The 59085-nt window shown below is 42.5% G+C and overlaps 1 protein-coding gene and 1 long non-coding RNA gene across 3 annotated transcripts; one reads left to right on the top strand and one right to left on the bottom strand.

Moving 5' to 3' along the window:
- Positions 1-19652: 19652 nt before the first annotated feature.
- On the top strand, positions 19653-28854 carry LOC111838038 (uncharacterized). The gene is made up of 4 exons (XR_002836793.2): positions 19653-20057; positions 20450-20551; positions 20747-20846; positions 28471-28854. It is a non-coding gene; the product is annotated as an uncharacterized lncRNA (long non-coding RNA).
- Positions 28855-51305: 22451 nt separating this feature from the next.
- Positions 51306-57986, bottom strand: chek1 (checkpoint kinase 1). 2 transcript variants are annotated; one of them, XM_023800444.2, is made up of 14 exons: positions 57764-57986; positions 57432-57457; positions 57149-57273; positions 56562-56785; positions 56368-56432; positions 55603-55672; positions 55318-55506; positions 55131-55235; positions 54922-55017; positions 54276-54363; positions 54005-54182; positions 53099-53230; positions 52530-52631; positions 51306-52392 (listed from the first exon to the last, which is right to left on the bottom strand). In XM_023800444.2, exons 3-14 carry the CDS (start codon positions 57211-57213, stop codon positions 52297-52299), a joined length of 1410 nt encoding a protein of 469 aa, XP_023656212.1. In that variant the 5' UTR covers positions 57214-57273; positions 57432-57457; positions 57764-57986; the 3' UTR covers positions 51306-52296. The 2 variants fall into 2 exon arrangements, with proteins under 2 accessions (XP_023656212.1, XP_023656211.1); XM_023800443.2 differs by lacking the exon at positions 57432-57457.
- Between the last annotated feature and the right edge of the window lie 1099 nt (positions 57987-59085).

Here is a 59085-nt window from a genome sequence, read left to right as displayed (position 1 = left end):
GGTGCAGATACCATGGCCTTGCTGGTGTTTTGTTCCTTACTGGTGTACACTGTACTTGTGAAGTACTGTGCATTAGTCTTGGGCCATCAAAGTTTTATATTTTAAAAGATCTTCATGTTGGTGTTAAACTATAATATTGTCTGTCAAAGTGTGTACCCCACCTTATCTGGCTAATCAAAATCTCATTGAGTTATTAATCGAATAAAGTAGGTTGATTAATTGACCATGTGGAAAAATTTAACAAATATATGGAATGGCAGAGGTGCCCCTAAGGAGAAGTTTGGGAACCAAGAGGTGTTCATGTAGCCGTCCAAACAAGATATCAGTAACTTTTTGAAGAACAGAAGTTCTTGTTTATTTTTTATTGTGTCACAGTTAATTGTAAAATACAATTAACTGTGACAATGATAAATTGGTTTTTACTGAGCAAAAATAGTTACTCTCCAGATAATTAGGTGTAAACATTTTCTTTAACTGTCTCAGACTTTTGCTCAGTACTGTTCTTCTTAGCAAATTGCATGTTTGAGCAACAAATACAAATAAATTCATTTAACAATGTTCTTTTTTTCAGAAAGTTTTTTTTAAGCTGAATGATTTTAGCTAAGTTTCAATGAATTAAAGAATAGTGATTTGCAATCAGTTCACTTGCCTATTCATTTGACTTGATCCTAGTCCAAAGCTAATACTAATTATTATTATTTTTGTCCAAATTTCACTGGAATTATGAGAATGACATATTTGCTGAATTTGTTGTTTTTTGCCAAATTTTGGCATTTGCAGCATTAGTTTGGTTGATAGTGATGTTAACATTTTTAATAAAAATTGAAGTCTGTGCAAACTAGCCAAGGACAGGATATGAGAGTCTCATTCAATTACTATAAACCTAAGTCTCTCATTAAATGACCACCCCCCCCACACACACACATGCTTTCCAATCCGAATGTATTTCCCTATTCTCTTCTGAAGCCAGTGCCAACTTAGGCAGACTGCTGTCACACATCATAAGGTGGAATGAAACCCAGCATAAATATATGGCATTGAAGAGTTGCACATATAATTTTTTTTGCTTTAATTATATGATGGCTCCAATCAGAAGAGGTCAGACAGCTGAAGTCCTCTTTCCTGGAAGAGGAAGACGTTGAGAAATCCTGGGCAGGTGTGGGGGTCAGACAGAAACAGAGACAGGCCATAAGGCGCTGATGTCTTCATAACAACCAGTCCAGCCCTTTGCTCCGCCTCCTCCCCACCCTGACCAATCAACTCCTCTGAACTGTGCCTCACACTCACTCTGTCCTCCACGGCTGTTTCTGCAGATATGACTTGTTGCTCTCTGGGGGGACAGATGGAAGGATAGACCTACAGTTGGAGGAGGTCCGCATGAGCTCCTGTGTTAAGTTTCCATGGAAAAAAAAAAAACCCTGATAATCTCATTTCCTTCTCTACCCATTTTTAACCATTTACTGTATGTTTTGGTGTTCAATACTGGATTTTACTAAGAATCACATATTACCGCTTGAACAAACCAAGTGCGCACTGGTGGATGTTTAGCCAAACTTTCATGAAACAGGTCTTTACTTTCTATGCATATAACGTAGTAGCCTCAATGCTTTTTTGGTCCTCAGCTTTCTCATTGTAATGTGGTCATTGGCTTCTGATTAAGGCATTCAAATAGTGTTTACAGTCTAGTTAAAAAGCTATAAAACTAGCCTCCAGAGACAGTTTCACGGTATTTAACTCAGTTGTAAAGGCCACCCAACATCCCTGTTTCTCACCCTCCACTGTTCAGAGGTTTGGCGTGCTGATACGCCCCTAAAGATAAGATTCTGCTAGCCTGTAGTAATGGCTAAAGAACTGGACAGAGAACCAGAAATACACTTAGTATTGTTTTTCACTGATCATGTAGTTTTGTATATTTGTATATTTGTACATCAATGGCTTTAAAAAGTATTAGATACAATTTGAAATACACAAAAAATCAATGAAAAGTGTGATTAAATCTAAAGTGAAGAAAAACCTGGTGAAGAGATAGTTTGCTACAATTTAATATAAGCATGGGAACGAGGGGTTTTTGAAAACATGCCTAGGACTGTGGGAAGGCAGTGTTGACCTATGTGTTGGATACTTTGACAGCACTGCATGAAACCTTAGGACGACTCATATTCCAGCTAAACAATAAAGGACTCTTAACGACACAGTAACTGTCAAGGCCCCGATTTGTTCAGGATCCAGAGAGATGAAGTCTTCTTCTTGGCCTACACTGACCTCAATTTCTCTGGCTCCTAGTTCTTCACAAAGAGCGTGACTGTCAAAACACACGGGCCGCTCTGCACCAGCCAAGGTCACAACCCCAAGCAAGCAACATCCATGAGCTCACAGCACTTAACACCATATCGCAAGACGTTCTCGTCTGAAACCATGGGAGCTGTTTGGGGGTGGGGGGAGGAGGGAAGGGCAGATATCCAATCCAGTTGATGTCAGAGTCTGGGAAAATTTTAAGTCAAGACATTATGACATTTTGTCATAGCACTGATGCAAAACGTGAAATCGAAATCAGCCAGAGAAAATCAGTTTACTGCTGCATAAATTCTTTAGTTGAACTTAAATGGAGTCTGTATGTTGTTGATTAAGAGCAAGGACATGCCACATGTGATGCTGACACTATCTCTGGTATGTGAAACCATGTGACTTATACTACCTGAAAATTGCCTAGATTGCCTAGTATCCAAAGGAAAACGGCCTTCGGTAACACCAAGGGGGCACAAATAATATAGTAGTACACTCTTACTTCATATGTTAATTAACCAGTAACTAAGCATTAGTCATCATTGTTTATCATTAATAAATCATGAAAATTCATGTATTTCATGAAGTTACTGTATTTATTCATGCTTTGTCCTTGAGTAGTAACTGAGTTACTAAAAGTTGATATATACTTGGGTCGAATCAACGCTGTAAATACGGTGTAGCCATCGACCCTACACCATAGTATGACGTGCACCTCCCCAGAAATGTCACAGCGATGTAGACCGCAAGAACTGTGATTAGTCTGCATGGTAGCATTTTTTTTTTTATGGGAGCGAAGGAAGCGTGTACTAAAGAAAGCCAAACTTTCCCAAAAAAGTCAGACTCAAACCAGCGCCATCTCTAAACTTAGCCTCATGTCGTTCCACTAATGCAGTTCAGCTTTAACTAATCAAGGCTCATACAAGACAGACTTTATAGTTTCACTTAGTGTGCACATATTTAAGAAGCCCAAAATAATGGATGGTCATATGAGTCGGAAAGCATGTAAAACGAGAGCAGTGTTTTTTATTTCACCGCAGAACAAACGCTGCTAAAAAAGGCAATACTGTGGCCATAAATAAAGCCAGGGAGTTGGCATGGCAAAGAATTGCAAACAGAATAAATGCGTAAGTTACCTAAATGTTACAAGTGCTTAGTACAGTGGCATGGTGGTACAGTGGTTTACAAGAGGGTCCAGCTGCAGATGCCTGTAGAGTGGAGCTCCACCGGAAATACGTCACCTCCACAGGAAACATGTGACCTCAGCTCTGTGTTACAGTGAATAAACCCTAACCTTAACCTTAACCTTAACCTTAACCCTAACCCTAACCGGAGCTCCACTTTACGCCCTTAAAGATCACGTGTTTCCTGTGGAGGTGACGTATTTCGGGTGAAGCTCCATTCTACAGGCATCTGCATCTAGACCCTTCTCGCGGTTTATGCTGTCGCCTTACACCACGAAAGTTCCTTGTTCGATCCCCATAACCAGTGGGGAACTTTCTGGGTTGAGTTCATGTGTCATTCTTCCTGTATAATGTTATTCTGTATTATTTGATCTCCGTAAAATACTTTTAATCACATCCGTGTGAAATATTCTGCACAAATAACCGTATCTTGTATTTGCTTTTTACTAATAACTAAGTAGACTGTGACTAAACAAAATATAAAAATATCTTCCTGTTCATATTATTTGAACAGATTTTTTTTTTCAATTTCAGTCATTGCATTTCATGTTTGGCCTTTGTAATATGGATACGCTTTTATTTTAGTTATTTTGGAATTAATTGGAATGCTGAGACGTGATTTTTATAAGCTTTATTATATTTATCACATGACATGAGTAGTGAGAGCTTGGAATTATCTTTTGGGAATCTGTTCCCACACGTCAGATGTTCTTTGAGACAATGCTTAACTAAGAGAGACAGTTAACCTGGTCCGGAGCAGACTTCACTCGCCTGAGTTACCATGGTAGCTCAGTGGTGATTCATTTAAGACACTTTGATGGAACGGACTTCCCACTTAAATGAGCCTGACTTGTCGAAATAAGTCAGACTTTCCCTTACATAGCTGATTGAAACAGATGTGCTATTTATATCTACCATTAAATAAGTCACCCTGGACATCGTGGTAACAGGTACTTTACAAGATTTTTATTTTTTTAAAAGTAGCATAAACACTAACTTTACAAGATGTATAAAAAGTGACTTTGTAGCATCTCAGCTTTTTTCCAAATTTGTCTACGGGAAGTTTTGGAGCAGCACAAATATACCCACGACTCGTTAAATTTGTACTTATTTAAATATTTGTTTTTTTCTGTTTTAATTATGTGATTCAACGATCAAATATATCGCAGGGTGGGAAGACAATACATGCAACATTTGCTAAACATTCAATAAAATGTTTTAGCAAAACTTAAACCCCCTGTGCTATAATGTCAGGAGAGAATGAATTATGAAAAAGCCCGATTTCAACCAAGCTCATGTGAGAGAACTGCATGTCTGTAGTATCACACATCGCCCAGCCCTATAATGTACTACAGCCATTTTTCGAATTCAGTACAAAATACCCGACCTCGCATTGTGATGCCATTCAACAGCAGTACCAGTTTTTACGTCAGTGAAAAACCAACACCTTGAAGTACATTCTTTTGGAAGTTTTTTTTAAGTACCAAAAATATGGGAGAGAGCAAAATGTGGATCATCTGGGAGGGAGCAAAAATGTGGATCATCTGGGAGGGAGCAAAAATGTGGATCATCTGGGAGGGAGCAAAAACTTGGACCATCTCGGAGGGAGTAAAAACGTGGATCATCTGGGAGGGAGCAAAAACGTGGATCATCTGGGAGGGAGCAAAAACGTGGACCATCTGGAGGTCCCCAAAGACTGGGTTGGGAAACACTGCTGTAATCTGCCTGTCGAACTGACTCATTAGGCCCCGGCATATCACACTTCTCTCCATGTTGGGTCCAGGTGTGCTCCCCACCCCCTAAATCCAGTGCCCAGTCCAGCCAAAGTGTCAGAAATGTCTCCTGGCTCCATCGGCGCCCAACAGGCCCAGCCTCTGATCTTGAGCGGATGACTGTAAATCACACGGCCGGGCTTGTTAAAAATCACAATAAAGGGAGGTGGGATAACAATCAGTCCTAACCTGTCTGGACTGATCCTCCTAATGGGAGCCAGCCTCTGACCTTCTACTGCAGCTCACTGACACCAGCCTGGCGTATGAAGTACAAGCCGGACGGAAGCGCTTAGCGTGCGGCAAGAAAAACAAGAGGGTGAACTGGGAAGGGGGTGTGAATTTATTCAGGGACAAGCAAGCGTAATACTCGCGTATCCACTCTGCGTACAGTATGTGTTCACGGAAACGTTCATACTTATTCATGTGCATGACATTCATTATTACTTCTAATAATGTCGATTATTATTATGATATTCCCTGCACACACACCACAGCAGTGAGGTTTGTGTCCATTTGTCTGTGTTTTGTAAATTCAGAGACCAGCTCACATGGTCGGCAACTTTGGCATGAGATTTTCAATTCGAGACAAGTCTGACAACACATACTCATGCATCTACATGTATGTAACAGGTTTAGTACCTTGTAAATAATCTATGGGGTTTGCAAACTACCCCAATGCTCGTAAAAAAAAAAACATCCATGCTGGTATTTAAAGTGAATGCTTGAAAATCGATCATGTGCGGCCTAGAGCTACATGTACAATGACGTCAAATGCATCATAAATGTTTGAGCAGAGACGTCCACTAGTACGTGTACGGAAAGGTATGACCGAGCTTTAAGACACCCCTGACACACACACACACTCGCACATCCGACACACACACACACACTTGCACATCCCGACACACACACTCGCACACCCGGCACACACACACACACTCGCACATCCCGACACACACACTCGCACACCCGGCACACACACTCGCACACCCAACACACACACACACTCTCACACCCGACACACACACACTCGCACATCCCGGCACACACACTCGCACACCCGACACACTCGCACACCCGACACACACACACACTCACTCACCCGACACACACACACACACACTCGCACACCTGACACACACACACACACTCGCACACCCGACACACACACACACACACTGGCACACCCGGCACACACTCGCACACCCGACACACACACTCGCACACCCGACACACACACACTCGCACACCCGACACACACACACACACTCGCACATCCCGACACACACACTCGCACACCCGACACACTCGCACACCCGACACACACACACACACTCGCACACCTGACACACACACACACACTCGCACACCCGACACACACTCGCACACCCGACACACACACACACTCTCACACCCGACACACACACACTCGCACACCCGACACACACACACACTCGCACACCTGACATACACACGAAGCTATGATGTCTGTTATACAGCCACGTCATACTGTAACTACACAGTACCGATGGCATAGAGTATTATATTTAACTGCAGGTATAAGATGGGATAGAAGCAGCCATATCCCACAGAGGATTAACATGCACAGGACCCTGGTGCATAATATGGATGTGGAAGACCATAAATAGCTGAAAAGGAAAAGGATGCATTTGGGGGAAAGGTTAACATGGGCTGTAAGGTTTTTGTTCGTTTCACACTTTCGAGTGCACACTCACCCACACCCTCGCTATCGGCGTGAGTCTGAATTCTGTGCACATCTGGATTTCATACGACGGCCAGATATACGCACGCACCGCCACATATACAGAGCGGCGTGTCCCATGGCAGACACGCCACCACTTTCCCTAAACACAGTCATATTTGTTAGCACTCCAGCCAGCCGCAGAAATGCTAATATTGGCGTTGGCACTATGGCCGGCAGAGTGGGGATTACTGACAAGACAGAGGTGTGAAAAAGCACACACTCCAGGCCTTATCACACCTTAGCACTGGCAGCAGACGATGCGGCAGCCGATCACTCCTCACTTTCATTGAAGCTGAGCTTTTTTCACTTACTCTACATTTTCGCTGTAACTAAACCTGTTTGAAGGAATGGCATCAGTTGTCAGGCTCTATGTTAGCTATGTTTGCTTTTAAAGATAAATGTAAAAGAGCCTCATACTAACTTTATCTATCTATCTATCTATCTCTATCAGTCTATCTATATCTATCTATCATTTACTTTTCATTTGTTTGATTCAGTTGATGCAGCCTTTACCCTATATTAGTTTTTTTTTTCTATTTTTAGAAAGCGAAAGTTAAGTATAGTGTTTATATTCTTTCGCGGTATATTTTAGGTTTGTGGGAAGTTATAGTAAAAGGCATGTAAATTGAAAGTGACACTTGTAATAAAATTGTGGTAAACTGGTACTACTGAGGTAAGATTTTTCTCACTACTGTATTTTTTGCCTATTGGTGTAAAAACAAGGAAATTCCTCATTATTATTATTTAAATTGTGTTTCTGTCAGAATAGTTCTGCAGTTCTTCATTTACACGAAAGAGCCGGCAGGTAATAAGGAATGTAGCTTTTTTCCCTTCGGACCGGGAATGACGCAGGAAGACAGAAGGCTTCATTCCCCTGGATTTGGAGGGATCCTGTTTTGTGTCTGAGTGCTTGAGCAGGAGGTACAAAGACAGCAGCGGCCTGGCACTTGCTTTCCATTGGCTGCTTGGTATTTCTGACCCTTCACCTTCACCTTTCTTCGCCCCCCAAATGTCTTACTATCAGTAGAGTTCCAAGCAAAGGAAGGAAAATCTTCTTTTAAATAAGAAACAAATGGTAAATTGCCAAGGGTAAAACATACACATATATTATACACACATACTGCATATATACACACATATAAACTTTAATACCTTAATATCCTCCTCAGACATTCAGCCTCCCCAGGTTCCTTCAATAAACCTGTTGCCTTCCTCGTAGGCCCAGTGGAATTCCACTTATTATGAATTCCTTATATTTTCTGCAGTACAAAGTGCACTTAGATACATTCCAAAACTAAGGCCAAAACATATGTAGTAAGAGGAACTATGCTGTGTTTGTTGCCCTCTATTCATATCAGTCAAAAAAAAAACGCTTGCAAATTTATCCCAGATGTTGTTACAAGGCGAGTCTTTAGTGCAAACTACGGTCATATGCAATGAAAAGGTGGATGGGCTCCTTTCCTTAAAGGGGGGTTATCTTTCAAATTAGACAGCCTGAACACTGCAGCATATATTAAATACCCAGAACCCCAAAAGCTTCTTTTACCCTTTGAAGAGATCCTAGTGCCCATACTTAAGGACTGACCCTAATTCAGAGAAGTTCACTGGATTTTCCACTTCAGACCTTTCTCAGAAGCTGACGTCTCTCGTTAGCTCCTCGATCGGCAACCCGCCACCTGCTGTCTGTGACCCCGTCTCTTCTGCAACACTTCAGACAATGGCTGCAGAGCTGCTCCCATTCATCACCTCCCTGATCACCACCAATCCGTGGCCTGGTTCCTCTCCTGCCTTCAAAAGGCCTCCTATAAAATCAGTAGCAGCTGTTAGTCCCACATGCTGAGGACAGAGGATGCCTCACTTTTAAAAGCATGTACTGTAGATTATGGCTTCCCTGGACTGCACACAGGACTCTCCAATCCAGCACACCTGGCATTCTGAGGTCGCACAATACACTAAAAAGTTATTACCATCAGCAATGCGTTTAGCAGTTCTGTCTGGATGATAAAAACAGTCTGTTACTCTATGGTTTATTTACTTCCTGGCCCTTTTACGACCATTTAGTGACCTGCCATGCTAAATGTATTGCTCCTCTCTCTCTACAGTATTTATTTCCCGAAATACTATGCATTCTACATTCAATAAGTGGAGAATGCTTATTCACTGGGAAACCCAACACAGGGCCTGGCAGTGTTGTATGTGGTGGTTAATGTTTAGGGAAGCATGCTTGTGATTGAAAGGTTGCTGGTTCAAATCCCTGACCTGCAAGGTAGTGCCCGCTTAGGTGCTAAATGAAAGCTGCCCACTCCAATGTCACTTATGGGTTAAATGCAGAGGACACACAATGACACCTAATCACTTTCACTTACTTAGGTCTTAGAGCCTGTATTAGTGTCTTAGATGGTTGTGGGTTCAGATCCAGTGGCTGGCAGGGAAAACATATCATTGTTATACCCTTGAGAAAAAGCTTCAGCAAAGGCACCAAGGACAGGAGCAGCATTTGTTGATGTTAATTCTAACTACAAGGACCACAAGAAAAGTGCAATACAGATGAAAAGTTTGATGTAAGTAACAGGTGTTGATAGAAAATATTGTATTGTTACCTGAACCTTTTAACCAGTGTCCCTCTCCAGAAATAGCATTAGCGATTTGACCATCCCATAATAAACCACACAGAACACCTGCACACACATGCCCAGGCACATGGTCTAGCCTTTATCCTGAAAGTCAGGAGATGCCAAACAAATACAAACAAGTGTCTGAAAGTCTAGCAGCCACGGACAGACAAACTGGATTTACAGACAAGCAAACACATTATCGTTGTTAAAGACCAATTTGTGGTTATGATGTTGTTGTGGTCTTTATGAGCTCTGGCACCATGGAATTAAACACTGGTAAGGTCCAGATCAGCCCAGAACCTCCACCCTCCTAAACACACGGAACTCATGCACAGCTATACAGGAACATTTCATCTATGCCCTTGACCCAAAAGCCTATTTTAATACTGTGTGAAAGAACTCAAAACAGAAAAATATTACAATATTCCAGTATTCATTTATAATGTATTTCATTTATAATGTATTTCAGTTAATGGATTAAATTTAGCTAACTAAATCTTGCTCTTGGCTATTTAGTTATATATTTAAGAAATAAAACGGACATTCCATAAACTATGTCTTAATATACTGGTAAAATGTTACATTTAGATGGAGTATTACTTCATTTTCTTCTATTATGAGATCACAAATAACCGAACCTTTGGGTCTGCTTACAGAGCCAGGCACAGCCCAGAGTGGTGATGTTCTACACAGCCGTCTCACCAAATATTAAATGCCAATAGTTTTGAAACCTATATTTCACTAAAAACAATTCTACTCACTAAAATGATTTGTGTTAAAACATAAAAGTGCATGGCTTCCCCAAATGCCTTAGAAGAATTTGATATATTACGCATATTGTTTATGTTACCCAATGATTTTTGCTCATTTTCATGAAGGGTGCAATAATTCTTGAGCTCACTCTAGTAGGAATGTCCCACAATTTAAGATAAATATATTTGTAGATGTACTTCTTCATAAAACAAGCATTAAGTGCTTGGCACCCTGGTCCAGCTTCTACTCTATAAAATTCTTGTTGTATAAGTTTCTGCTCCTTTCTCTTAAAAATCATTGTCCTTTTTCACTGCTCCCGTTTCTGTCGGAAACGCCGGAACGTGAGGAGCACAGCTAACTCTCTGTTTTCCTTTCACATAATTTCCTTTACCACAATCGATATCACTTGAAGGCTCAGCTCCGGGTCCCGGGCACTGCGCGACAGTTGCTGACAGCTGCGGATATCAGATCCTGCTGCCCGCAATAACTGCGTCGGAAGCACCAGCCTGTTAGAATTTACAGTCAGTCTCTCTAACGGGCTGGCATGGACGTGTTGTGTCTCAGCTGCTAGCGATAGCTTAGCGGAAGGGTCTCCGTTCATTGGGACGCCTCCACGTTCACTGGAATCCAACATACGTATACGTGGTGTTTTGTTTCCGTCAAGTGCGTATGTGATAGGTACCGTCAGAGGCCGTGGATATTTCAAACGTGGGTACAGAGGTGGAGAGTTCATGTCCAGAGAGTACAAATCCAGACCAAGACTTTGTTCCAACCACCCAGTTAAATACTCTGTGACTGTGACTCTTTATGCTCAACTGGTTGTTTGAAACAAAATCTTGGTCTGGATTTGTACTCTCTGGACATGAAATCTCCACCACTGCGTGGGTGAAATCAGCCCCTCTATTGAGAAATTGTCACCTGATAATAGGTATCTGGGTGCTCATGTGTGTATTTGTTTTTAGAGAATATTATAGTATTATTATAGTACTATTATTAGTAATAATATTATTATTTTTCCATTTCTTGTTAGTCAACAGACACTACATGGCTTCCACCCTTACATTGCACTATGTATATAAATCCCAATGTCCAGGCCTCCTGTGTTGCACTGTCCTGTGTATTTGCATGCTAAGGATTGTGAAAACCCCACACTTGCCATTTATGTGGTGGGCCGTGATCCAGGGGTAATATTATTTTTTGCCACTGAATACTTATTAATGGATGGTATGACAATAAAGTCCACTAGACTTGGCCTGATTTGTATTTGTATTGTTCCATGGTCCAAAATCCCTGAGTCTCGTGGATCTGTTCGTTCCCCCATGAGTTTTTGACAACATATTATAAAGGATTTTTCCAGAGCTTTATCAGCCCGATACTTTCCAAAGCTGGTCCCCATCACGGTATCGATGGCTGAGAGACTGAAAGCTGACCTTGGTCATTCTGCAAGTTTTTGCAGTTGCCTAAGTTTGTACGACCAGGAATAAAATCTTTGTATTCATTATTATATTTGTCTCTAGTCACTTTAGAGGAGAGAAATAGCCATGAAAAGCAACACGGACGCGGACATTGGGACTCAATGAACGCTAAATGAATTCCAGCATGTAAGAGTTTACTGCCCCCTTAAGAGGAACAGAAAACATAAAATCGTTCTTGGAAAAAAACAAGAAACAAATAAATAACCGCTGCCTATTATTGTCAGCTTACATTCTACACAAGTGAAAATTCTCTATCGTCCTTCAGCCCAGCTGCTTCCATAGTGTTAATCAGTCTCATTAACATTACCAGCCAGGCATCATTAGTCATCTGGCACTTACCCTCTGCACTGCAGCAAGGCCGTCGTCTGTGTGCCAGTGTAAAGCTCAACTAAGGGGTTTTGGGCTGATAAACAGGTAGAACTCCCATATATAGCAGCTTATTAACAGGTTGGAAATAATCATAACAAAAAAAAACTACTTAAAAGGGTTTTAAATGAAGTCACTAAATGCTTGTTCCTCTTTAGTTGTTATAAGCAGCCTGTGAAACTCTAGGAAAACTTTCCAGAGTTTCTCAAAACATTGCCATTGTAATCCTCTTTTGGCAGAAGCATGAAAAGGACACAGGAAAAACCATTTTATACTTTTCATAAGCCAACAATATTATATGGCTCTGTTGTGAAACTGTAGCAGTCTGGTTGGGAACAAGTTTATCGCTTCAGGTTTAATAGAACCAGGTTCAGATTCCCTAAATTCTAATAATAGACGGACCCAATTACTCACACACACAAAAACCTATTTAATAATTTCGAGAACCACATCCGCACCTTATATCGCTGCAACCGGCTCTTTGCAAAAAACGGCAAAAATACAAAGAGAGCCTTAGGGGATGTATCAATAAAAGCATTTGCCATCCAACTAACCATACATCTGTTTTGTTTCTAAACAAGAAAACAACACAATGAACCTATAAAAGGCCCCATAAATCTTGCAGGGTGCTCATTTAAGAGTCCCCGTTGGCTGTCCAAATGTTCCCTTCAACTTTTTTTCTCGAGATATAACATTTATTGGCCACTTTACAATACATGTGGTAAGCACAGCCGGGCAGAGGGTGTGCATTTTGTATCTCAACCTCCAAGTAGGTAACAACATGGCACGAGAAATAACACCAGATGTCAATATGCTTAGCTTTGTGAGGACTGTTGTTTGTCTTTATGCTATTGGATATGTCTGTTGTAACCCATCAAAACTGCTCTATGTATGTGACCAGATTCCTTGAGTTATCGGCTCATGGAATCTTGAGCATATTTATTTTATTATGTAGCAAGCTTTGAAGTTCAATGCAAAAAATAATGGCATGGAAATAAAGTATATATCTGGAGATAGAGAGAGTGGGGAAAAAAAGGCTGGCAAAGATCATGTGAGCGTGCATGTGTGACTGTCTCGTGGTGTGAGATTAGGAGCCGGGATCACCTCCACCCCCTGCTGCAGCTCAAACATCTGCCTGCTCAGTGGAACCAATCAGAAATGAGAGTCTGGAGGCATGACGAATCAGCTTGCTTGGTGATCTTTTCATGGAATCTAGGGGTGCAGGGGGAACAAAAGCGGCTCGACTCACTTTTCCCTATCGCTCCTCCCCACACCATTCGGCTTTGATATCTTAGCCGCCCACTTGGGATAGTAATCAACCTCTTTTCCCTTAACTCACTGAATATATAAATAATATCCACGGACAGCGACAGAGAACATACTGTCTCCAATTGTCAACCATCTTGTTTTAATGTGAATTTTACATTAAAATATACTTATAGTTTGCTTTTGTGATTCCTTTTGAACAATTTGATTTTAATTACCTGAAATGTAACCCTGGATCATAAGTGACCTAATAACATACAGAAATATGTGTCAAGAGGGCTTAGAGAACAACCTGACTGAACGCGACCATCCACTACCCATCTCATTACTTCGGCTCTTGGTGTTGGTCTCTCATCGCACTGGAATATCAAGAAGTGAGAAGACAAAAGTTACAAGATACTGCCATTTTTTCAGCACCAGCCAGCCCAGCAAACTAATGATATGTCTCTGATAGAATATTCCAGACACTGGCAGGCAGGCCAGGAGATTTGATTCACAGAGAAAACAGGCAAGGTAATTATTGGATAAAGAAATGTAGAGACAGATGGAGAGATATTATACTAACAGGGGCATCTGAAAATGTGGCTTTCAGCCCAGTAACACAATAAGCAGCCACAAAAGGATGACATACAGCCTGCTCAGGCTCTGTCCGGATAAGATTACTCGTTGCTGAAAACATGCTAGTGCAGCGTCCTAGCTAACATGGAGATATTGAAATTGAGGTTGAATTGATTCGATCATTTAGAAAAGAAAAATAGACAAGTGAGTGAAAAGTAAGTGATAGTAATATTCTGGCCCTGTTTTGTAAGCTTGGAGTCATCCTGATTAATAACTGCACTCATTGATTTATAATATGTTGTGACTTAATCGACATTGTAGTATATAATTAAAAAGCAAGGCAACGTGAGTTTGCATCAGAATCAATGTAGTGTTCATTAATAAATTGTCAGCAATTGATGCATAATTCTCACGGTGTTTTGTGCGACGTGTCCGTCGTTCAGGACTAGTGCTGATCCCCAGGTATGAACCAAATTGCTTTGGTAGAACATAACGTTCTTTGTAGATAGGTGGATAATTAGTGTAAAATCAGCCTCACACCGGTCATTATTACCACTTCATTATTGTCATTAGGCAGTCTCTTTTCTTTCACCTGCCTACCCTAGTCAGCTCTAATTTATCTAATTGTCGTAAAGAGGTAATGACCCCCCCCCCCCCCGCCCATACCCCCAGTGAGGGACCCTGCAAATGGGCTGTGGCCCACCTGCCCCATATCTGCTCTCTTCCTGCAATGAGGCTGACCTTTGAACCCTCCGCAGTCATCAATCAGAAATCTGCCCGTGCCCGGTCCATAATGTGACAGGGGTTCAGGTTCAATCAGCGTTAAATGGTGCTGGAGCCGTCTCTGTACGGGGAATCCATGAAAGAAAGCAAAGAGACGAGTGGGGGGTGGAAAGAGGATAGAGACGAGTGAGAGAGAGTAGGTGAGAGGAAGGGATGGGAAGACAGGAGGAGACATACCTGAGAGAAACTGAAACTATGGCACCAAAAGACCCCCAGGATGGGGGGGGGGGGTAGGGGGGCGTCTGGGAGGTCATTTATAACACAGAAAGGCTTCTGGAGTGAAAAACATTATTTTAGTGGCCCCCAAGATTTAATGGAAGGCAGATGTATCAAGATTAACAAAGACTTTTCTCCTATTCGATTTTCTCTCATTTTCTATTTATTCATCATGCCAACTTTCTTTTTGTCTATTTTCTTGAAATAAATGTCTATGCCTGCATATTAGTCCTCTAATAAGTCTTTTATGTAAAAATGTCTATCTTCAGTCTAAAACATTTTTATGTTATTTTTGGTGACTAACAAACTGGCCTATTGTGCTACATTATGGTTCATTACTTTGAGTTCATTTATACAGCAAAAGAAGCTCACTTTCTTAGGAGATCATAAAATGATGACATCATCCACCGGCTATAAAATCGCGTATTTCAACCTATAAACATATCGCAGTCACTAAAGTCCATGCTGAACAACAAACCGGCTTCACTGTTCATTCACCTGGCAACTGCAGCAAAAAATGTATATAGTTATATCCCTGTAATAACAACGTTCTGCTGATGGATTGGGTGGACATTTTATTTAGAATTGAAAGCAGATAGCAGATGGTTGTCAAGTGAACAGTAGTCTTTGGTCAACCAAAGACGATGAACTCTTTCAGGTAAGCATTGTTAATAGGATGTGTTTTCATGGATGGATTTTTCTTATAGATTATATGTATTGGTTCCCTTCCCAGTTATGAGAGGCCATTTAATGCAGAACCTGGTTTTAAACCAGCTCAGCATAAGCAGAAGGTCTGTCCCTCTAAAGGAAAGCCAGACTTCCAAAGTCAACACATGTAAATGGGATCCCGTTATTTTTCTTCCCTTCTTACCTCATCAGCACCTGGGAATAAAGCTGATTTTTAGGGCCCCAAGCACACAGCGCTGGATCTCCACTGAATTTTCTAGGTTACGTTGTCGTCTGCCAGCTGAACAGTGTTCTCAGTACATACAGCTCAGTTACATTGTGCTTGCGAGCGTCTGAATGTCTTGTGCTGTGTTTTGGCTCCTCGCCTATAGACACAGACGTACATGAATAACAGCCTCACTGTGTTTCTTGCAGCACATTTTTCTCTGCGCACCAGTAAATCTTCTAAATTGCTACGCAGCAAAATTCTGCCTGCACCTGTAGCCTGCGCATTGCGGACACAGGTGCGCGGAACATTGCGTGATCGTAATTCAGATTTATAAATTATTCATATTTTTATTCTAGGTTTATTAATGGATATATCTGTATTATTGTAAATATGATTACGGCACATGTGTGTTGTATGTAAGACAAGTATATAAGTAATAGGCCGCAAAGAGGAATTGCTGCACTCACTTGTGCCTACTGTATGTCCACAGGAGAGCGACTGGGTGCAGTGGGAGAGTTTTACATTTTCTCGCATGGCTCTCACTGAAAATATGGCAGGGGGACGTTCTAACCCCCCGATCTGCTCACGGCGTGTCTGGCCTGTGAGACCGTAACTGAGTGTCTGCGGCCTGCAGCTGTCACTGTGTCGCCGGTATCCTCTGCCTCCCTAATCTCTCTCCCTTTGAAGAATGCTGTGCAGGAAATTGAAAGCTGTCTTCATGGTGGGAGAGAGAGTGAGAAAATGAAAGAAAGCATTGGAGAAACAGACAGCAATGGAAAGGACTGAGAGAGAGAACAAAAATTGCAAAATGTCCTATGTGAAATTCAGAATATTTTTCAAGTTTACGTAATTTATTAATTAAAATTTCAATTAAGCAAATTTGTCCTTTTCCCTTTCTGTATGCCTCGTGTTTCTGGCACGAAAACAAAGGAAAGTGGCGGAAAGACTCTCGATAATGACACACTTGGCTTCTCCTTTCTGTCGAGGTGCCAGTGGACTTTGATCTCCGTCTCACTGGTTTTTGAGAACGTGCCAAGAGAAAGCTGCACTGATTAGAGGCAGATTATCAGAAACAAACTCTCCAGCTTTAGCACAGAATGCCAGTGGTTGCATATTAATGAACATATTTTTTGTTTTTTATAAGCAATATTTGCTAAGCATTAACGATATACGTCGCAAAGTATAATGCAAATTGAAATAGTGGTTAAGTTATTCCAATACAGGTGAAAGACAACGAGAGACTGAACAACTAGAGCCATCAAAACAATATACTCTACACAACCAGTCATTTGGTGTGCAAACATATTTGGTCTTAATATATTTTGAGGAAAGTGATACTTGAATTATTATGTGAATGGTCTTAAGCAGGAAAGGCATTGTTGGGTGTTTGTAGTATATGTTTTAAACTTTACAAAAATGCAAAGCAATCGCAGCAAAAACTGTGAAGTTTTTTGGCATTTTAACTTTTTTGATGTTATTGACAGATTTTTATAAAATGTAGGTTATGCAAATGGGGACCTGAAAAATGTAAGGAAGTTTCAGGTTTTATCACACTTTGGGGACATTTCGGTCCCCAAATGTAATCTAGGCAAACCCCCCCCCCCCCCCCACACACACACACACACACACACACACACACAAATACATGACAATACACCTCAATTCCCTGGTTTATGTAAATGTTGATTATATTTGTTGTGAACATGCTTAATCGCTCTAGATACGAGAACATTTGCTAAGTTCTAATGCCATTTAGTATCAGTTTATTGGAAGGAGATATACTGTATCTAAGATGCTGAAGTAAGTGAAGAGACAGACAGCAGCCGGCTGTAACGGACATCTTGGTGTCAAAAGATGATGATTTTCCAGGAGTCTAAGAGTGCAGACTGGCTAATGAAACAATGACAAGATGATCGACCTCTCACTGCCATTTCTGCATCTGATACCAAGTCCGTCTGTTTCCAAAGAAACACTGATCTGAATTCAGCGCCTGGCTCCTGAAACACCAGCCCCACCTCCACATCTGTCATTGTCCCCCTGTCCTCTTCTCTCCTCCCTTCCTGCTTTTACTCATCCCCCTCTCATCTCTCTTTACCCTTTGTAGCCTCTCCCCTAGCCCATCTCCATCCCGCGCTTTATCTTCTGTCCTCTTTCTCTCTGCCCCTTCTTCTCTCTCTCCTTTTCCCCCACTCAGGCTTTCCACACGTATGTCTCTCTCACCCCGTGCCGCCAAACCCCGGCCACTCCGGCTGCTGTCACAGTGCGGTGACACCAAGGCTATCAGGTGCCAGGAAGAGTGGACTGCCAAAAAAGAGGGGAGGGCCGTCCCCCTGGGGGAAAACGATGGCATTCCAAAGTCGGCAGAGGGGGGGGATGAAATATGAAGTGAGAGGTCTGGCAGAGGCCCTGCTTCATGTTTGCCGAGGGACGACTTTTGGGTCAGTCGCACAGACACAGGAAAAACACTTAACATCAAAAAATACGCTGTCCCTATAGCAACCTTTCCCACAGGAGGAAACTTCATTAAGCATTTGCTTAGCAGATTATTTTTTTCATTACTATTACCACTATTACAATACTTTACAAACAATACTTTACAAACAATACTTTAATCCACATAACAAGCAGCAATTTCAAATATTCTACCGGCATTATTAAGTTGTGCTTAACTAACTGTTAAAGCTTGAATAAGAATATAGTAAACATTACAAACAAAAGGAGGCTGTTAACCCTCATCGTTTTTGGCAAAAATGCTAATATATTGCTGATTTGAACGCATGTAATAATATGTGCCTGCTGCTCTAGGCTATTAGTTCCCAGGTTTAACCGTATCTGTGCTCACCCAAATTATATACATATGGATTATGCTACCTGACACACTTGGGTTTCCTTTCAGTGCTTCAGGGAACTACAATGTCTAACTCATTCCTGTATGGCAGCCTTTCAAGGTTTGGAGCCATTACTGTCATTTCTCATTAAAGGTGAACCAGGTTGAAACTGAAGTTGAAAAATGAACTGTGGCAATGCAGATATATTCTTTTTGAAGGATCTGTGAATAATATTCTAGGTCTTGCGAGTCCAGCAAGACATTGGCCCCACAATCTCATTTGTCTTTTCAGCAAGCTCATTACAGATGTGCATAAAATGCAACAATCATGGATTCTTGTATTTGTTCTAAACATTTGTTTTGGACTTGTGGATTGTGGATTGTGCATGCAGGAGTCATACATATCGCCGATGAAATGTCTTCTTCTGAGACTCGGCTGAAGGCTTGTTTAAAGGAATAAAATGTGAGAAAGCTAATAAAATGTTGCATCTGAAATGGACACAATACATAGTACAGAATTTCTGGAACATTACATTGTACTAAGAGGTTTCTTTGTCATAAGTTTTCTATTTAAATTCGTTCCACCTTTTTTCCTTTTCACAAATGAATATATGTGCCTATTACAATGTTGTTCCCAAAACAATGTCTCCATGGCAACTGTTGGATAATATGACAATGCACGCTAAACTAAAACAATAAGTCTTAAACACACAAATACTCACACACACACAGATCCACTGACGTAAGTTGGCCGATATTTTCCCTATCATTAAGCCTTTTGTTTCTGAAATTTCTGCTGTCGCTAATATATCTCTATCCAGATGACAATGAGGAAAGCAACTTACCCAGCATGCATCACAAGGTGCTACGGGTTCAAAGGTGAAATAGGTTTGGAGTAAAGCTGACAGGACGCGGGGAATGGCACGATAATGACAACAGAGCTTTGGGGCATTTTTTCCAGATTGCGAGGTCAGAAAAGGGGGCAATAGCGGGGAAAAGGAAAGAAATGCGAAGAACCGAGGCCAGGAGAAAAAGATACGAGTGGGGGATGGTCAGATTAACATGTATTTTGTATCTGGAGATTGCTTAAGAAGGAATCCTTGTTCGTATTCTTTACTGACATTCTTTGGAACCCAACCGGGAATTCCAGGAGGACAGCGGGCACTAAACCTCACGCCCCTCCTGCAAAGGCAGAGAAATTTTAACTGTCATCAGGAGATAGAATTGTGGGGGAGAGGAAGTGGTGGAAGAGGCAGCATGAGCCGGGGATCACATTCCACAGGGAACGGAGACGGGGCAGTGAGGACAAATATCTGACGCCATGCCAGCGCTGTGCCCTGCACTTTGTTCGCCCGTTTGCATGTTATAGATGCAAAGTAGAAAGACTAATGATGCAATAAGCTGAAAGGCACTTTTACGGAGAACCAGTAAAAGGTCATAAACCTCACTGCTGTTGTGCAAAGGCAGGATTAATACACTGTTCTGCGATGTTCTATCAGCTGCTACACCCAAAATCCACCATCTTGCTAAACACTGAACGTATATTAAGACACGGATAATTCTGCATACGTCCAGTTCAGTATATGACAATGATATCTTCACCTGACATAATTTAATTCAGTACCTCATGTTTAATACTGAAGCCAGTCTTAAAAGAGCCTTCATGTCTGCTGTCCGACCCACCTCACCAGATGATGCAGCTACATGTTAGGAGGCTGGGGTTACTGACTGAAATAAATGCCGTAACAGGATACAAGTTAATTACAACCCAGCTACCACACAGAGGCTGTCAGGTACAAAAATGTGTGTTAAAATCCCTTCTCTAAATTAGAAAAAGCATTTTGATTACATTGAGTAAGGGTTTATTTATATTGTTTATTTGTTTGTTAAACTATAAAATACAGCTTTGATTTCATTCACAAACTTCTTGGAAAGAGTTCAGTTTTTGCCAGATGAGTTTATCATGTTTCTCTGTTGTCCTTGTGAAGGAATGAGAAAATCATACCTTCGACTCAAACCTCCAAGAGAAGGAAGCCGGAGAGTGAAGCACCATCTAAGCCTCCTCACTGAGATGTGCAGCTTTCTCAGGTCTGTAGGACATGAGTGGATCATGGGCATCACATGTGAACACACCCATCCACACTGATCTCTACTTGGGCAGCGGGGGGGTTGCGCCATCAGTCCTCAGTGTGCGTTACACTTCGTGACCTCTGACCTTTGACCACCAGCTCTGAAAGAAGGGAATGTGGGCGGGGGATTAAGAGAGCACAGCATGTCTGAGCAGGTTAAGTCCTGAATATGGAAGACGCATCCTGGCAGCCTTTGATGCCACAATAAAAGCACTACATTGTATCCCTTCTGATTTAAGGCAGGCTTACATATTCATTTCACATAATACCACTACCACCAACAATATTATTATTATTAATATTAATAATAATAATCATTATTATATTATTGTTGTTATTATTATTATTCTTGTTATGCTTCTCATTATTATTATATTAATATTACAATTTTCAAGAACCGAAAGATACAAGAGACAAAACCACAGAGCACAGCTAGGCAGTAATAAACACAAGCAAATATGAAGGCTTGTATGCAAGTATGTAAGTTGTAGTTCACTACATGTGTATAAAATGTGATTATCAATGTCAGAATCAGTCCCTGCTATGTCTGTCATTTCCTTGTTTGGCCAGCAGGTGTTGCTCCCCATCCCGTTCTTTTCTGTGTTTAGTATCTTTCATAGTCCCCAGTGTGTTCCCTTGCTCCCCAGTCGGCCATGTGGTTGAATGGGCTGTGAATGGAGCTCCCTAACCATCATGGGATTGAGGCTAGTCGAAGGCTGTTAAAAATGAGTCATTTTTTTCAGTAGTTTGTACAAACAATTGGGTTATGCAAGTAGGTGAAGATGAGTTTTGGGGATATTAGGGGTGACTGGGAATTATGAATTTCCAGGGGGTAAGGGAATTACAATGACGGGAAAGGGTGAAGACTCAGTCCCCAGAGCTGTGGGGTTTAGCCAAAGGAAAAGTGAGAAGTGCAAAAGAGGAAGATCATAGAGCACAAGAGGGCTGATAGGACAAAAGAAGATCAGACACACTGGAGGCAGCACGACTGGGGAGAGCCTTGAATATGAAGACATGAATCTTGAAGTGAATCCAAAGTTTTATAGGGCACAAGGGAGGTCGTGGAAAACAGGAAACATGTGATGATGCACCAGGGATGCGTGGGGAGACGGGCTGAAAGTTTCAGGACCAGGTGTAGCTTGTGGGGAACCTTGAGCTGATGCATAAGAGGACAGAATTGCAGTAGCCAAGGCGGCTGGAGATGAAGGCATGGATGAGAGACTTAGCAGAGGGCAGTGAGGTCTGGGTCAGTCTTTGCTGTGTAGATGGACAAATGAGATTTTCACAATAAGAGAAGACATGGACATTCAGTGAAAGAGACTGACTCCAGGGTTACGTACCATAGGTGAGTAAGAGATTGCTGTGCTGTTGGTGTGGAGAGAAATGGAACCAGCATACTGTTGGTGTTGGGCTTATGAAAGCTGTGGGTTATCCAGGTCTTGATTTAAGAAAGACAGGCTTTGATGTGGGACAGAGGTAGAGAATGAGCAGATCTAGTGCTGCCATAGATCTGGGTATCATCAGCATAACAGAGAACATTGAACCTGTCTAACAATGTTGCCGAGGAGGGAGGATGTATAAAATGAAGAGCAGAGGACCGAGAACTGAATCTTGAGGGATCTCGTGGGTGACGCCAGAGCTGACAGAAGTGTAACCCGAAACAGAGATGAACTGTTTCTTGTCTGTCAGGTAGGAGATTAGCAAGTCCATGTCTGTGTCTTCAATGCTCATGTGAGGAGGGACACTGTCAAAGGCTGTGCTCAGGTCAAGGAGAATGAGGATGTTGAGGGCTCAGGAGATATTAGAAGATCATTGAGGACTTTAGTTAAGGCAATTTCAGTGCTGTGGAGAAGTTGATAGCTTGACTGAAGTTGGTAGAGCAGGATACTGTGCTAGAAATTGACTAGCCAAAGGACAACTGAGTGTTTTAGAGGAAAAAGGAGTGCTGTAGAATGGACGGAAGCTATTAAGCTTAATGTGGTCAAGAGCAGGTTCTGATTACATGGACATAATAGCAGCATGTTGTAGACAGATGGAACCATTGCAAGAGTGATTGATTGATGATGGCAGTCAGGTAAGAGCAGGGGAGGGGGATGGAGGGAGTAAGTGGTGCTTTGAGAAGTGCGGATTATATTGGAGAGCTGAGAGGACTTCAGGAGTGTGAAGAGAGGGCAGCAATCTGGGGGATGGGGCTGGGCTTTGAGACAGGTGTTAGCAGGAACGTCGCTAGAGATTTATGAAAAGGGGAACTAAAAATGAGTGAGAACACACCATTTCAAGTAATTACATCTATTGTCCCCCCCCCCCAATACAGCCATAGAGACGCCAGGGGGAGTGGCATTGCAGTTGGAGGGATAATTGGAGAGGATAACAGCCAGAGACCTGTTTTACTTCAAAGAAATCAAAGAAAGGTACTGCAGAGATCAACAGAGGCAGGGGAGTTGATGCAGGAGTTCATTAGCAGCAGAGGACTGCAAGCATTTATGCTCATGCTGTTATAGACGCTGGTGAAATAGGTGATTTTAGTAGCTAGCACAGATGTGTGAGGAGGATAATAGGAGTGTATGACTCTTTAGAAAGACGAGAGTATCAAGAGTGTTGCACAGTATAGAGACCAACATCGCAGCAGAAGATGGAAGAGGATGAGAAGACTGAGCTGCAAAAATAGGCTGAAAAAAGTATGTGGATCAAACTGCTTTCTTTTGTGTGAGCCCTGATTGGTTCCCCAATTCCAGTCCAGTGTCACAGTTTGCAGATTTCCCTGCTCAAACACACCTACTAAACTTGGTAATGAGCCAATGAGCTGAATAAGGTATGTTTGAGCTGAGAAATCTGCAAACTGTGACACAGATTGGCCCTTCAGGACCGGAATTAGGGAACCCTGGTGTAGACTGAGAAGAAATTGTCAGCTTTGGTTAGGCTGGATAGATTAACTTTGAAACATGTGTATCCAAACTGTAAAACAAATAAGCCAAGTGATGTGAATTCATTTTAAACCATTCAAGCCTTGTCCCTTACACATCACAAAAAACATCCATAAAGGAGACATATGGACTGTATAATTATTTTGAGTGTCATATAGAGAACTCATATGATTTGGATAAAATACGTAAGAGTCATATGTCATTGTTAAAAAACTTTTCCATATGGGTGCCTAAAGAAGCATGAGGAATCTTGCAAAGTTTTCCCAGCACTTATCCTACAAGACATGACTGTCTACCAAATATGAGAGCAAGACAAATGTTACGAATTTATGCAATCAGTTATTTTTTTTAAAAGATTCACTATTGTTGTTATAATCAAATCTGAAAATGAATGTGATTCCACACAATGTTGCAACACAATAAAATGTAAAACAAATAAGCCATGTGAATACATTTTAAAGCGTTTTTATATTGATTGGTATATATAAAAAAACACAACTTTTTGCTTCATGTATTAAGGATTTCACTATATTATCTGCGGGATACAGACTCTTACATACAACAAGCCATGTAATCTCTCTGTTCTGTGTGTGGGGGAAGAAAAAAAACTTTACAACTCAAACATTTTCTCACCCACTCAAGAAAATATTACATCATGTTGGCTCTTTTATGACGTGTTAAATCAGCCTCTCATACATAGGAAATGCAGACCCGCTCTTAATGACCCTATTTTCCCGCTGGCTGTAAATATGGAAAGAAACGCTGATGTCGCTCGTCCGTCTTGTGGCCGCCACCCTACCCTGTCTATTCATGACGGGTGTAAAAGCCGGCCAATCATTCATCGTTCTGCCCTTTCGGAACCGTTCCTTCACATTCTGCCCTACGTACACAAAGAGCCTGGCCTACTTTTTCAAAGTCTCCTGCCCTTACCCAAGGCCTGCATTTTCCTTAGCACTTAAACTTTAACTTTCAGGTCACACTCTATTCCTGTCCAATTAAGCACACTAACAAGCTTAGTTGCACTGTGAAAGCCTGATTTACGGCTAGCGTGCCCTACTTGTAATTGCGGGCAAAATGTGCCAATGTAATTCCGTCCATAATACCACAAACAATTCCGTCATGGTTCAGTTCCTCTGTCCCCAATCCCTTCTTCCTCGCTGTCACTCTATCTCCGTCTCTCACACACACACGGACTCAATCTTTCTCTCATTCTCCCTCCATATTTCTCCTTCTGGCTTATTCAGGAGCGAGCGAGAGCTGAGAGAATTCCCTTTATGAAGCGGGAAATGCTGAGAACAAGTTACTGTGAGAAAGACAGCCTTTGTGGGAGGGGGGCCACAGACAAGCGGCCCATTCAGATGCCGCCAGCCATGTACAATGGCTAAACTAACATCATTGACATTTCGAGTTGCCTGGGCTTTAGACTGTGACGGGAGTGGAGGAAGCAAATAAGGGGTGGGGACATTTGTCAGGGGGTCTGTGTTGGAAAAGGACCCGTCAATGGCTTTGCTGTTGATCAAAAATTCATGACATGAGCTGAGATCAGCACTTGTCGTTCACTAGTTGCTCCTATGTGCAAAATGTGACAGTGAAAAGCATAGAGATAGGCAGCCACTGTGGAAGGAGGGGGCACGATGCTATGTGACACCCCAACAGTTCCGGAGTCTCCGCACAGATGCGAGGTCCCCAAGGTCAGCGACTGCTCAGATACCCCTGCAGAGGGCCACGCGGGTCACACTGTCTCTCTGACAACTTTTCCGCAAATCCGGCTCAGTCCTTTCCAGTTACTGAAGGAACTTACAGGAGGAAACTGGCAGCCTGATTGGCTGATGGGGGGGAAGGGGATCTGTATGACGGTGACCGCTAAAACAATGCTAAGATAATCATATAGCTGCATGCTGAAATAAAGGAAACTCATACATTATTGAAACATTACACATTCTTATATGAACTATAAAAATCATGTTTCATTGTATTGTATTACAGTCAAATCCTATGGTTTTTATACATCAAATTTTACCTTTGTGTTTTTCTTTAAATGTTAAATTCAAAATAAAATACTGCTTTACAATAAACCAACAATAAAAACACTTAACAACAAATAGAATAATATAGAATAATTTCATTCTGGAATTTCTAAGTTTGAGGTAAAACCAACTACAAGAAAGGCGTTACTATTAAAGCTGATGTTGGTGGTATTGGGCATTATTAAGAGGTTCAGACAGAGGTGCAGCAATCCTCAGAAGGTACAACAGCACATAAACAGACAGCAGTGCTCCGGGAAAAGGGGAATGTTACCGCCAGACAGTCGAGTGACGCGCTCAGACTGAAAGAAGCTTATAAAGGCACCGGCTTGTTTAAATAAGGCTGGCGGCCTGGAGGTAAACAAGGCACGACCACCTACCCTGTGTGCCTGGCTGTGCGGATCGCAGGCATGGCAGCCTGTGTCCAGTGATGTGCAGGCATCCTGACACCTTTCCTAAGCCCACTGGCCGATAAACAACCTGCGTCACTGTCAGAAGCCGCCCCCAGCACGCCAGACCATAGCCCTGCTAGCACCACAGGCAGGTTTTCTTTAATGATACGACTGATGTCTGGAATAAAAATACAGTATATCATAACCCCCCATTTAATATCTTCTTTAATAATGTACTCAGTCAACACTTCATAGTATGCAATTTATTTTTCTAACTGATATTCTTTAAGCATTAAAAATTGAAATGTTTTTTTTTTTTAAAAGTTGGGTTTACATTAATCGCAACTTCATAATGCCTTTATAATGCATTCATAGTGCATTCATTATGCATTCATAGAACATTCAGTGCACCGTCATAATGCATTCATAGATCATTCATAAGCAGCATGGAAGTATGCCTTAACATCCTAATATATCTTAACAGCTTTAATAAATATTAATAACAATCATTATACATGATACATTATAAATGTTTGTTATTATGATATAATGTTTTTTATTAACATATATTAAAGCTCTTAAGGTATGTTAGGATGTTAAGGTATACTTACTGCTTATGAATGTTCTATGAATACATAAAAGTGCACTGAATGTTCTATGAATGCGTTATAAAGGTATTATGAAGGTACAGTTAATGTGAAGCATTACTAGGTGTTTTTTATGTGGCTCAGAGGGCAGCACTATTGCCTCACACCTCCAGGTTTGAGGTCAAGCCACCACTGTGCACTGCATGTGGAGCTTGCATGTTTTCCACATGTCATGCCGGTTTCCTACATGTAATCTGGTTTACTCCTGCATTCCAAAGACATAGTCATGAAATTGTTCACAGTGAGTGTGTGTGTGTCTCAGTTATACATTACATTGTGGGGACCTCTCTTTTCACTGGATAACCTCAATTTTATAAAAAATATGTAAATGCAATCAAAAATCTAAAAAGCCAAAAGTCTCTTTTTTTTTGGTTACTCATGCTTAAGGTTAGGGCTGGGTAGGGATTAAGGTCGTCATTGGTGTATTAGGGTTTTTCCCATAGAAATAAATGGAGAGTCCCCACAAACATAGGAATACATGGACTCTGTGTGTGTGTGTGTGTGTGTGTGTGTGTGTGTGTGTGTGTGTGTGTGTGTACCCTGCAATGCACTGGCATGCTGTCCAGGGTGGACCCCTTCGTTTTTTGCTGTGCTGCTTTGCGAAAACTCCAGGGTCCCCTACTTTCCTGTCCAGGATATTGTGTTTAATCAAAACAATACATGAAAATTCCAGAAACATAAGATGCTGATGGACTCTTTAAGCCAAAGAAAGAAATGCTGCTTTTCTGTACCATTACACAATACCGGCAGAATATTCTGCTCTAGACACCCAGACCATAGAAATGAGACATAATCCCGTGTATGTATAAAAGTTACAGTTGGGGGCTGTTTGTTTTGTCACCTTTAAGTAAAGTTATTATGTGAGATTACCAGAAAGGGAAGTTAAATCCTTTCACATAAGCATGCATCACAGAAAACTTAGTTGATTAGTTGAATTTATTCAGAAAATCACTGGTGTCCCAGAGAACCTCCTTGATTCCACTTAATCCATATTTATGCGAAAGCACATCAGTCTGCTTTCGTGTTTAGTGCTGCAGCTGATCTAGGGATATTTGACAATAGTGGTGTTTGACAGTTTGATTTAGCAGTATTTGACAATTTAACAAAGCTAGCTAACACGTTTCCTTAGCTTACTCCACAGAAGAAAACAGTAGCTTTTAAATCCACAAAGCTAGCTATGGAATGGTAAAATAAAACTGAACATCTGAAACACTTTGCATTTTGGACTGACAGCTCACACCAAAGATAAACTGTGGGATTTATATGCTTATTACTCAATACAAGCAATATTTACAAAATACCTCTTTCTTCAAAACAAAGAAATTGAATCCTACCTAACTCTGAAGGTTACTGGCATGAGCTCTGAAACCTTCATACTTTGCCAGTAAACTGGTAACAGAGTGAAACATTTGCAGTATAGCTTATTGTTCGGTATAATAAGAAAAATACATAAAGGGCATGCTTGGGACACTGCTGGTTTGATTTGGTCAAAAACAATAATAAACAACAGGTTTTACATTCATATTAATTTCATATTGTTCTTATTTTGATAGGGTCTTGTATTGGATTGATGATTTTTTTTCACCCATTTTTCAGGACCAGCTGATCTCTTTCATGGAGTGGACCAGCCTATACACCTTCCTAACAGCCTTCACCAGTTCTAGATTCCAGAATTCCGAAGCCTACATTCTCACTTTGGAGTCATGTCGTTTTTGGCTGAAGAAGACCTGAAAGAGGTCCCAGAAACCTTCCTGATGCCCAGGCTACTTTAGAAGTAGCAAAAATTATTTCTTCAAGATGGTGTCTTGGAGGAAAGTGGTGGGCACACCTCTCAGCTTCCATACGCCCTGGGAGCTTTTTCCAGAGGGAGATCTTAGCACAGCAGGAAGACAAAAGCCATTGTCAAGGCTCTACCTTGATGTACGTGGGAAAAATCAGACTATGGTGAAGAACTGGACACAGGCAGACCATTGTGAAAAGGGGGGGGACGGTTTCTTTTTAGCAATATGAGAAAAATTTTCAACCTCATATTAACAGATATATTAATAGTGAGCCTGGATTTTCCTTCTTTTGCTGCTTCTCAAATTTAATCCATGTTAAATTTTCATGGTCTGCTCCAGTGTCAGAGCATAAATCCTCAAATATTGTTATTTTCATAGGGGGAGTTGCCTCTGAAAAATATTACTTAAGCAGGTCAGAACTGTATCCTCTTTGGGGGATTGAGTCCAGGGCTCTGTCAGTGGTGAAGGAAGGGCACAGAGGTCGGGGGCATGTGGACCTGTGATGGGAATGGTTAGTTTTGTATTAGGAGATGAGGGGGGGGGAATATGTAACCTGGTCAAAAAGCACTTAACAATATATTTTGTAATAGCTTCCCATCCGGGGTGTACGCCTGTACCCCATGCTGGCTGGGATAGGCTCCAGGCCTCCCCAGAAACTATGACCACATGTAGCAGCAGGAACATGGATGGATGGACGGATGGATGGTTGGGTGGATGGATATTTTACAACAAAAGGAGGGGTTTCTCGTTGAAGCTTCAGTAACCAAACACTGAGATGATGTAACTCAAGCAGGACATCATTAGCAAAGACCAAAATGAAAGCTTTCCGGAACAAAGTCAGAGAAATGCTTTCCACCCTAATCAACCATTCATCAGCTGATTTTAAAAAGGGTTCCGCAGCTCCCCAGGAGAACCCCAAGTTGTAGTGTGCTCTTGCAACAGAGATGACCTGAAGCCACTGCAGCCTAGCTGGACCAAGCAGACCATAAAGAATGCATCAAAATCAATAAGGAAAACCCAGTCTGTGCAAATGTAACGGTTATGCTTTTATTGAACACAGAAACCTTCAATCCACATTGCGGCTGTCATGGTGTATCTGAACCAACTAATGCAAAAGTCACACTAATCAAGGGTGTTTGCTCTCTCTACATACCACAGGCAGGTGTGTTACTGTAATGCTGGGCACATGAGGGTATGTTTCCTACTGAGACCTGGCAGCTCAAGCCCTGTCGTTTTGGAGCAAACCCTAAGTTGGTCACTTTTTATCTATGATCCTACACAATACTGGGGACTCTTGTCAAAGGACCTTTATGGTCAGCTTAGGCTTGTCCGTGGCCCAGGCTCTGTCTTCGCAGTGGGCTGCAGCTAATGATCTAATTTGATTTGATTCAAATACAAATGTTTCATTCATTTTAAGTCATTGATCACTGTGGACTTGTTTACCTAGTATTTAAAAGAATAAAGTCCATTAATCCATTAAGTGTGCTCCTTTTGCTAGATCAAAAATGAAGTAAATCATTTCAGTCGTTGACTATAGCAGTTTAAACACAAAGGTGTATTTATTGGGGAAGGGGTGAATGAATCCAAACTAAATATTGGTTCCTACTCACCTGTATAGATGGGTCGAGTCCTGACTTTTTAATTAAAAACATAACAAGCAATTTAAACCTTTATAAATGCCTATATAGAGGCCTTGTTAGCTAAATGTATAGTGAAATATACAAATTAACGGTAAATGGAAAGCTTACTCCAAATTGTCTTCAACCCTTCGAGACTTCATGGCTATAACATGTAGTTTTTACTGTAATGGTAAACATAGGTCTTGGGTCATGGAACATTCTGGATGGACTGTTGCTCCATCGCAGGACACAAATGTTCAAATGTACACACAGTCACATGTGTCTAGGCTATGGGACGGAACAAGCTTTCAAGCTCTTTGGCAGTTGAGTAGCATTGCTATTATGGTAGCAATTTACTTAAAGCTGTCATGTATAATACCTTCATAATGTTTTATAATGGTTAGTATAAGAATTAATAAAGCATTACAGCATCTTCCATTGACAGTCATAAGGCATTATAGTGTTGATTATAATACTTCGTAAGCTCCAATAAAGCTTTCATCTGTAATGCACTATACATTCCTTCATAATGCATTATAATGGTCAGATTAAGAATTAAGGATGCTTATAGATGAGAACTTCATAATGCATTCTTATTGCATAATAAACATGACTATAGTGTGTTATGCCTTTTATAAATATATATATAATCATGTTTATAATACTTTATGAATGCATTATAATGCATTATGGATGTGTTCATGGACATTATAGACATGGCATTCATAAAACGTGTTACCGCTATTGCTTTAGTTTCACTTTTTAACTTCATTCATTCCCATCATTTTCTTTAACTGGCAATTATGCCACAAAAAAATTCTAAATAAACAAATTAAAATAACATCAGATGAACACAAACAAGTGAAAATTTTCAAACTCTTTAAGTATGTCAAGCTATTTGCTCTGTAACAATTCAAAAGTAACCAACAACTTCAAAGCCAATAATAAAGAGTTTTTCTACAAGTCTCCTAGAGATTGTTTTAAAAGCAGTAGCACTTTACTGCAGTGTTACGATACAGTTTGCAGGCTCCCGTGTGTCATGCGGCTTCCCACTGGATTCTCCAGTTTCCCCCACAGGCCAAAGACATGCAGTTACACTAATTGGCATCTCTTCCCTCCCTGTAGCGTATGACTGCATGCGTGGGTGCATGCACCCCTGCCATGGATTGGCAGCCCATCCGGGGTGTGTTCCTTACCAATCCCGGAAGCTACGGGCACGAGGCAGGGAACAACCCAGGATGGGACAAAAGCCTGTCGCAGGTCTGTATATTAATGGTAAAAATAGCAAGAAAACTGTGAGGAGAAGCTGGTTAAAATTAGGCATTTTTAACGAATCTATAACAATTGTTATTGTAAACAAGGTTGTTTTCCTTCTATTTTATTACAGCAACTTAAGTGTTCAAAGAAGCAAAGCGTAAATCAAAGTCACACACTTAAAAGAGTCCACCTCTTTAGACCGGGGTGGGGGGGGGGGTCCTTTTAATCATCGTTCCAAGCTGCTATTTCCAGTCTGCACTGCATTTCATGGAGGAGAGCTCAGAAAGGACCACATTTTGCAAGGCTTAGAAAAAAAAATGGACATAGCTCTTCGTAAGAATAGCCATGTGGTGCTTAAAAAGATGCGAGGAGGTGAAGCCTTGACAATTATTCAGATAGGTTGCATTTCCCGCACAGACATCTTGACACCTTTCCCTCATCTCCGAGTTCTCAGCACAAGAATAAAGGGCTAATTAGCAGAAGACAAACTGCAGTGCTCATGACTTCTGAAAGCAGAGCCCAAGGACTTAGGGCAGACGTTCTCTAGCAGATGTTGCCGTTTAGACATAATCATTTGATGGGAATTTTCACAAGCGACAGCAGGCTGCAGCTGGGGTACAGGTGGAGACGGGGCGGAGGGGCAGGGGGGGCAGCATTGTGGAGACCCAGCTGGTGGAAAAAGTGACAAAGCCTAGAATCTGGGCACAGCAAAAGAAGAGTGAACTATGCATGGACAGAGCATTCTGATGCAATCTCAGAATACAGCGAAAGAACACCATGGTACATGAGCAATACGTGGTGAAGCTTTTGACAGACCTGAGGCCCGAGTGCTGGGCTTAAGGGAGTCTAATCTGATTAAACACACAGTTGTTATGCAACCTTATATACGGGCAAAATTCTGCCAAATTGAATGAAGAGAAGCAACGTCCCACTTTGTCAAACCCCAAGCACTTATGACCAAATAATACATTATTTTATTAGATTACTGATTGCACAAAAGTTTGTGTGTATAGCTAACGACCACTTTTTTCAAAACATACATTAACAACTTCATAACGCTGAGTGTGTGTCTGGAGGGGATGGACGTAAGTTAATATACATTCCTTCCCCATTATGATTAAGCCCTCAAGTAAGAAGGGAAAAAAAGAGAAAAGAATAAAGCAGGAAAGAAAGAAAGGAAAACGGAGCTGCAATTACCTCAGTTCTTGGCAGGGGCTCTAATTAAAACCAAACTTGTTTCCTTCAGTGAACAAACATGACAGGCACTGAACAGCCGATGGTTTTTTCTGCTTTTGCCAAAATATTAAGTGAGTACAGGTGCCTGAAGAATGTCAGTGGGTGGGGTGGTGAGGAGGTGGCCGCCCCCACGATTGGGACGAGGGGGTGCGCAGGAGCGAGACAACAGCCAGGCAGAGATGTAAGCAGTGCTGTGATTTTATATTATTTTTTCGTGCCTTGTCTGATGTTTTATCTTGCTGCCCCTAACTGGACAGCTCCGTGGCCAGCGCACGTCTGCGTGTACGTCTGGCTGCTTTTAGATGTGTCGGCTTGGCAGCTACCACTGTGGCCTAACATTCCCAGATGGTCACGGGTTCGATGCTCACTCACGGCCGAGCGTGTGAAGCCTGGCAGTGCTGGGCATCAGAGGGGGTGACTGTTCGAGCGGCACAGCTGCCCCATTCAAACCTTTGCCACGAGGTGAGGAAGAGGAGGAAGAGGACGTGACGGCTTTGCAAGGGAGCCCCTGGGCTCATTCTCAGCAAGAACGCCTCCTACTGTTTCCTCACACCTGAGAGTAGCCCCAACCCCACCCACCCCCACCCACACCTGTCCCTCATCATGAATACAGTACTTACATTTTAAGTAAAAAAAAATATATACTAAAACCAGAATGCTACAGACATCTGAAAATACTCTCTGTACACATGTAAACATTTTCTGTGCGCTTAAGTAAAGTAAATGGTGGTAAAATTGGTCAGGAAAGAGGGAAGATTCAGATATAAACTAGTCCAGATGCAAGGGTCCTCACAATATGCTGCCCCCCCCCCCCAAGCCCCATTAAAATCAGGTAAACACAGCTCCCTTACTGCTCTGCTGACATCGCCCCGCGCACCATTCAGTGTCGTGGCTGGATTCTCCAGTAAAGCGGTTCAGGCCAGTCTGTGCCCCCCTACTCAGCTTGTGGTGCGGACTGCAGACATTCCAGTAGTGAATTGGGGAATTACAGTAGTAAGTAAATGACTCCATGCCTATTGCCAGCAGCTGTCCAAGTATAATTCATTCTGCAGGAGTCTGCAATACATTGATTGCTGTATTTCAGAAGTCATGTGACATGCGGGAGCATTCAGCAGCTACACGAGGGCCCACGGAGATATGACATTTTGTGAAGCGATTCTTTTACATTCCTCCTTTCTACAGTCAGGTGCCGAGCAGCTTGCAGGACATAGATGTAACTAACCAGCTGCTCTCAAATATTCCATTCATAGTGGGATTATTCATGCATACTAGGAAATCTTAGCCATCCAACTGCAAATTGGTGGGTGTTACAAGCAGGTGTACTCATCCAACACGTCCGCTTTCTTCTATTCATTGTCTAGACTTGTGTGAGGATCATATTTTCCTTGTCGTCTGCAAGTTTGTGGGCTTTTTTTTTAATATACTTTGCAACACTATGTGCCTCTCTGTCTTGTACCATAAATTAATTGAGAACTCGTGTCGGGTGAATGTGTGGTTTGAGTTTGACATGTACTTTGGAAGGATGACACCGTGATAGTGATAGATCGTAAAGCCCGCAGGGACACTGAAATTCCTACTTTTTTTTCTGACATTATTATTAGGTGTGAAACTGCAATGTACTGACACTGGATCAGAGGCGATACAGGCATACTTGCAGAAACAGTCTTTATAGGGTTCTGTGGACGTTTGCATGGTTTGTAGCAATGAAAAGTTTAGGGAAAATTCATGAATGTCATGGTTTGAGTTAATAGAGTAAGGATCAGGTAGTTTGAGCGGGAGATGCTATAGGAATGAACGACTATCTGGGCATTCCAGTAAGACATTAAAGAGCGAGGTGAGGTGGCAAGGGATTCTGCTAGAGATCCAAGAAGAGAGTGCCTGAATTCAGGTACAAAAACACATCTGGAACGAAAGTCTAGGATTGCAACTGAAAGCAAGAAAGAAAGTTAGGCATTGTGTTTTAAAAGCAGGCATATGTGTGGCCCTGATGATGTACTGATTGCAAACAGAAGTTTGTGTGAGTCCACAGGACGTTACCAGCCACTAAAGCATGACATACCTGGGGCGAAACAATTTTCCAAGCAGTGGGAGAAAATCGAATTTCCCAGTCCTGGAGAACACGCTGCAGGCTAGCCACTACATAATCTTCAGCTGGGGGTTGCCAGATATTTAATAACTGCACTCCGGTGGTGGGGGATAGGCCATGATAAGGCAGTAGGAGCAAGAGAGAAGCCTGCCAGAGCAAGCAATGCGAAGTCTAAACAAAAGCCAAAATGGGGCTAGACCTTTGTGCCAGGAGTGCAGGCCAGTAGCGGCCCAGGTGGTACCTGGCAAGTAGGGCTGCCATTGGGAGCTGAAGCAGGAGCGGCTGAACAGGAAACATCTCAAGATCCATCACTGCAGCGACGTAACACCAAGCCCCACCAACACCAGCCATGCGACTTGAGCTGTGAAGGCTGCAGGTGTCAAAAGCCTTCAGTTTCCTGCTTCCAAATGACCATCGCTAACTTCAAACACTGTAGCTATAAGTTTAACAGAAAATTTGCTTACCGCACTGCAGAAAGATAATCTGCTCCACCTGGTCTGTAATAGCCAGGTCTCTGGTCGCCTTTCATTGTCAAAAATCCGAAGCACTCCTGCAAGTGGCATGGTGTATCCTTGGGGGGGCGCTGCTGCTATCTGCTGATGGGGGTTCCAATTCTTCCTCTGCTGTTGGCATGGAGTTTGCATGCCCCCCCCCCCCCCCCCCATGTCATGCAGGTTACCTGTGGTTCCCTGCTTCAATCCGGTTAGGCACACTGCTGTCTTTAGATCGCCCGTTCTGTGGGGGTGTGTGTGGGGGGTGCGGCTCTATGATGGACTGGCATGCTAACCAGTGTGTATCCCTGCCTTGTGTCTTATACTGGCTGTAATCAGCTCCAGCCCCCCATGCGGCCCTGAATACGCATTCAGGGGATGAATAGATAAATGTTATTGTCATTTTAATTTAAAACACTCGACGCCGCCGGACAAAGACGTGCAGAGCTGCTGGGACCTCAGGCATGTGTCTAACCCTGATTCTACGGGACATGGGATATCTGGAATGTCCTGGCCAAAGGCCAGCACTCTTTGACGGGTTACTGCCTCCCGTAATTCCTTAAGCTTGGATGGAGATGCTTTTTAGGGACGGAGGCCATTAATCGGCAGCGATCCCCAGGGAGATGGGAGGGGCGCACGCCCACTAGGGAAGGACCCTGGCCGGGTTCCACATGGCGGGAACCGGGAGGACTGACGCCACCTGGGCGCACCATGCCCTGGAGAGTGAGGTCAGCGGAGACGGACGGCCTGGCTGGCACCTTCACACTGCCTTCTGTTCTTTGGCACCGGGTAACCCAGCGGCCCTGGCAGCAGGCCGCGGGGGGGTTTTTCCACGGCACCGGTGCAGCCAGGATGGGAACAGGGACAGTCTTGTCTGCTGCCTATATCTCATTAGGTTGTAGTTACACACACTGCCATGTTTGGAGAAAAACACATTTTTTAACCAACAGAAACGGTCTCCTCCAGTTATTTTCCTGTATTAAAAATGATCACGCTGCCATGCTTAATTTCTTAAAACTAAAATGCACAAATCGGTGGCTGGGAAAGATCGACTCTAACTTTAAGTTTAAGGCATTGATGTTGTCTGATTGTAATAGGGGTTTAACTTTCAGATGCGCTGTTCCCATGGAGAGGAATGTCTCACCAGCGATTTGTTGCTTTTATAAGCAACAAATTCAGCTCTTGGGAACGCCTTTGATTTCTTTCCTCTGCTAATTCCTTGGGGGGGAAAAAAAAGGAATTGATCAGAGATTGACGAAGGCTGTTTACAGATGAATTGCCCCTCTTCTGTGCACTTTTGAATGGTGAAGGATTATCGGGTGCTGTAGGCCCATACTCACAAAGGCACCCTTTAAAGAGCACCTAATCTGATCTGTGTCTTAACAAACTCGGGCTCCTTCTCCTGCACAGAGGATTACTTAATCCTGCTGTTGTCATTTAGACAACAGCTAAATAAACAGCCATTAGCCATGGGACCTCTCCAGACTCAGTATGTCCAGTGAGCACGACGGAGGCGGCCACAGAACCATATCATACTGGAGATTAATTCAATTGAAAAGTGTTAGATATGGTAAAACAACGATATATATATGTAGCTACATTTCCCAACAGATGGAGGCAGTGGTAAAAATAAGTAGGAGACCTCAAAAGTAAGGAGGAAGTATGGAAGAGTATTATTACTGCAGACATTGCTAGGGCACCCTAGCAATGCCACAAATACACATAAAACCTAAAAAGTTTTTCTTTTTATACGCATCTGAATCCTGTCCTTACGGCTTTGATCTCAGATGCGTATCCTTATTGAAATACTTATGTTACTGGATGACAGTTCTGAGTTATCCTGACGCTGAGAGGCAGGTTTTTTTTTCACATTCCGCTGTCTTCCCCCATTCTCTCCCCTAGGTCAGCTTTGAGCCCCCTGGTGGTGGGGTAATTAAAATGTCACAGCAGGGGCAAGCTGAGGTCACGGTTGCAGAATGGCCAGAGCTGTGGGTGCCCTTAATCCTGTTTGTGGCCGTCGAGAGCCACGCTAACTTGGGCCGGAAGACGGGGAGGCTCGGTCCGGGCAACAATAACGCAGCCGGAGAGAGGGAGTGAAAGAAGGGCAGACATTAAGGTATCTTGGCAGGTGTGTGGCTCTCTGCACATATTCAGTCATTTCCTGACTCTCTCAACTCCTTAAAACCTTCTTCTGTCTCCCAGCCTCTTTCGGTAGGTCTGCAGAAGCAATTCAACATTTCTTCTGTTTACTTTTTTTTTTAACTTACCCTTTCTTATCAAGTAAATGGCTCTCCCCCGTGTTCGTACATTTAAAGCATGTTAACGACCTTCTTCCACCGTCACGTCTGTCAATACTATGTGTTTGATCGCGTCTGTCTATGGCAGATTTTCAGAATTATTATGTGACCCAGCTTTTAATTTGAACAATGTTAAACTTATTAAAAGTTCAACCCCCCTTGGACTGTGCTCTAATCCCTTGCCCCAAGCAGGGCACTGAGCAGAATAGGGCGCAGTGGTATCCTCCTACCAAAGCTGAACCCTCATCACCGAAACCCGCAGGGGTCCCGTCTGCCTCGGCCTGGACTCAGAGCTCCAGTCCTCACATCATCCACCACAGCCTCAAGATCCAGTTAGCCTCCTTCATTAGGGCATGCGGTGGGGGGGCGGGTTCTAAAGCCCAGAGTCTCTCTCACACATACGTGTACATTCACACTTCTAGAATCTTCCACACAGCTTTAATCATATGACCTCATCACAGCATCGCATTAGCAGTCACTTCTACTGCAAACCTCCCGTAGTTTTTGGGTTTTTTTTCCTATTCCCGACTGACACATTAGAGGCAGCAGGTCTGGCTACACACAACAGAACTGGAACGTTCTTGGGCCACACAAGAGATCTGAGCAAAAACTGCATTTAATGGTTGGATTGCACTTGCTGCTGACTGATATTCAGCAATGAGCAGAATGAGAGCACGTGTCCAAACGGGGGAAAACAGGAAATGTGCCGATTTGTTAGATCTTTTATTTTGATTATCTTTTCATTTCGTTGTTTTGTTCCAGGGTTACAATTACAATAGCTGTTCACTGATAAAATACAAACACATATATACAAACAACACAGAGATAGAGACAGGGCATTCTGGGTAAAGTATATATATATTATTTCAGATTATAAAAGGTGTAAAAATGCATAAGAAAGAATAAGCAGTATGATCAAAATGTAAGACACACTATTAAAGAAGTTTTCAGAAATTATTATAAGTGTGATTAGATTCTCATTTTTATTCTCCACTGTGATTCATATCATTTGCTTGTTTCTCTAAGTGCAGCAATTTTTAAAAGTTTGACTTAGCCATATATTAGTAGAAGGGACTTCTGGCTTACACTGTAATAGCAATATGCATTTTAACCATGTGTTTTAAATGAGAATATTTAAGAAAATGAATCCAAAATGTGTATACATTATAAAAATATATAGCTAGGGATATATCAAATTTTTGCCAATTATTTCTTGTCGAATCCCCATCCTGAAGGCCTGTATCTTGTCTCACATCCAAAAAAACACGCAATGAAATACCTAAGCCAATAAATTTGAGTTAAGTTTGAAAATTAAATTGGAGATGTTGGGAAATATTTTTTTAAATGATCCGGTATAACATTAGGTATCGATACATCACATTAATGGAGTAACATTTTGGGAAGATCTAGTTATGTATTTTCATCATCATTACTGAAGGACAATTCTAAGTCCTTCTCCCAAGTCAATTCCTATATACGATAACAAGGTATTCCTACACCTGACAAGACAGCACATAGATTTAAGAGCAAGATTTAGAACAAGAGAAAACCATAACAGTATGTGATTTGGTATTTTTATAAACTTCTTTACATATCTCCAAGAAAGCAGTGTATAATATACAATATTTCTATGGTTAATAATGTGCAATAGAACTGCCAGTCAATTATAGTAGCTTATCGATTTTATAAAGCAATAGTTGGGATTTTAGCAATCGTGGTGGCATATAAAAGATACTGTGCTAACCCACGGTGAATGATGAGTGAATTTATTTATAGCACCTTTGGTAGAAATGTTTCAAAAACTTAGAAGAGTTTGTTTTATTGTTCCAAATGTAACACAGACGAGACATATTAAGTCTCCTGAAGAATGAGGTTGTGAAAAAGCAAGACGTGAAGCAGCCAGGGCTGAGTGCTCCTCCTATCCACCCAGATATCTAAACCCGATATTAGCCAGTTGAAAATGAGACCTTAACTTAGTATATAACAAGAAACATTCCATTGCCATGGATTTGTCGAGATCGATTTAGTGTCCTGAAAGTTTGCTGTATTCAGACATTAGGTCCAGTACAGCAGGGACAGAAACTTTTGGATCTTTTAAGTACAGCAGTAGAGAGATGCAGATTCATACGAGGAATATTTGTATTAGATCGGATATATTTGGCTAGTGGCTAAAAAAATAACAGTGGTGAGAGAAGACAACCTCATCTCCAGCATCTGCCAACTGAGAACCTGTCAGATATTAAACCAATTATGCTGGTGACAGCCGTTGGGCTTAAATACAGAAGTCTGACTAATTTGATGAAATCAGTGCCCAAATTGACGTTTGCCAGTACAGCAAGTAAGAACCATCCAACTTTATGGAATGGTGTCTCAGAGCCTAAGGAAACGATTGGATCATTTGTTTTGCTGAGATGGTCTTTTTTAAAGACCCTGTATATTACGTTTAACTAATCCTGTCTATGCTGGATTAGACGCACATAAGACTTTTCTGGTTATGTTTACGAGTAATTAGCGCCTTGGTAATTAGCTACCACCATACTGTAACATGGGTTTTCACTAACTCATTAAATGAAACAGACTTTAATTTTGAAATGGGGAGCGAGGGGGCGTGGCAGAGAAAAAAATATGCTTTTACTCGTTTAAACTTTTGGGCAGTTCTGGGAGCAGATGCAGTGGCGTGACTTGAACTGTATGGTTGCCTAACAAATTTAGTTTCAAATTATTCCGTAATCCTGTTTGTTGGGAGTTTGAGGATCCAAGCAAAACAGCAGAGGACTGCCAGTGAGACAACACCCCCCAAATTAAGGATTACAGTGCTTTTTAGTGGTTGTCTTCACACAAAATTGAGTAAGTGGCACCCAGCTTCTTGTGACTCAGTGGACAGATTAACGTAATGCCTCGAGCTGTCACCGCTGCTGCCGTCTACAGCCACACAGGAACCCCGTTCATCATGTCTAGTTGCGGGCATTGAATGCATCTAGCTCATAGCTGAGCAGAACCCACACCCCGGACAAGAGCGGCTGAATCGAGGCTAATGAGAGGCGGAGCGGCGAGGCGGCGTGAAGCTGAGGATATGAAGTCGGAGCTGCCTTTGAGGACGTCAGGGCTGCCATTGCCAGAGAAAATACTCCCCTGATAGGCACGCCCATAAAATTACACACCCCTTTAACCCCTTTGAATATTTAAATGACATTCCCAAACACAACAGCAGTACACGCTGACAAGCACGCATACAACAAAGGCTGTGAATAAAGAATGGAAAGTTTATAGATCTGCCTCACAAGAGCTGCATACACCACAGTCTATTTCAGGGATTCTCATAGTCCAGACCGCGGACCGGATGCAGACAGAACTGCAAGTTAATCCAAACCCAGCAACTTGTGAATTAATATACATAAAAAGCCTTAACATGGTTTGAAGTACAAAAGCAATCAGTCAGCATTAAAACATTTCCATTATTGTTATATATTGATGTCAATATAGAAATGTATTGTTCATTCATTAAAGTTATTTTGTAATTGAAAATAGTTCTGGACCTCTGACTGAATAAAAATCTGGTGTGGACCTGTGATCAAAAAATTAGAGAACTTCTATTTCATTACCTAAAGCAAATTGCTTTAGGTAATGAAATAGAAGTTGCTTTTAAAGTTTCTGCATTTCACACTACTGAGACCTTGGTGCCTACACAAACATAGTGATAAAAATCATGGTGAGTCCTGAGTGAAATATCAGTCTCAAGATCACTTTATTATGAGAATGACTGTGGACTAAATTAAAATATATGGATGACATAGAAAACTTTACTTATTTGCTAAAGCACGGATGTCAGAAACCAAATAAATCTAAAAATGCAGAAACGTGTTCTCATATGGATTCTCTTTCTCATACGACTATAAATGATTATAACTTGGCAAACAGATTATAAACATCTTGAAGAATGCACAGAAGAATGACAGGACTTGCTCTGGGCAAACTTTCATGTCATCTGCAATTTTCTGATGGAGTAGACAGACTAACAGTCTTCTTCTTCCATTCCTTCCAGGTGTCCTGTATCTCTCATACACTCCCTCAGGCTCCCAGCCGAGCAGCGTGTGGCGTCTGGTGGAAACTGAGAGCTGCTGGGAGGAGTTACAGACGACTTCTACCTTCCTGGAGAGAAACAGCAGAATCAACAGGCATGAAATTCATTTCTCACATGGCCGCTTCGATGGTTCCTAATCATAACCTGGACTGACAGTCCGAATGCGTTTTTCCTCGCCTCAGACCATCCCAGCTCCTCACAGCAAAACACCGGCCTTTCGCAACGCTAATTGCACTAGCTAACCCCCAGTTCATTAGCCCCAAGCAGAATCAATTAACGATGCCAGCTGAAATTACCGTAATTGTTGTTAAGGAACCGGTGACCTGTTTCCTCAACGGTTCCACCAGAATCCATTCTTATTTGCCAAACTTGGCTTCTGGTTCTGTCGTGGGTGATTAATAGCTAGAATCATAGTCATTAAGCTAAAATGACTATGAGGAAGAGTGCCCCCTCCCCTTCCGGGCAGCCGTTTTTATATGCCCCCACCCAGAGACACGGCAGTCTGCTGTTCGGCTTTGAACCATGCCATGCCCTGCGGCAGGTACGTGTTGCAGTGCATCGCAGTGCAGGGCTGTGGGAATGTTTCGCATCTGCGCAGTGAGGGGGCTTCTGCAGGGCTGGGATGGGGGGCTGTCAGGCAAGCTGGCAATGCTGTACTTATGGTTCCTTACTTGCAGGATTAATACTAATTGTTTGGGAATGACTCTGAGTTCTGGACCACCCAGCGAGAGCGGGGAGGTGGGACCTGGGAACTGTAAGTGGGATTGGGGGGGGGCGGAGATGCAGAAAGAACTTGAGCGATTATGGGATGGCGAGGTGGGAGGTGTGCAGTCTTTCTTTCCTTTGTTGTTCTCTTTCTCTCGTTCCCTAAATGCCCCAGATCCCTCCATTCCCCTCCGAAAGTGAGAGAAGTCCCATCGCTTCCTTAAAGTCACCTTTCTGGCCACGTCCTCCTGAACTGATGGCCTTTTTCTCGGCCTAGGAGTTACTCCTACCTGCTGGTGGGGGATTCTGTAGGAGGTCTTGATGGAGCGTGAAAAATAACGGGCTGTCAGTAAGTTAAAATGTGTAAACACCGATGGGTCCTGGTCACTGCATGAGCTCGGAGCTGAACTGCACGTAATACTTGATCTTTACGGACAAGCATGGCGATACTCCTAGATGAGGTCACCCAAGAAACAGACAGCTCATTCTCGAACAATGTTCCTAATCTGCCTAAGAGTAATTGGCCAAAATGCAATAGTTAGACAGTCCTTTCTAGCCAAGAAACAGCACTGATCAGATAGTACACTCTTTGATGTTACACTCTTCATTTTCTTGGGAATTTCTTATATTCAAAGTCAGACAAAACAGGCAACGAATACCTATTTTTGGATTTCGCCAATAAAGTAATTTGGATTAAGAGTTTCATTCAGTGGCAGAAGAGCTGTTCCAGATGAGAGATTTTGAACCTTCAAACTTTTAGCCTGAACTTCAAACACTTCGTTATCAGTCTACAGCTACCAGCTGACATGGCCCCGGTGTGAAGAGGCATGCATGCTGGCCGGACTCAAGGACAGGCGGTGACAGGAGACACAAGACAAATTGCTTTGTTTGTGAGCTGCGAAGACGCGTGGTTTCCAGTCGACCGAAGAAAGGAGCTGCCCTGCTTTCAGCGGAGCTTCACGTGCGGAGGGGCGAGTGAGGAGGGAGGGGAGACTAGTTGAGGAGCCTCTCTTGCCCAAAGGACTCCAGGAGAAGCGTGCCTTGAAACAACGTGCGCTAACACACACATGGCCATCTATCAAGCCGAAGAGACACGGTGGGAAAATGATGCATGATGCACATGTAGCTGGTTACGGAGATTATGCAGCTGATCTCTCTTCAGATGTCAGATGTTCCTCAATAACATGACTATACATCACACGCGCACAGACACAAAAGTCTGAAGCAACAAAGCTGCCAGTCCCTCTACACAGCAGTGAGCGAGCCTCTCTTTGACAAGCTCCTCCCACAGTGGAAATTCCTGATCCCCCCCCCCCCCCATCCCAGGCCTCCCCCTGACTCCAGGACACAGACCGGTTCCCGCACAACATGGTACTACTCCAGATTCCTCGCCCATGTCTGGCAGACTGACCGACATGGCGACTTGCTCCGGGACCCACAGAGCGACAGCCCTGCCCGTCCGACACCCTGGGTTTCCACCGTCGGCGGATGGAAAGATCCAGAAACATGACAGAAGCTGCAGGAATGGCTGCTTAAGCAGGGCTGCCTGTTAGGCTTCATTTTCTGGTTCTGGCTGCTTCACATTTACTCCTTTCTCTCTCTCCTGCTCTCTGACCCTCTCTCTCCCTATGGGGCAAAGTGGGAGACTTCCAGCATGGCCCCCCTAAATCCCCCACCCCCACCCCAACCAAGCCTACTCCCCCCCCCCCCCCTCAGCAGTAGACTGCTTTTCCACTGCAGCTGCCAAAAATAAGACAGGCCAGTCGGCTGGCCCCCGGGGGACAGTTTGCGTAGGTAAAGTGGACTTCTTTCTTTGGCTGAACATTTCCCCGGCTGAACCTAAGCACTTGGCTCTGTTTATTTAATATTCAGTCAGCTGCGGGGAGTAAGGTTAGCCACAGCTTATAAAACTCATTTAGCGTGACCCCCCAATACACACTCGTACACACACACACACACACGCTCGCGTGTGCGCACACACAAACAGTCCGGCACTTTCATGATTGTACACACATATGCATAAGCCCGTGATCTGAAATTGCACTACTAAATCTGTAACACACTTCAAACTACAGGATTTTTGGTAACAAGCCAGAGTCTAGTGTGGATTTACCTCTGTTTTTTCACCATAGCAACAATTAAGAAGCAGATATGATTTTGCGGCCGACTCGGGTAAATAAAAGAAGCCCAAAAGCATGTTTTAAAACATGTGTGCTCAGTTTGGCAAATTATATAGCTATAATTTTGTAAAGATGAGGAACATTAACGCATCAATAGTTCATTTTATTTTACTGATGCTGTGAAATACCAAAGTCGCTCAAACGTTGTCTTCACTTTATGATGCTGTAAAACAAAAATAAATGTATACGCACTGCAGTACTAATACAACCTTCTTTAGACTTTAATGTGCACCACTGACAAGGTGCACAAATAAAAAATATGCCTCGGTATGAAGGTTTATGGAAAGCAGAGGCATTCCGGAGTCGTTCATTCCCACAGCAGCCCAGATTCATTTCATCCCGCTGAGATGTATCCCAGCATTCCTCCCGCCTGCCTGGACTGGCCGGCTCCATGGAAACCCGGCGGGTCAGAAGTCATGGGGGAAGGTCGCTTTTATCTGCTAATGAGGTTGCTACCTGCAGTTTTCTCTCAGTCCCTCGCCCTCCCTCTCGCTCTTCAGGGCACAGGGAGAGTCCCGATGAATAAACGGTAGTGACACCAACGCCGTCTTCACTCATCTGGACCACAACTTCAAACATGACTTCAGCGAGACACTGGGGGAGGGGGGCAGGGATCTGGGTAGTGGGGATCTGCTAGTGTAGGTTTAATGACTAGTAGAATGTATAGAAATTTAATCTGTATCTATCCATTTATTAAAGATTCTAATATACACGTTTTAACACAAGCTGAGAGCAAATTTAGCAATCCTTACCTTTCAGTTAGCTTGTGTAACTGGCGCATGTTCAAGTCTTTAAATGTATTAAACATGGCGGGAAAAAGAGTAAGTCAGACTAATGCCAGAAAGACCTTCACTTCAAGCAAAGTTGGCTATTTTTTGCAATGCATGTTTTTAACTTAATTGTTCAGATTAGTTCAGTATGCCAAAATCAGTTTTGCAAAATTCAAGCAGAACACCCAAACTAGGTCTATGTTCAGGACATCTGCGTGACACACACTTTCAGATGCTCACGCAAGAAATCTTCTTATTCCATTATATATTATCCCATCATAAACCTAAAATTAGCCACATCAAAAGTGTTGGGATAGTTTGCAAACCCTGCAGACTATTTACAAGGTAATAAAACTGTTACATGCATGTAAATGCGTGTGCATGTGTGTGCAGACGTGCCTCGGATTGAAAATCTCACTCCAGCCAGTTGAGCGAAGCTAATAACCCTGTATATTGAGTGAAATTCCCAGCGAATTCTAAGCGGTTCAGCAAATGTCTGCATTGCAGCATTAGTTTGTGCTACCCAGCTGGCCATTAGAGAGATCTGTGCCCAATCCCGTACTGTATTCTCACACACTGATACCTCACTGGCTGCTTTTGGTAAGGACCCTCTCCGGCTTCGGCCTCCAGTCCCCCCCCCCACACTAGCGAACTGTAAAACACGCCCCCTGTCATGTTCCCAGGGCTGAGAAAGGAGTCCATTAACTCCCGATTTAGCGCCAATGTCATGCAGCCCCTTTGTGAGGTGGTGACACTCTGTGAATGGGAATCAGCGGCCAGCCAGGAAATCCTCCGCCTCTCACTCCCTGTCCTTAGCCCCCCTCTCAGTGGGTTGGAGAGCCGGTCTGTGAAAGTGGGCCAGGGTGGGGATTTTGTCTGGGGGGGAGCCCTAAGTAAGCTGAGGCAGGTGGGGGGGTAGGCGGGTTAGAACAGGAGTGGTAGAGAGAAATGTGGAGTAAAAGGAGAAGCTCTTGAAAGTGTGACAGAGAGAAATAGATTAGAGAGATGAGGGAAGAGATAGTAATGTGAGCAAACAGACCACGCACTCAGAGTAATACAAATCAAAAAGTGCTAAAAAATGGCAAACAGCACACAAAACTTAAATTTTAACTACAATGGGCCTAAATTCACTTCAAGACTAAGTATAAAGGGCCGAGTATGATGCCTTCTGTGTCGCGAGCAAATGACTCAAAGTTAACAGTTCCTCAGCATTCAGGGAGCATTTTGCAAACACATTCAGTTTCATCGCTTTGAAAGATGAGGGGGAGGTGTTCATTACTCCAGGTAAAACCAAGCATTTTCAGCTTGTAAATTCAGACAAAGTACAAAGTGCTCTTAATGAGAAGCTTCACTGTCAGCTCCATTCTTTTTTTAGTAGATTAGATTGATATATCACAAATTAGCGATGCTCATAGTGTCACGGTACGGCATGGTGACGGAGAGACGATCCACGTAGCAGCTACAACAAAACAGGGTTTTATTGATGAGACAGAACACAAAGGGAGAACAGGAAAACAAAGGGACCATGAGGGGTCAGAACAAAACTGGTAGAACAGAAACTAAAGCAGGGAAAAACAACAGGAACAACAATACCAAAGACAGGGAGGAACACAGGACAACTACAATAACTAACACAGGATAACAATCAGGACTACAGCTAACAACCACACAGCTGCACAGGGCAACAGCCACACTGAACCAGTGAGGAACAAACCAAAACCAGGCACTTAAATACACTACTAACACGACAAGACGGAGAACAGATGAGAACCATAACCAAAACAACCAATCGCTAAGGACTCAGGATAACAAAGACAGGTGGGGTATATTACAATTAACAGACACTACAGACTAGGAGATCTTAACAAACACTGAGGGTTATCTACACTAGGAAAGACAAGGAAGAAAAACAGAACATTAACACAATACACGGGCAGGGTAACCATTAACAAGGACACAAAAGCAAAGACATATATTAACAATACTAGACGCCAGGGGATAAAATAAAACCAATCAAACAGGTGAGGATGGTGAGGGCCTCTAAGCCACACACTCAGCCCACTGAGTCACACAGCAGCGCAGGGAGCAGGGAAGACACACTAGGGCAACACCAAATGGGAGGGCCAGCGGGTGCTGCTGACCAAACTGGGAAAAGGCAGACGGGACAGGGCCAGATGGACACCAGCCCTGACACATAATCCCTAACACTGTTCGTGGGGTATAAGTCTCTTTAGAATCCAGAGTATGTGAGACACAGGCACAGGGGAGAGGAAGGACCCAGACAGGCATGCATGTTTGAATGTAGGTGCATATACTGTACTGCAGAAAGCTAGGCTCCTTTTATGTTTCGTCTTAGTACCGTTTCTGTGCTCTTACACCCAAATAAATAAACGTTTTAAGGGCGACACAGTGGGTCTCACTGGTGCCTCACACCTATAGGGTCGTTGGTTTGTGTCCTGTGAGTGTGGATGCATATCTTATTTCTGCAGTGTGGCTTTTGTCCGGTACTTGTTTTGTACTGCACAGTTCCTCATCCAGCCGGGGAAAGTCAGAACAATTCTAAGGGCCCCTGAGTGACTGCAGCTCTAAAAAATTTGGAAAACAATCCAATTGATCTGGGTCGGGGGTCCAATATAATTTGCTTTCATGGGGCCAAAAGTCATTAGCAGCACTCCTGTCCTCATCTGTGTATTTGCTTCCATACTTTTAATTAATTTTGTACTCAGTATGGTCAAATGAGTATGCAAACTCAGTACACATAGCTATTAACACATCTTGAGTCTGAACACCAACACAGTGACCTTCCAGCTTGGCATACATCACTGCTTTGTATCTCTCTCCTGCTCCCCAAAAAGCCTGCTTAACGAACACTGGATCCTGCACAGTCCCTGAGACTGGGAGCTAGACTGAACAGATACTTGATCAGTAGATGTTTTAGGGGCATCATCATTACTAGCTATCGCCATCTTAGTCTCGCCGCTAACTTTACACACTTTTTGCATTTTGCAGCCTCAAAATCCAACAGTCTTCTGTTGCTCTTTTCCTCCAGCTTCACATCTTATGTGCCGATACATGATGTGCTTGTGTCTCTGCCAAGTGAGCCGCCTTTTCACTATTTAAATTTTGCAGAGTCCCAAAATGAATTTAACACTGTGGAGAACATTCATGAAGTATCCTGGGCGATCTGCCAGTGATGGGACAGTGCTTGCAGAAACGTGATAAAGTCACCAAAAGTTTGCAGGATAAAAGACCGTAACTATAACGGATGGAAAAAAACACAAGTTCCTGCACTTCACTTTTATAGCATTCTTTCTAAATTAAAAGAGTTACTAAAAGTGCCCCCTGCGGTCTGCTGTGTTTGATTTCGATTTCCAGCTCCCCTTGGGTTCGGCAGATGTAGACGGCAGTCTTGCCACTAGAAGCTGAGCTTTTAACCTGTCTGCTTGACGTTTGGTATCCTGCATTAAAAAGCATGACGATCCATGTTTAGGCCTATTGATATTGAAGTTCAAAGTTATACATATGTACACACTCTAAAATACATATTAGCATACAATGAAAACGTGATTTTTAGCATAGCATAATCTTCTTGACAAATGAGTTTGAGTTTGAAAGCAAGTTTGACCATAATGAGCAGCATATCTACTGAAAGGTCCCAGCTTCCTCACCCACTGCAGGGTTACGTACATATTTTAATTAGTTTACAGTTTCTGATAGAATATAACAAGCGTGTTCAATGACAAAGCGTTGCTATGAGTTGACGTCACAAATGCATATTTGTCTTGGTCGAATTTTAAATGGAGACGGTGTGACTGAGGTTGACTGGGAGGGACTGGTGACCTTCCTGTAATAGATTCCTCAATGTTTTACCAGTAATAACAGGTACACAGACCACTAACTTGCTCAACAAATTATAGAGGCTACTGATGATTGGGTGGGGGGAATTTACAAAGAGGCACTATTTCTGTTTCTTGTGTTAAGAATTTTCTACTACCTCGATTAGTTCTTCAAGGTAATCCAATAATATATAAGGAAAAGTACATAAGTTAGGTGGTCAAAGAATAGAAAGAAAGATTCAAATAATTATTTAAGTACAACAGTGTCTGGGGAAAAAAGAACAAAGCTAATGAGTGTCCTAAAATTAGATAACCCAGTGATCTACTTTTTGGATTGTCGCCAATTTAGTGTTTAGCATTTGGTTTTCAGCCAGTCCTATGGGATTAAAAAAAATGTTAATAACAGCCTGGCCTCCAGCTGTGACCCGGGCACCCCGTCTTCCCTCCTCTCCCTCACTTCGCAGTTGACCAGTCTGGAAACCCAAACACGTAAAGTGGGGAGTCCCAGAGGGCCCGGGCAAAACCGACACGGGCACTAACGAAGGGGACGAAAGGGAGGGGAATGGGAGGAAAGGAAAACGGAGGGACCGTGGAAGGAATGCTTGCTAAGAGAAACAAGTTGGCTTTCGTTTGGCTAATGACCCTGAGACAGAAAACTAAAATGTATTGCTAATAACTTTGAAAGTACAGTGAAAGCAGATTTTTTTTTACATTTCTTTGCAGAAATTTAAATAAGAAATAGTGGAAAGAAAATCTGTCAAGAAAGTAAATCCAGAGCGCTCACAGGTTTCGTAGTTTCTTCTCATCGATAATCCAAAGGCGCCCTCTGATGGTAAGTATTGGTAAAATTTTAAGTAATCCTAAATCGGTCCTCTTTTTGGCTATTTGTGTTGAATGTGTCGCGTACATCGGGGCGAAGGTGGTTTACATTTAAAAATGTTCACCTGCAAGTAAAGGAGGCAGGAAAAATGGTAACAATAATAAAATGACAGCAGATCATAGTCACAGAGCCTCCAAACCCATTGTTACTTTAATAACATTAAAGGCATTTGTATCCAAAGTAAAATGACAAAAGATTGACTCATGACTGACTGCAGCTAAGGACATAGGAGATGAGCAACACATCTAGCAGGTGTCTTCAACAATGGTACGCAGGAATGCATGGTGGAATCATAGGAAGAAAGGAAGCTCTCACAGAGGATGCCTCAACAGATCCCTGGAACGCAAAAGGAGGTTATGAAGTATCCATCCATCTTCTGTATCCCGTTATCCTGTTGAGGGTCATGGGAAGGTCCGGAGCCTATGGGCACGAGGCAGAGAGCAACCCAGGATGGGGCACCTACCCATCGCAGGGCACACTCACACACCATTCACTTACACATGCACACATACGGGCAGTTTGGTAGCTCCAATTAACCACAGCATGTTTTTGGACTGTGGGGCGAAACCAGAGTATCCATAGCAAACCCCACAATGACACAGGAAGAACATGCAAACTCACTCCACACACGGAGCCATGGCAGAGACACGAACCCTGATTCCAACAGTGCTATCCACTGCACCACCAGTCCACCCAAGATATTTCATAGTCTGTTGCTTGTTTATTGTATATTGTTGTTCCTTGCATTATATATGACAGGAGTATGCACTCCTCTGCAGTTGTACATGGACAATAAAACATCTCAAACTTTGAAATTTTAATGCAAAATGCTGCACTATTTTCACTAACAACCAAATACTGAAACGGGTAAATTAAATGCCCAAATGACACACAGAGCCAACTGCAGCTATAGGCAGCTGGTTAGGGGCCCCACATTATTTGCGCTGCAGAGGAAGTGAAATGATGATCAGTTTTCTTGGAAGGGGGGCCTCCCAAGCAGAGCATCGCCTGGGGGCCCTGAAAAGGCAAAGCCGGCCCTGGTCACAGCTTGTGAAGTAGCAAAAATGTCCTATTATTGTCTTAACCCAACCAATATGTAAAAACAAATAACAATCTTCAAGCCAAATGTATGCAACACACAATGTTAGCAAAACGTTTAATATATTGGGTGTGTGTGGGGGAGGCTTTAAAAAGAAAAATCCGAAAAAAAACTAATTTAAAAACCATTTTATTTACGACTTTTAAAACAACCAAGAGAACGTGCTGTAAGCCCCACACACCAAACAGCAATGAAGAGCTCAGGAACCCTGTGTTCACATTAAATCAGATCTCCCAGCAATCATTCCTCAGAAGGTCATCTGGAGTTCTTCGCCTCTTCCTGTTCATTGCATCTAAGGCAGGGCATTCGTACTTCTGCGAAAGCATCTTCCCCAAGATATTAAACCCTCCTAGAGCTTCGCTATTTGGAACTACATACTGCATATGAAGATACTAAGAATGCTGAGGTCCCCAAGACGCGTGTCTGTGCCTTTCATGGATCGAAAACCAACTGGCTCCTTCTCAAATGCAAATGAACTCTCACTCGAACTCAAAGTGAGGGATGCTGTAGTGGAATCCATCTTTAATGAGGTATTCATCAGAAGCTGTCTAGAGTAGCTAATGTGTGGTCTACAGTGTCATACATTGGCAGGCATGAAAATACACAATGCCTTTATTTGGAGAAGTAAAGCGTGATTGGTTGTTTCCAATCAGATTTAATGTGGTTGGTAAAGTGAAACAATATATCGTGGCAGTGACTATCTGCTGTACCCTATTTGACTAGCATCAGCAAAACACAGGCGGCCTTCAGCAACAACAAAACAACTGCGATTTGTATACTTTCCAGTCCTGATGGACAACTGCTTTAAAAAGAATCAGAACAACAAACACCAACTTGAAAAATAATAGAGGAGAGAAGTGACAGCACAGTTAAATGCCTCCACTATGCAAATGAGGTTGCTGGGAAAGGTGTGAGTACGCCTGCAAAATGCCTGAAATGTCAGCAGTCTCGGCATTTCAGGTCCTTAAATGCTCCTGCTGATGGGTAAATCAGACAGCAAAGGTGACTGTGCATGCTGTGGTGAACCAGCCTGGAATTATTCCTCCTGTAACAATGAGGACATGAAAGGTGTTTACAGCAGAGCCTCCGTCTTCCTGTCAGGCATCACGTCATGGGGAGAGGCACCTTAACATTACTGATGATGTCACTGAGGTGCCGTTTCATTTTCAGGAAGTGCCTCTTGAACTCCAAGCCATCACCCTGACAATGACAACACCACAAAAAACAATCAACTTGAGCCCCAGTTAAAAAAAATTCCATGAAACAATGGAAGGAATCCACAAATGTGCTCACCCCATTTCATAAAAAAACAAAACAAAAAAAAACACACAACTCACCTTTGACAGCCTGAAGTCCACGAGGATCCTTTCCTCCATTTCTAGGAAGTGCACTTTGAAGATCAGCTTGTTGTTGCGACGATCCATTGTGGAAACCGTGACCTAGGAAACACGTGGCAACAAAGCATTGGTGTTTACTACCATCCATCCATTCTCAATACCTGCTTGTCCTACGCATTACTTAAAGATTGTACAGGCCGTCCCCGAGTTAACGTCTGACTTACAGACAAATCATATTTACGAACAGACTGCCATAAAGCCTACTATATTAAAAATTCAGGTCAAATACAATGGTACGTAATAATGAACACATGCACTACTTTGTGATGCTCATGAAAACACTACAATTAGCAATGCATCATCTCAAGATAAGGTACAATATGTGGTTAATTTTCTCATTACTGTACTATTATTAGCATTATGTACTGAACTGAACTTCAACTTAAAAACAGACTTAGGGACCAGATCTCGCTCGTAAACGGGGCACTGGCTGTATTTTTCATAGACGCACAGCTAACTCTGTTACACTCAGTATCCTTCCCGTCCTTTTTAATTGACTGCATTCATACCTGATTGATGCAGTTCTGCTTCCACTTATAGCCCAGGCTTACGCAGGCGTCCGTAAGGGCGGCAAAGGACTGCTCGGCCACAAGGGTAGTGAAAAACCTCGTCATCCGCCGAACCAGGCGCTGCCAGGGGTTCTGTGAAGAGGCGATCAGACCAAATGTCAACAGGGCCGGGAATTAAAAAAAATCGATTTTGATTCAAATCAATCTTCATTTGCATAAATCGATACCGATTCATAAAATATATTAATATATGCCTTTTACAGTCTGTAGCATTTCCCCCGTGGATGTGTGAAGCTTTAACCCCATTAGTCTCGCATGGCGAGAAAATCAATCATTTTATAAAACGAAAAAGGAGGTGAAATTTACCTGAAATAAACTATAGCCAAACAGAGCATGTTACTACCTACCAATAGAGTGTGTCAAATAGGTTTGTGGTGTTGCCGGGAGCTGTGTCAACAGACAGATATTCAGTGCTGACAAATGCGTGGCTTTAGGTGATGGGCAAAAAGCTTTGTCCAAATGCTGGCTTTTCAGTGCTACAGGGATGTTTACTTCCACCCACAATTTGATAACTTTTGAGTGTCACAACTGATACTGAATCAAATTGAATCAAATTGGAATTCAGTGGCTAAACTCAAACCTATCACAATCGATACTGAATCAAATAGAATCGAAAAATCAGTGGCTATACTCAGTCCTATCATAATAGATATTAAATCAAAATGAATGGAATTGGAAACTGAATCAATCTGGGGCCATAGGCATTGGAACTGAACGGATTTGGGAAATCAGTAGCTGTACTCAGCCCTAAACGATACGGGGGCCCTTTTAAACACACACAATATGGCAGAAGTGTGTTCAGTTTGCTGAAGATGCATATTTGTTTGGTGTCGGGCCGTTAATTACCTGACTGGATCCAGGGGTTCCCAGTAACTGGCTCCCCAGCAGCATGTGATCAGGACAGGCAGGCTGGGAGAAGCTGACCTGCGGCGCATCCATCAGGACGTGGCTCACACCGGATTCCCAGAACGGCAGGCCCAGAGTGGGTTCTGGCTGCGAGCTGGATATCTGCACCCTATCCTCACTGAGAGAAGCAAAGCAGACCATTTGGGGGGGGGCGGGGGAGGCTACTGACATCAGGAGCAAAGGAATAAAGAAAGCAAGCCCACTGGCGTACCTGCCCTCCCTGCTGAAAGGAGTCTGCTCCGAATCTGACCTCAGCAGCTTCGCTGCAGGTCTCTGCGAGTCACACTGCCTCTTTACAACTTAAGAAACAGAGAAAAAGACACACTCAGCCAGAGGCGGACATTTCAGGTCCAGGGCAAGGTGAAAGACTTTTTTTTCAACCAACCAGTTGAGTATAAAGAGTCACAGAGTTCTCAACTGGTTGGCTGTAAGAAAATCTTGGTCTGGACATTTACTTTCTGCAACTGAATTGCCCACCTCTGCCGTCGGCCCTCCATATCCGCATGTTCCAAATCCACAGATTTAATCAGTCACGGATTGAAAATATTCAATATTTTCTACTGAACATGTACCGACTTTTTTACAGCATAGAAACTATTTCCACAGCAAGTAATTTAGAGATGGTTTAAAGTATACGAGACATGTTGGTATCTGAAGGGGCAGATACTGACGGATGGGCTGTATACAACTATACAGAGACTATATCGTTCTATATTGAACTCCTAGTTCAAAGACAAGCAACAAAGAAGTACCTAAACTTCATAGAGAACATTAATCAATATTCTAATCAGATGAACACTTCTAGTTAAGCTCTTATGAAAATCATAAACATTCATGCATCAAGGAAGGTGACGTACCGGTTTTAAAGCCTCTGTTAAACCAGCGGTCTTTTTTGATATCAGGTATAGCAATTCTTTTCTCAGGGTCATGCAGAAGAATTTTGGTCAGCAAACCTGAATCACATCAGAGAAGAAAAGCAGTGTGTGTATCGGTGAGCAGGCTTCACATGCTGGGGAAAGTTTCTGTGAAATTAAACAAGCACGCAATTTGAGGGGCAGGGTTTAACTGAGAGGCAGGGCGTCGATCTTCTTCCAGGGCGTAATGTACGTTTTCTTCTGCAGCCAATCAGAATACTCTTGGCAGGTTTCAATAGGCTGGTCCCACGGCAACTCTGCAACAACATGGCAACAGTGCATCACCGAGGTTCAGGTTCACCACTTTAGGGCAGGTGAATATTTGGAGGAAAACCTCACCTCCAGCTAGCATGGCAGTGAGGACGATACCACAGGACCATATGTCAGCCGGTTGGGCGCTAAACTCCTTGCGTGACATGAGCTCCGGGGCCACGTAGGGCAGAGTACCGCACAGACGAGTAAGCTTACGCTCCCGCCCACGGTGACGGAACATAGTGGCCAGACCGAAATCGGACATCTTCAGGTTGTCTGACGAAAAGAACGAAAAAAAGATTTTCAACTACATCCTGCTTTTTGATTAGAAGAGCAATGGATACTAGAAAATGAACATTAACGTAACGGAACCTTTGTCATCCAGGAGTATGTTTTCTGGTTTGATGTCCCTGTGTGTAATTCCAACACTGTGAAGGTATTCCTGAAATGGACACCAGGGTGAAGACATCATGAGATACATTCCACAACACTTCATGCAGCACAAAAACATTAGAACTAATTAGATTTCTCAAGAGTATTAGAACTTATATCTGGCAGAACTAACCCTCCAATAGAGGTCATAATACTGCCAACGGCTTTTTATTAAATACTTCCTTTATTCTTAGTCTCAGCCTGTTATGCTTTAATATTGGTAACCAATGTGATTGTAATGGAAGCTGTGTATAGATCAGAAATTTAGCAGAGACATTTTCAATGTTATCAAATATTAAAAGTATGTGCAACGGCAAGAAAACACAAGAAATTTAATTTTATTATAGGTACCAAAGAAAAATAATACAATTTTGAATTCCTGGTGCAGTTCATATTATTATATGTTCATAATTAAGAGCAAATTAGGATGCAACATATGCATCTAAACGAATCACCCAGACACCAATTAAAAAGCAATAGCTTTCCGAAAACGGATTACAGTATAAGTTATTAAATCTCTACTGATAAGAAGCAAGATGCAACAGGTCTTTAGATTCACTTCTAAAATAGGCAGCTATCAAATTTACTCCCACTGCAAAGGCAGCCGTGACCCGGCTGGCCATTACCAGTTGTTTTCCAGCCGTTACATTACTGGCCATTACCAGTATCACTGTGGTATTGTACCTCCACCTGACTAATACTCACCACACCCGCAATCAGCTGCTGAAAAAATCTCTGAGCATCTTTTTCTGGCATGCCAACATCTGGCTCTGTCCCAGAAAAAAAAAGAAAAGCTTAAATATGCATCGCTGCGGTACTCCTCAACTCAATTACAAGCTATTTAGTATTAGTAAAACTGGGATTTCCTGGACATACTCTAAAGCGTTGTCTCAACTCACCAATGCGATCAAAGAGTTCACCTCCGCTGCAGTACTCTAGGAAGAGGTACTGTGTGTGTCCCTCACGCCGGTGACCAAAGAAGCGCACAATGTTGGGGTGGGACAACAGCTTGTTGATGCACACCTCCTTCTTTACATTCTCGGAGCAATCTTCAGCTCGAGACGTGTCCACCACCTTCACTGCCACCGCCTCCTCTGTCTTTCTGTTAACCAGCAGCCGAACTCTGTCCGTGTCAAGCAGGGGACAGATTGAGAGAGCAAACGGATGACCACAAATGCATGGATATGAAGCCTTAAAATCAACACCATCTATTTTACGTTTCTGTATGTTCAGAGAAGGAGGTTGCCATTCTTAGCCGCTGGCGCTAATGTAAACATGATGGGCCATATGAGTCACCGCGTTGCTGTAGTTGGACTGCTATGCATCAGTCTTGTTCGCTTCAGTATTTCCTCAGCAGACTCAAACTTGTTCATCGTGCATATGTTCCCTTGTACTATATTTGTTGGTATTTGTTGGTTAGTTTCAAAAGATAAATAGCAAGGTCCCGGCGCTAGTCACCGACGGGCACTGCATGTTTCCGACTTACTCTCCATAGGCTCCTTCACCTAGCGTCTGTACGAGGTCCCAGTCTTGGACAAAAGGCACGGACATGGTGCTCCTCCGGCAAATGTAAGCTCTTCAGCTCTATCCTTTCTCTGAGCACAGCAGTGACTAAAATTGACGCGTAAAACAAGCTAAATCAATACAGTATTTTACCACCTTCCAAGTACATTACTTGGGTCATATACATTTTCACGAAAGGGTTGTGATTGCCTAAGGGCACTGAGTCTAGCCAGACAGCCGCTGTCAAATGTATCAGTAATACTTACAAAAAACTCCTCAGACGCTGCAGTCACTGGCAACACAACGACCGAATTTTTCTTATTAAAATATTCATTCAATTCAGAAATCTCTCGAGTTAACTAACGGCACTTCTGTAAATATTCACAATACCAGTTGGCTAGTTACGTAACAATAACGACAAAAGAAAGTTTACACCATTCCTGAACTATAAATATAATATCTAGGATAATTAAATCAGCTAAAACAATAGATATAAAGCATATTTATTCAGACATTAACCAACTCGTCCAGTTCTCCGTCTTGAGGTAAACCTAAATTCAGCTGATTTAGAAACATAAAGTTAATTTAAAACACCCACCTATCTATATGATTAGTACTTTAGAGCAAAATATGCCTCTCAATTTCTTCCAAATTATACATGATCATTTTTAGTTAAACTTCTGCCTAAGCCTGCTACACGGCTAACAGTAGCCGAAAAAGCAAGATGCACACCGCACACGTCAGGCTCATTGGCGCGCTACATCAAACCGGTGTCGCTATTTCCGCTGTCATTGCGTCACTTCCTGCCAACCCGCAGCGCGAGCGGAAACTATTGATTTGCTGTTATGGCTGTTCGGTTATATCCCGCGACGTGGTCACCTAAATAACTAATTTATGCGGTTTTAAATAAATATATAACGATTTAGTATCGGGACAGTGATTCAATTGATAGATTTTCAGGACAGGGTATGCAAATCTGATTCCAGCCTCCAAAATGTTTAACTTCGCACAATTTAAACATGTTAACTCAAACCTGTTATTTGAAACCGCACAAACGTGACTGTGACTGCAAAAGCGATTTATTGAAAACTGATGATTTCTCCACATACTGCACAGGCTGGACTGGCATCTCGCCCTGGATGTCACGCCAGCCTTGTGACCAGTGTTGCTTGGGGACCGTGACCAGGGAAATGTTGCCTTTCTGTGCGAATCTGCCAGAACTAACCCTCCAATAGAGGTCATAATACTGCCAACGGCTTTTTATTAAATACTTCCTTTATTCTTAGTGTCAGCCTGTTATGTTTTAATATTGGTAACCAATGTGATTGTAATGGAAGCTGTGTATAGATCAGAAATTTAGCAGAGACATTTTCAATTCTATCAAATATTAAAAGTATGTGCAACAGCAAGAAAACACAAGAAATTAAAATTTATTTTAGGTACCAAAGAAAAATAATACAATTTTGAATTCCTGGTGCAGTTCATATTATTATATGTTCATAATTAAGAGCAAATTAGGATGCAACATATGCATCTAAACGAATCACCCAGACACCAATTAAAAAGCAATAGCTTTCCGAAAACAGATTACAGTATAAGTTATTAAATCTCTACTGTTAAGAAGCAAGATGCAACAGGTCTTTAGATTCACTTCTAAAATAGGCAGCTATCAAATTTACTCCCACTGCAAAGGCAGCCGTGACCCGGCTGGCCATTACCAGTTGTTTTCCAGCCGTTACATTACTGGCCATTACCAGTATCACTGTGGTATTGTACCTCCACCTGACTAATACTCACCACACCCGCAATCAGCTGCTGAAAAAACTGTGACCAGGGAAAGGTGTTGGCAGATCGTAAGTAATGTTCACATATATTTGCTTTTGGGTAATTTTATCATTGTAGAAATAGAGTCTTAATTTC

Source organism: Paramormyrops kingsleyae, chromosome 18 (assembly GCF_048594095.1).
Source record: "Paramormyrops kingsleyae isolate MSU_618 chromosome 18, PKINGS_0.4, whole genome shotgun sequence".
Classification (NCBI taxonomy): domain Eukaryota; kingdom Metazoa; phylum Chordata; class Actinopteri; order Osteoglossiformes; family Mormyridae; genus Paramormyrops; species Paramormyrops kingsleyae.
Note: the sequence above shows the minus strand (reverse complement) of the source record. Positions and strands in the feature narration are given on the sequence as shown.

Excerpts from the sequence above, each read along its gene's own strand:
- chek1 (XM_023800444.2), bottom strand. The coding sequence starts at position 57,213 with ATGTCCGTGCCTTTTGTCCAAGACTGGGACCTCGTACAGACGCTAGGT. Across the intron at positions 55,673-56,367 it reads AGCAGCTGATTGCGGGTGTG|GAATACCTTCACAGTGTTGG; the intron begins GTGAGTATTAGT and ends TGTCCATTTCAG. Across the intron at positions 55,018-55,130 it reads GATCGACGCCCTGCCTCTCA|GTTTGCTGACCAAAATTCTT; the intron begins GTTAAACCCTGC and ends GATGTGATTCAG.